Source organism: Falco rusticolus, chromosome 8 (genome assembly GCF_015220075.1).
Source record: "Falco rusticolus isolate bFalRus1 chromosome 8, bFalRus1.pri, whole genome shotgun sequence".
NCBI classification, from domain to species: Eukaryota; Metazoa; Chordata; class Aves; order Falconiformes; family Falconidae; genus Falco; species Falco rusticolus.
Window position 1 is genome coordinate 12,070,083 of NC_051194.1, and position 70,601 is coordinate 12,140,683.

The 70,601-nt window shown below is 50.6% G+C and overlaps 1 protein-coding gene across 3 annotated transcripts; it reads left to right on the top strand.

The window, feature by feature from the left end:
• Window positions 1–5,815: 5,815 nt before the first annotated feature.
• ADRB2 (adrenoceptor beta 2) lies at window positions 5,816–43,259 on the top strand. Of its 3 annotated transcripts, none has more exons than XM_037397641.1 (2): window positions 5,816–7,172; window positions 39,688–43,259. In XM_037397641.1, exons 1-2 carry the CDS (start codon window positions 5,999–6,001, stop codon window positions 39,720–39,722), a joined length of 1,209 nt encoding a protein of 402 aa, XP_037253538.1. In that variant the 5' UTR covers window positions 5,816–5,998; the 3' UTR covers window positions 39,723–43,259. The 3 variants fall into 3 exon arrangements, with proteins under 3 accessions (XP_037253538.1, XP_037253536.1, XP_037253537.1); XM_037397639.1 differs by lacking the exon at window positions 39,688–43,259 and adding an exon at window positions 12,986–14,251; XM_037397640.1 differs by lacking the exon at window positions 39,688–43,259 and adding an exon at window positions 13,444–14,251.
• Window positions 43,260–70,601: the final 27,342 nt, after the last annotated feature.

Genomic DNA, 70,601 nt, shown 5'->3' on the forward strand with positions numbered 1-70,601 from the left:
GTATGCCTCCTATGTACATGCCAAGTATTCATGTGGGTCAGGGGTTTACACCGGGTCAGTGCAGGTGCCATACAATTTGCCTCCTGTCTAATGATACTGAGCATTATCTGAGGAGCTCAGACCACCTTGCAAGAACAAGGGGTTCTTGTTATTGCTCAAAGTGAGAAACAAGGCACCTCAGTATGGCTACAATTTGGTGCATTTCTGCTTGAATCGGATTTGTCTGCCTCACACTATGAGTGCGCGATTCACCGTGGCTCCAGCCCAGGCTCCCATGAAATTATGGCTACATTTCTGTAGCCTCATCTGCTCTGCGGCCCCAGGTGCCCATTGTACCTGACTGGTATCTCCTCTGAGCTGCTGGATGGGTGCAGTGGAGCAGAAGCCGCTTCAGTGCTCGTGATGCCCAGAGGATGGGGTGCATTTTATGCTCAAAACCCCTCCACTGTGTGGCAAACTCCCTTGCTGCAGCCTCACGCCACAGCTTTGCACCATGTGGGGAAACAAGATACTGGGGAGTGGACAAGAAAATACGGCTGGCAGCACGGGCCCAGAGGTCATTGCCAGGGACAAATCGAGAGGGAGATGCAGGTCAGAGACCATGATCTCCTCTGCTTATGAAAACGGTGTTCAGTTATGGGGAAAACACTAATGACATGAAAAAAAGTCTTGATACCGATCTTTTACCTCTATTATTCTGATGCTCTCTTCTGTTTCCTCTGCTGCGCTCATGTTGTGTCATTTTGTAACCTGTGTTCACCATCAGTATGGATTTACAGGCGAACAGTTCAGTATTTGGCCCAGAGACAATGACTCTCTGGTGTTCAGCTGTTCCAGCCAGTGTCATGTTCCATATAAAGCACCTCAGTTTTCACTGGGGTCATTGCTCATATTCAGCAGTTTCCTTTTTCCTTGATCTAATCTAAAAAAAAAATAATAATAAAAAAATTAACTACCTCCCTACAAATGCCAGTACTCCAGAAGCTAATCGCCTGATCTCCCACACTCAGAAGATGCCCTGGGAGATGCACAGGGAGGACCAGAGGATCCTGCCTGCCTTGGTGCAAGGTGGTTGATCTCCCCCCTCAGTTTTTCTTCACACCCCTATGGGCACCCTCACATGGGAAGATGTAGGGATGGGTACCCTAACAGCGGTGGCACCTGTGGAAGTGTTAGGGATGTTCCTTTGCCAGATGGGTGCTGCCTCAGGCATTTCACACCACCTTGCAGCCCGCAGAGCCCCTTGGCTGCCCCATCCCCCTGTGGAACACAGGGTGGGCACGGTCCTTGGGAGTGCAGGGGCTGGGGACGGCTGCCCGAGGGTGGCAGTGGCAGCATCTCCCAGTCAAAAAGAAGCAGGAACGTTTCTGTCCCTTCTGCTGGCCTCCCTGCTGCAGGTGGGTGCCAAAGGGAGTCCTGGGCTTCTCCTTACTGCTGCGGGCTCATGGAGCAAGGAGATGTCGAAGGGTCCCACCAGACCATGCAGGAAGCTCAGAGAGAGAAAGAAAGACACAAAAAAGCCCGCACTTTATCATTTAAACCCTGATTTCTAATTGCACTGCTGTTTCAAACAAGCGTACAGGGGAGCTTGTCACGGGTGGCTCCCCCTCATGGCTCACAGCGCGAGAGGAAGAGAAATCCAGAGCCCGAAGCCTGCACTGCTGCTAGCACAGCTAACCTGCTGCAAGCTCCCTGACCCCTGCCAAGCTGCTTGGAAGGAATGAGGAGACCAAAAGCCCCTGAGGAAGGCAGAGGAGACCCCCAGAAAGCGTCCCTGTCCCTCTTCCCGCAGGCTGGTGAGCTGCCCCAGCACAGCACCCTGCCGCAGCACTGCTGAGCGCCCGCTGGCAGCCAAAGCCAGGCACGTGTGAAGTCATGCAGCAGGGAAAAGGGGAAAAGCAGGCTGAAGCCCCTCCGAGCACGCACTGCCAGATCATCTGAAGGGTGCCCGGCGTGGGTCAGGCCAGGGTGGGCTGCTCGCCTGCTGCAGGGGCTGGCGGCAATCAGCAGCCACACCAAGAGGAATGCTTGCACGCTATCTGCATGCTGCTGCTGCTGCCCTACAGCCCTCCCCACAGTGACATACCAGGCACAGTTACTTATCTGTTCTCTACAAGAAGAGAATTTTACAATTCCTCTCCCGCCAAACACTGTGTTGAAGATTGTCACTTCTGAGCGCTTGCCAAGGGCCTGATCAGGCCAGCTGCTTAATATCAGAGTGCTTTGCGCTTTCCAGCTTGTGATAAGCATCTGGGCAGGCAGGGTTGAGGCCAGCATCCCGGCTAGCTGCAGTCCTGAGGAAGGTCTTGGATGCCCGAAAGCCTGGCTGCTTTTTCCAATTATGTCAGTTGGGCTAATAAAAGTGATTACCTCTTTCTACCAACCCTGCCTTTCTCATTGATCCCACAGGCTGTTCTTCAAATGTCACCCAGCAAGGAGGGAGCACACATCCAATTATAAAAAGAGAAAAGATTAGCGTGATGACAAAGCAATGGGGTCAGTGGTGCAGATGTGCTGCACAAAACAAATGAGACGTGCCTGGTTTTGGCACCCTCCAAGCCCAAGGAACCCAGAGGAAGGTATTTTGGGGTGAGCTGGGGCTCTCCCCAGCACTTCAGGCAGCATAGGGACTGCCAGCTTCACTGTTTTCCTGACCTCTCCTCTGAGGTTTGGTATTATATTTGTTTATATAAGAAGCTTTGAACATGCTGGAAAGCCAGTAACTACTCAAAAGCGCAGATAAAGGCTTGCAAACATCAAAAGCAACTCGGACTTTGGGTGATGAAATTTATTTTTATGTGGGGCAAATTCCTGCCTTTATTTTGAACCTGTGGTCACTAGTCATGCTCACTTGGTGTGGGTCGTGGGTGCATAGCCAAGGGCAGAAATCAGCTCGAGCCATGGGCCCACCCTGACACACCTCACATAGGAGAGCAAAGATTGCCAACAAAAGCACGAGTTACAGAATCAAGAAAGAAAAATCAGCCTTTCTTGGCTTCGTCTACCACATCCTGTTAACCAAAGCAGAGGTTCAGGCTTTTTTGAATATAGTACAACGAAGAGAAAATATTTAGGTGTAAGCTGGACTGACTGATTTCTGCACCCTGGGCCACAGACACTTCCAGAGTGCTGTAGAAGACTCTGGAGAGGGATATTACAAGGGATGTTGCAGGGCACACGGGTACCTTTGGTAAAGCACTTGTTACAAAGCAGAAAACTTAGCTTTGCCTCTCCAAGAGCTGGTATCTCCCACCAAGTCCCCAAACCTGCCTCTCCTCCTCTGAAGGTTCAGTGCTTCATGCAAAGATAGGGATAGGGGACTCAACGCTTTGACTTGGTGTCGGAGTATTCCCAGATGTTAGCGTAACCCACAGGAGACAGCACAGCAAACTCACCAGGTTATTACCAGAAACTTACCTCGAGCACTTTCCAGAGATTTTTGGTCACCTCTTACAAAAGAAGGGGGAACAGGGAGCTGAGGATGACATGTAGTTCCCACATCTGCTTTTCCTTTCCGGTTTTGCTCTGCTCCCCCACTATTGCATCTCATCTCTGTATGTCTGCTTTTCCAGCAGCTTCTTCCTGCTCTTCCCCTGCAAGGGGCACTCAAGAGAGAGTGGGGGGGTGGCATGTGTGCCCGGGGGGAGCTGAGGAATGGGTGTTGCACCCAGCAAGTGCTAACTGAGCCTGTGTCTGTGTACGGGCCAGGCTCTCAGCTGCTGTGAAGCCTCTGAACGCTGGTGGAGCACTACAGAACCGCACCAGCCACCAGCCGGTTACAGCTGTACCTGTTGGTATGTGTGGGAAATATATGGCCCCGTTTATCTCGATGGTGGGCAGGGGAAACTCCTGGTAATTAGCTAAGGTTGTTAGCACTGCACGTGTGGCTCCTCCAAATGCTCCTGCTTTCGATGGGCTCCTCATGTCTGCAGTGGGAAGGGGTGTCCTGTGGGTCTTCTGTTCATTTTTAAAACCTCGGAGGTGTGTGGATGCAAAAGTGGAGTGTGGAAAGAGTGCGGATGAGACGCTAGCTAAAAGGTCCCTGCCTAGACAGAAACCTTGTACTGCTGAAACTGCCTTTCATCTCATTTCCTGATTCCTGCACCTCATTTGCTTCTCTTGTTTTAAACCGCAAAGCTTCCTCCGCATACACCCTGCTCTTGGCTATAAATAACCCGGGTGCAGCCGGGGTGCGACACGGACCCACAGCGGGCCATGGCACAGGGCCAGCGGGGTGACGGTTGCTCCCCGCTGGTATGGCCTTGCCAGCTGGGAAAAACGAGGCAGAATCGTGAAGCCCCAGCAGTTTCCGGCAGCTGATGTGTTTCAGATAAGATTTAACATTAGTAAGTGTTTAATTGCTAACGAGAGCCCTCCACGGCCTCTGCCATGGGAGGGCCACAGTGCAGCACCCAACAAGACGCTGACCCGCAGCTACTTCTGGTGCACCAAGAGGTGTGGTGGGAAGTCTGGGCAAAAGTGATGCTTTCCATTCTTGCTTTCTGTGGCACAGGGCAATTTTAGAGCTACAGCCTTCAGGTTTCGCTGTCACTGCCGCAAGCACCCCGGGGCTTGCAGGCAGCAGGATGTGTCTGCAGAGCAGCATGGGACTGGACAGTGTCAGCGCAGGGCAACGGGCAGAAATGAATCTCCAGCGGCAGCGTTATCTCCCATTACGCTAAAAGGAAGTTTGCAGGATTCCTTAGTCCTTATTTAGCAAATTTGTTGCTTTGGAGGGAAATGCTTGTGTTAGTGTCTGGGGCTAACACATGCCTGGCTCCTCTGGAGGACCACTGTGCAGGAGCACAGCCTCCCTGCCTGGCCAGTGCTGCTGGAAGAGCTGAGGGGCATTGCACCCTTGAGCAGCTCTGGGGGCTCTGGGGCTGGGCTGTGGCTGCAGCACTTGGATGCACCCACCGCCCCAGCTGCCGGGGTGCCAGCCGGGCTGCTGAAGCCACAGCAGTGGTGCTGGGCGGGTGGCCAGCAGGGATGGAGACCTGGGTGACATCCTGGCACAAAGTGTCACCAGTGAGCATGGGGGCTCTCAGGAAAGTGAGACCACAGTGCCCAGCCAGGGACTTTGTGAGCACCAGCATCCTCAGGATTTTCCTGGTGCCATGTGTCCTGGAGACACCCCCGGGACACGGAGCACACAGGGTGCGCAGCTGGGGTGGGAGCTGGGTGACACCCCGGGAGGGGGAGCACACAGGGTGCAAGGCAGCTGGGTGACATGCCGGGACACGGAGCACACAGGGTGCACGGCAGCTGGGTGACACCCCGGGAGGGGGAGCACACAGGGTGCAAGGCAGCTGGGTGACACCCCGGGACACGGAGCACACAGGGTGCACGGCAGCTGGGTGACACCCCGGGAGGGGGAGCACACAGGGTGCAAGGCAGCTGGGTGACACCCCGGGACACGGAGCACACAGGGTGCACGGCAGCTGGGTGACACCCCGGGACACGGAGCACACGTGTGGCGCTCGTGGGTGCACAGCACGGGGACACTGCAGAGCCAGCAGCGCGCGGGAGGCATGCCGGGCGGAAAGCACAGGGACACCCTGCGGCGGGGAGCACGCGTGGGCAGGGGGGCGTGGGGACACGGCGGGGCGTGGACACGCGTGGGGCAGGCGGTCGGGGAGGGGGGTGCGGGGGGGTGCGAGGTGCGCGCGGGGCGCGGCGCGGGCTGCCATTGGCTGTGGCGGGCTGATGTCACAGCGGGTGTCGCTATAAGCTCCGCGGCGCCTAACGGGCTGGGGGAGTCGGGCGGGCGCGCGCCGCCGCGCGGGGCACGGGACGGGACGGGACGGGACGGGAGCGGAGCCGTGCGGGAGCGGAGCGGAGCGGCCCTGTCCCAGGCACGCACAGCGGGAGCGCCCCTCGCCCAGCCCGCCCCGCACCTGCCGGTCCCGTATGCGCCGTGCCCAGCGCAGCGCTGCCGCGGAGCAGCCCTAGGCAAAGCCAAGCCCCCGCCGCCTGCCCGGGGGGCTGCTGGGGGGCCATGGGGGTGGCAGGCACCGAGCTGCCCAGCGGCAACGTCAGTGCCAACCAGAGCGCCGCTGACCCCACGCTGTCGCGGGACGTGTGGATGGTGGGCATGGGGATCCTCATGTCGGTGATCGTGCTGGCCATCGTCTTCGGCAACGTGCTGGTGATCACCGCCATCGCCCGGTTCCAGCGCCTGCAGACCGTCACCAACTACTTCATCACCTCGCTGGCCTGCGCCGACCTGGTGATGGGGCTGGCCGTGGTGCCCTTCGGCGCCAGCCACATCATCATGGAGATGTGGAAATTCGGGAACTTCTGGTGTGAGTTCTGGACCTCCTTGGATGTGCTCTGCGTCACAGCCAGCATTGAGACCCTCTGCGTCATTGCCGTGGACCGGTACTTCGCCATCACCTCCCCTTTCAAGTACCAGAGCCTGCTGACCAAGAGCAAGGCACGCGTGGTCATCCTCGTGGTGTGGGTGGTCTCAGCCCTCACCTCCTTCTTGCCCATCCAGATGCACTGGTACCGGGCGGACCGCGACGAGGCCATCCTGTGCTACGAGAAGGACACGTGTTGCGACTTCTTCACCAACCAAGCCTATGCCATTGCCTCCTCCATCATCTCCTTCTACCTGCCGCTTGTGGTCATGGTATTCGTCTACGCCAGGGTCTTCCAGGTGGCCAAGAAGCAATTGCAGAAGATAGACAGGAGCGAGGGGAGGTTTCACACCCAGAACAAGGAGCAGGAGCAGAAAGGGGGTGCTGGGCACCGCCGATCCTCCAAGTTCTTCTTGAAGGAGCACAAGGCCCTCAAGACCCTGGGCATCATCATGGGCACCTTCACGCTGTGCTGGCTGCCCTTCTTCATTGTCAACATCGTGCACGTCATCCAGGACGACATCATACCCAAGTATGTGTACATCCTCTTGAACTGGCTGGGCTATGTTAACTCTGCCTTCAACCCTTTGATCTACTGCCGGAGCCCGGACTTCAGGTATGCCTTCCAGGAGCTCCTGTGCCTCCGCAGGTCCGCCCTGAAGATGTATGCCAACGGCTACTCAAACAGCAACGGCAAGAGCGACTACAACGAGGAGGACAACGGCTACCCCCTGGCCTCGGATAAAGCCTGCGAGCTGCTCTGCGAGGAGGGCTCCTTCCCTCACCCCGAGGACTTGTTGCACTGCAAAGGTACTGTGCCTAGCGGGTAGCGTCGAGGCGCGACGGGCTCTGGCGTGGCACACGTCGGTTGTAAAGAGGAGCCTTTCTCTCGTAAGGAAAAACAACCCCCCCGTTAATAATAGCAGTGATCCTCTTCTAGGGTGCACCTAGAACCTACCGGCTGCAAGAAACACAAAAACTCAGCAAACCTTCTGCAAACAGGTGGGGGGTTGCTCCGGGCAGGCTGCAAGCAGCCTGCCTCTTCAGGGGTACGGCCGTGGGTGCCTTGGGCGTGGGTGGGGGTGGGGGGGTGGGGGGTAAGGCAGTGGAGAAAGCTTGTCCCCGGCGGGACAAGCCGGGGCCGGTGTTGGAACTACCTCATGACCTGACTGTAGGAGCCGGCGGCGGAGCGCGGTGCGGTGCGGCGGGAGCGGGCGGGGGCTGCGGCGCCCGGTGCGCCGCCGGAGTCCCCCCGCTGCCCTCCGCCTGACCGTGGGACCCCTCCCCGGCCAGGAGGGCAGCCCCGGGCGGTGGTACCAGTCTTGTCCAGTCCAGGGGACCGTGCGGAGGTGCCACCCTGCGGCAAACCCCCCCGGGAAGGTATGCTAGCAGCGGGGCTGAGCGCGGCTCGGCAGGGCTGTGTCGCGGCTATTGCTCTCACTGGGACAGTTTAAACAACGCCCAGAAACAACGAATGGTTTGTTTGGGGTTTTTTTGCCAAGTGCTATCATCGGACTTTCTGCTGAAATAATAAGGGAAATAAATGGACTGTTTGCCCTGAGACTCTGACTATGGGACTGAGGAATGTGGCACTGGGAAGCCGGGTGAAATGCTGCTACAACCGCAGCCCATCCTTTTGTTGAGGCTCCCAAAGCTCTCAAACCGCCCGGCTTGTTTAACTATAAGTCTCGGATACAGGGAGCCCGAGGAGGTGGGAAGGGAGGAGACGTTTTGTTTTCTGTGGCAGACGGCAGCACAGCTCTGGCCGCGGGACGGCTGTAGGTGGGTTGGGTTGTTGGCCGAGGGGGTTTCCCCCCTCACTTCAGGCTTTGCGGGTTGTCCCCGGGCTGCGGGAGCGGGTGGCGGGCGCGCAGCGCTGGCGGGGGGCGGCAGATGCGGGCTGCGGGATGGGGACGGCGCCGCTGCCGGGGGCTTGCTCCCTGGAAGCCCCTAGCTGGAGGGAAGCAGGCATCGAGGGGCAGATGGGGCTCCCCCCATTGCCAGCACCCGCGGCTGCTGTTGGGAAAGGCTGGACCCGAGGGCCGGGAGGATGTGCAAGTGCGGGATCTTTTCAGAAACACCCAGGAGAGGTGGAAACGGTTCTGACGGGACCTACCGGCGCTCCGTGGGGCCGTGCTGGCCCGCGTGGGGATGCTTGGGCACCGTGTGCGGGGTTTTCTCCCCTAACACACAGCCCCCCCCCATTTCCACGCACTTGCCCCGTGCTACGCGGGTTTTGTTTTGCCTGCGCTGCTGCTGAGGCCCTGCCGCGGGTGTGTGTGGCGTCTGGGGGTCGCTGGCTTTGCAGAAGCAGTGGGGTGGCCAGCTACACGCCCGGAGCTGAGACCCCCGGGGCTGGTCCTCCCTGCGGCAGGCGGCAGAGGCGGCTTGGGGCTGCGCTGCAAGCAGGCAGCGGGCATCGGAGGCTGGGAGCGGGGATGGAGCGGGGCTCCCGGCTGCCGGCAGCTCTTTGCATTCTCCCCAGGCTCGCTTGGCTGCTCAGAGAAGGACTTGTCCCAAGGGAATCCCCTCTGGAACGGCAGCGGGGGGCCGGGGGGGATTGCTACTGGTCTCTGCTGCTGCAAGGTGCAGGACAGCCACAAACTCCTGGAACTCTCACACCCCTCATGGTAAAACCCCACCTGGCTTTTATGGGGCGGGGGGCTGGAAACTTCTGGCGCTCTCTTCTTTCTTTCCCAAAGCGGTCCTGATCCTGCTTGAAAAGGGTGCTGGGAAGGAGGAACAGCTGTAGGAGCCCTCTCCTCTAGCCCTGTGATGGGTGCTGGCTCAGCTGTGCTTGCCACCTTTTGAGCTCTGCCTGAGCACCCTTCCCTCCTGCCTCTTGCAGTCTGCTTTGATGCCTGTGCCTGCCTGTGCCCTCATCTGCTGCTCTGGTGGGGTTGTCAGCAGTGCCCTAAGTCCTTTGAGTGTGAGCCACTTGGCAAAGGAGTGTGGTGATACGGTGTAGTGTGTGAGGCCACAGGTCAGCAAAAACATTTGCTCCTCAGATAAACATTAGCAGGCTGTCCGAGCAGGGGGAGACCCAGTGCAGGACTGGGACTGGTGGTCAGGTGCTGTTTGCTTAATACTGCACAAGGACGAAAATGCAAGTGGGTAGTGTGCTGTGTTGTTGGTGTAGGTTCATGTGCTTGGGCTAGAGATGCACTTCAGCTCCGTGTGTGCCACGATTATTATGTAGCATTCAGGAGGAAGTGAAAATTAACTTCTTGATTGTAGCAATCGATATCTCCTGTGTTATATCTCCAGCGGTTTTAATCTTGCCGGTCACTTGCCATTATTTTGCAACACTCAGGGGCAGTGTAGGTTAGCAGGTAGCAAGGCCACAGCGGGAGGAGGTGTCCCACAGTGACAGCCAGCTCTGACTGGGGGTCAGGCCAGCCAGACTCCCACTGGCTTTGGGGCAGGAGCCACAGGCACAAAGAAATCTGGTGTCTGCATTTCAGTTGCTAGTAAACTGTTAAAAAAGTAAAGTAGTAAAAATATTTTTACTATGATTATTTGCATTTCAGTAGCGCATGTTGTGGACCAGGACTTTGTTGTCCAAATAATTGCTCTGTTTGTTTGGCTGGCTGTGTTTGTGCTTCAGATGTTGCGGCTGTATCTAGTCAAAGCTGCCAGGTGAGCGAGTGGCTAATGGCAGAACCACTACAGCATCCAGAGTACATGATGTGGAAGGGACAGGGGACGCTGGGCTGTTTGCACTGTGCAGTTGACCTCGGTACTGCACCGCTCAGCTACAATGTTAGGAAACCTCAGCCTTGCAATGAAGTCTTGAGTGTTGAAGAACTGGTTCTTTCCTCTAAGGCAACATTACTAAAACTGGTGAAATGTGAACTGTGCAGTTCTGGGGGCAGCTGGAATCAAAACGGAGAAATATGGAGGAAAAAAAAAAAAAGTGGCACTACCCAAACCAAATCTGAAAAACCTTTCCTGTTCCATGGTTGAAAAAGAAAAGCTGTGTAAAAGAATCCTTTAGCCTGTTAAAATATTTTATAATAGAAAGGTAGTTTTATAGATGCATGCTAGGCATTAAGAAAAGAAGCACTGAAGACTGGACACTAGCTGCTTAAATTGATTTTAGGGTACTTAGGATTTTACACTAGCAGAGAGTTGGCTCAGGTTAAATACATCTGGCAAAACACACAGCACTGACTTCATTTGAGGAAAATCACAGTGACAAAATACCAAATTCTCATTGCAAACAGAGAAGGCTACCTTCTGTGCTGCTGGTTTGTACCTTATGCCGCTGCCACAACGGTGGGTAGAACATGGGTGGGATACTGTCCACCCCCCGGGCGTCAGTGTGTACAGCTAACTGGAGCTTTGCATTACATTCACTGCTTTTAGCCACTTTGGCCAAACAGGTTGTTATTGTTTTTAAAGTCTTTGTCAAGATGAGCGTCACAAATGCAGCTTTTGTGTTGTTACAAAATACTGTCTTTGCTGTAGGTTCTGCTTGTGATTCGGGCAGCTGTAGTTTCCACTTCAGGGGCTGTCTTTGCTTTGTCCTCCAAAACAGGCAGAGTATAGAGAGCTGCTGAGTTATGTCAGTCCTTTGCCTCTTGGGAGCATTCCTGGAGAGCTTTTGCTTTCTGGGAAGCCAGGCCATGAAATATAACCTGCTGCTTGCTCCGGCGCTGGGGAGGCATGGAAGTGCAAGGGGAGCTGGCAAGAGGGGACGGGGTCTGGGTGCAGATCCCTACCTGGGAGCACAACTGGAGCATCTCTTGAGGACTGGCTGTTCCCAAAGCACCCTATATCCCAAACGGTTCAGCAGTTCCTAATGCACAGCATTGCCCATCAGTGCATGTCGCATTGCTGTGGGGTTCAGGGTGGGCACGCAGAGCCTGGCTGTGCCTGCCCCAGCCTCACCTGTGGAGCTGGGTCCACACCTTGTGACCTCCCCTGTGGTTTAGGTGAAGGTGACACCTCTGCCTAAGGACATCCTGGGTACGGCAGGGAGGGAAGAGACTTAAGTTACCAAATGCACCCAAATGTTTGAAAATAGGCCAGGGATTAGTAGTGTAGAAAGGAGAGCCTGGCTTCTTCGGAGAGGGAGCGGATGTGTGAGCAGGCACACAGCGTGCTCTTCAGCTCTCCCATGTCACAGCTGCTGGGCTTTTCTAAGGGCTTATTTATGTGTTTATTTACTATAAGGGACACTTTTTTGCCATAGTGGGGAGGGTCTTGACAGGGCTGGCTAGGAGTAAACAGGAGGCTGCAATCTATCTCCCAGCATCTCTTGCCCTTCTGGTACAGAACCATAGAATCATTTAGATTGGAAAAAAAAGATCATAGAGTCCAACCGTTAACCCAGCACTGCCAAGCCCACCACAAAACCACGTCCCTAAGTCCCTAAGTGCCACATCTACATGTCTTTTAAATACCTTCAGGGATGGTGACTTACCCACTGCCCTGGGCAGTCTGTTCCAATGATTGACAACCCTTTCGGTGAAGAAATTATTCCTAACACCCAATCTAAACCTCCCCCGGTGCAACTTGAGGCCCTTTCCTCTCACCCTATTGCTTTTCCCCTGGGAGAAGAGACCGACCCCCACCTGCCTACAACCTCCTTTCAGGCAGCTGTAGAGAGCGATAACGTCTCTTAAGGCAGGACCTGCCTTTCACAAACCCACGCTGGCCGGGCCTGATCCCCTGGTTGCCCTGGATGTGCCACGTGATGGCATCAAGATGATCCGCTCCGTAACCTTCCCGGGCACCAAGGTCAGGCTGACAGGGCTGTAGGTGCCCAGATCCTCCTTGCAGCCCTTCTTGTAGATGGGCGTCACATTTGCTGACCCCCAGTCTGCTGGGACCCCCCCCAGTTAGCCAGGGCCGCTGACAAACGATGGGAAGTGCCTCGGTGAGCCCTTGTGCCAGCTCCCTCAGTGTCCTCGGGAGGATCCCATCCAGCCCCAGAGACCTGTGTGTGCCTGAGTGGTGCAGCAGGGCACTGACCATTTCTCCTTCTCATTCTGCTCCCCATCCCTGTCTTCCAGCTCAGGGGGCTGGGGACCCAGAGAACAACTGGTCTTACTCTTAAAGACTCAGACAAAGGTGGCATTAAGTACCTCAGCCTTTTCCTCACCCTTGTTTCTCCCCGCATCCAATAAAGGACAGAGAATCTCCTTAGCCCTCCTTTTGTTGCTAATGTATTTATAGAAACATTTTTTATTGTCTTTTACGGCAGTAGTCAGATTAAGTTCTAGTTGGGCTTTGGCCCTTCTGATTTTCTCCCTGCTACATCTCTGTAGTCCAGAGCTGCCTGCCCCCTCTTCCAAAGGACATCAACTCCTTTTCTCCCTGAGTTCCAGCCCAAGCTCTCTGCTCAGCCAGGCTGGTCTTCCCCGCCGGCTCATCTGTCGGCACACGGGGACAGCCTGCTCCTGCGCCTTAATTACAATGCTGCTGCTGCCAGGGGTCTCAAACACCCACACTGGCCAAGGGGAGCTTTTGTCCCCTCCCTTTGCCAGTCCTCTGCCTTGAGAATTTGTTTCCACTGGTTTGATGAATCCATTTCCCAAGGAGATGGGTTTATAGGTACGTTCATGCCAGAGGGAGGATGGCCTGTCTTGCATGTTCCCTTCTCTGCTCTCTGTCAGCAGGTAGAAGGTGCAGCCATCCTTCTGAAAGCATCAGGGAGGCAGAGGTTTCGTGGCTGACCATGGCAGTGCCTGGCTGTGTCCCTGGGCTATGAGGATGGACGAGAGCTGGGGAAGGTGCCTGCTGGTCTGCTCACAAGCATCACCGTCTTCCCCCTCTGCAGCTGCCTCTGCAGAAGCATCCAGCCTTGGTGAAGCACCTCGTACCTTGGCTGATCCACACCTTTTGCTAACTTGTAAGAGCAGTGTCGATGCCTGCACTTCAGTTTTGCAATGTGTGTGGTACCCAGGGTGGTTCTTCAGGTTCGGATGAGCAAGGGCTGTTCTGGTAAGCCACACTGGTCTTGGATGTTGTTCTCAGCAGAAAGGTGGTGTGACCCCAGCTTCCCTGAGGTTAGTGTTTTACAAGGATTAAGAATCCTTTCCTCCTGTTTTTACACTTGTGCTTGTTTTCTCAGGTCTACAAGTAGGACCGCAGCCACTCTTTGTCATCTCCTCCCTGTGCACCAAAGTCTCTTTCAATGTGAAAACTTGCCTCTTTGACACTTGAACCCAGCAGCCCAAGAATTTCTTCCCCTTGTTATTCTTTTATCTGAGCTGGTTTGAAAGCAAGCATTAGTCCGAACCTTTCTTCCTAGGGGCAAAGCAAGTATTTTGCAATGAACACACATCCTGGGCTGTGTTTGATAGCTGGGGTAGCTACACCCTCTTATCAGAGACATTCCTGTGGGGTGACCAGCTGCATGGGCACCCATGGGAACCTGTCGATGCGTGGGTATCTGCTGGAATTGCTGTGTGTCAGGGTGCTGAGTCAAGCAGAGTATTTCTCTCTTGAGAGAAACTGAGCCTTTACAAACTTTACTTTGTCATGAAAAAAGTGGATTTGCTGCTTTTCCATGCATGCAGTTTCAGTTTTTCTCCTGTTTTCTTACCCCCCCAATGGCAGGAGTATACCATTAAATTTCTGTGCAATATTGCCAGTGCCAGTAAGAATGGACTGGGAAATATTTACTTGTTTCCTGTCTTTGGTAAAGTCATTTTTGCACAAGTGCATATATATTTAGATATGTGTATGTATATGTGTGTATATGTATCTCTGTTATCTATATACAGTGTTATATAGATCTGTATATAAAAAAGGAAATGTAAAGGTGTTCTGTTGTGTGAGATAAATACATAGATGAAGATCTGTATTTTCAAAAGTTTGAGTATTTATTGTAGGTCCTATGGATTGACATTGTGTATAAATAAAGAATATTTATGGTATGTTTGTAGTCAAGTGTTCTTGCTTAAAGCTGTTTTGCTGGCTGTATTTCCCCCATACTCTACAAGACTCTTACGGTGAATCCTTCAGGACTCACTAAAAAAAACCCAGCACCTGAACAGCCTGGTGCTGCCGGGGAGGCACACACAGCTCCCTTGAGTGAGTAAGAATTTTTTTATTTTTCCAGCGCTTTGAGCCCTGGAAACAGCGAGGAAGTTGTGGGTGCTCAGCACCTTGCTGTGAGCGGGCTTCTCTGGTTTTCACCAGAAACGTCAGGGTCCACAGACAAAGCGGTTTTTAAAAACCCACCTGCTTTTCTGCCTGTTTGGACTTGAAACAGTGGCAGTCTTGGATGGCTCCTGCGCTCCCATGGCAGAGCAGGGCTGCTGCAGAAGCATGGACCAGTACAGCTGGGGGCTTTAATTCTCTGTTGCTGGTCACCAGTGCCAGCATTCCCTGGGACTGGGAGGAAACACAGATGTCCAATGCAGAGATTGTTGGGACGGGAAACATGGAACACTGCAAAATGTATGTAGGGCTTGTCTGTAAAGCCCTGTGCTGTCTCTGCTCTGCTGTGATCCAAAAGCAAGCACCCGCACTGCCATTGCAGCAGGAGGGAATGATGACTGTGCTCCCTCTCAGCTGTCTGAGGAAGGTCCTACCTCGCCCAGGGTGAAAGCTGCACACCTTGGCAGGGCTCCTTCGTCCTGGCTCAGCACAGTGCAGACACCGTGCTGCAGCCTGTCTGGCTGTGCTGCTTTGGAGCTTGGGCTGAAGCAGGGGTAACGGGGCGAATTGTCCTGCAGGACAGGGGTGGTGGGAGCATGGTGTGGTAGGTCACTGCTGTCTGTCCCAATTTGCTTTATCTCCTAATTGGGATTGGAAAGGCTTCTGGAGGGGTGTCTCTAGAAAAGTATCCTGGTCTCCTGGCCTGTTCTGTTACCTGTTGCCCAGCCCTGTTGTCCCAGTGCTCTTACTGCTTCAGGTGGGGGTGAAGAAAGAGCATGGTTAATGTAAAGTAGGATCCCAGGCCAGCATGTTGCAATTACAAGTATTTTGCATTCTTTATGCCACTTAAAACCATGATGAAAGTCTTGGCAGTAAAGGCCAACGTGTGCCCTGCACATTTCAAAGCTTCTCCTTTCCAGAAACAACAGGGAGTCATTGTGCATCTTGGACAGGGAGAGATTACACCAGGCACTTCCAAAACATGCCCAGATTATAACAATTTATGGGTTTGTAACTTTGTGCTTTCAAGGGATAGATAGCCCTAGCTAGAAATACCAGCTGTTGCTGACTGCAGGGGTCCTGAAGAAGGAATCAGTTGGAACTTGAGCATCTGTGGGGGGAGCCTCAGTTGCCATCCAGCTCCCTCCACCCCCATTAAAACAGGATATTCAGACCAAAGAACATTTCATGTCCCATCTTGAAAGGTGCTTGGTCCTAAGAGATGCTTAGAGCCCAGTCCCTGCTTCCTAGCACATTTGATGATTGTCCTGAGGTTCCCAGCAGCCTGTCCTGGCTCTGGTCCTCCAGCGATGTCAAAGGAAAGGCATTAGGAAACCACAGCAGCTGCTCCAGAGCTCTCTGCGGTCTCACAGACACAACTTCTTCGCAGGTGTAGGCAAGAAGGGGCAAGGAGCGAGCGGATCTCTTACCAGCTCAGGCTGAATGTGGCTCCCCACTCGCACCACCTCCTTGGTGGCTCAGGGCAGTTCAGGTTATACCACTGACCTCCGCAGCCTCAGCCCAGCCCTGAGAAATGCATTAACAGCAAATGGCCTTTGGGAAGCACCTGCCAAGTCCTTTTTCCCTCATGTAAATATTTTTTCCTCTTAAGTTTATGCAAGTGTGAAAAATCCCTCCTTAATCTACTTTTTTTCTCTCTGGCTGAAGAAAACGCTTATTCATCCCTGGGTGGGAACTGCCCTCATCTTGATATTTTGCAGCCCAAGCAGGGACCACACTGCCAAAAACATTTCTTACTGCCCTCAAAGCTGTACTGCTCTTCCTGCCTCCCAAGCCTACTGGCATCGGCTCAAATGGTGTCTACCACAATGGGTACCTGTCAGGATACTACACTCCTTAGTGGCTGTTGGATGGAGGTCCCATGGGCTACAGTGTGTGGACAGCAAATTAATTAGGCAGCCTTGAAGAAGCCTTGAAAACCAGTGCAAAATTTCCATGGGGTTGCAAGGTCACTCCTCCAAAGTCCCGTCCTGTTGTATAGGACTCACGTCCGGAAATGTGTGGCAGTTTCTCCTGAAAAAAGCTGGAGCAGAAGCCCTAGATAAGGTCCTTGAGACCTGGCTCTGGAAGCAAATGGCTGATTTTCCAGTTGCTACTTAGTGGAGAAGGGAAGTGTGTCTGCATATAGCAGAGACAGTGGAAGCCCCAGTATACCCACGTGCAGGGGAGCAGGGTGGAGGAGCTGTGCAGGCGCCTGTTCGTGGGGAATCTCTTCCCACCGTTTGGATGCTTTCTTCCTGTCCATTCACCTCACCTAGCTGTCCTGCGTGGGAATGGGTGGGATCAGGCGTAGGCTATCGCCCCTCTCTTCCAGCCCTCTGCTTGGGACCTTGGCTAAGGTCTGTGTCTCATGAAAATAAGAAGGCGCTGCTGTTGGTGGTTTCAGAGAGGAAACGTCAGCACAGTAACCAACCTCACACAAGAGAACGATGCCGAGATAAACCTGTATCAGCCTTGACTGCATGTCTTTTGTGATATGTCATTGTAACCCAGATACTACTGTGATACTCCACCTCAACATGAGTCTGGCTGAGCATGGGACCTTCTTTACAGAGACAAGTCAGGCCTAAAGGCTGGAGTGCAGAGCTGCTGCTTGTGAAGGGCTGTACAAACAGCTTTGTAGCTAAAAAAGAGGAGAAAGAAGCATTTCCTTTATGCTTAGATGCGAAACACCCTTGTAGCAACCCGGAAATTTGACGCGGAGAGACGCTGATGTTTTAGGCTGGGTTTTAGGATGGTCTCCCAGGGGCATTTGTTGTGCTGAATCCAAGGTGCCTGGCTAGACTCTGTAAGTTAGCCCAGCTCAAGCAAGACCTCTTTCCACTCAGCTTGTCTGTGCTGTAAACCATCAGGTCACAGATTTTCCATCGGAATGTGTGTTGCTCTGTTCCTGTGCTCTTGTGGATCTGGACCGCAGTGCCAGACACAGTGGTGTAAGCTGCAAGGTAACACATGAAATCGGTCATGACAGGGAGTCAGTCGACACCCTGCATGATCTTGAAAGCTTGCTTGGAGAAGAGTCAGCGTCTGATTACAGAGAACTTAGGCATGGAAGGTGGGAGGGGAAGAGAGATGCTTTCATGGTTGGGCTCGGGGGCTAGGTGTTACTCAGCATGGCAGTTTTTTCTAGCACAAACATCAGAGCAGTGTCTTCCCCTGAATGGCATTTTGCTTTGTGTTGCGGTGAGTGCTGGTAGGGACCTGCCTTTTACCAGGACCAGCCCTTTGAAGTGCTGTGGCCCAGAGACACCCCTCCCCAAGTCTTCTCCTGGCAAGGACAGGTTGTCCTCTTCTTTTCAGCTTCATGAAAGTGGAGTCATTTGTGAACTTGCCAGGGTTTTGCACAATGGAGATGTTAGTACACTCCCTGCTGTGGAAGATGGAGCCCCAAGCAACGTCAGTGGTGATGGCAATGGAGAGGCAATGAACGCAAGTGCCACCCAAACCTGGAGGTCTTGCTGGCTCCAGCTGAGATACAAATATAGAGGCACAGAGTGCAAGTATATACGGTTATAGATATGGAAGCAGGGAAGGCACTAAGCTGGGTGTACAATCCACAGCTCTTGGAGTTGATTCATATCACTTCAGCGCAGCAGCTGAGGCAAAGGGGAGCTCTATGGGGGAGACCCATGGTAGAGCAGAACCACTGAAAGACATTGTGTGACTCAGAACAAGAAGGCTATTCCTCTGTAACTGCATAGCATGATTTGTTCAGCTCATTTAAAAGGTGGCTGTGTGGTTCCCTGTCCCTCCAGGGCTCCCTGCTGCAGAGAAAGACCCTTCTTAAAAGGGGATCCTCAGGGTACCTATTTATAGCATGGAAACTGCTCCAGGAGAGCCATCCAGCCTTGAATGAACATCTCCCCGTCCCCAGCAGCAGAGCGATGTACAGGCTGTTCCTCCTGCAATCCCACCCCCTCCTTCGCAGGGGCCCAGCTGACATTTGCTAGCAGACTGTAAGGGACAGTTGCGGGCATCTCTCCGTGGCGCCGGAGGTGATGACACAGCGGCTGCCCTCACGCCAGGCTGGCAGAGGCAGGAGGAGGCAGGGAGAGGGGCAGGGTGCTGGGCTGCTCCGGTTGGGCTGCCCCTCACTTGGCCGTGGGGGAGAGTCAAGTGATGGGAGGCGAGTGGTGCATGCTGTTCCCAGAAAGGAAAGGTCAGGGCGCAGAGCCGCAGCAGGATTAGCCTCCGAGCCAGAGCCAGTGGCAGCAGGGCCAGGGGGCTGTGATTTCTAGGCATGACTTGTGAATGTTGGCCAGGAGAGACAGAAATGAATTGGAGAGGGGGGAAAGGATGATGGTCTGAAGGGAAGCATGGTGTTCTGCAGAAGTGCTGTCCAGGGGCTTGATGAGCTGTCTCTACCAGTCTGCAGTGCCCCCCTGGACCTTAGAGGGACCTCAAGAGGGGGTGCCAGCATTGTGTCTGGTCTCAGGCTGGGCTGGCTCCAACCCTTGGTGCCGGGGGCAAGTCACCGCTGAGCAGCACACTTGGACTCACTTGTCTGGCTGCAGGATAGGATTTTAGTTTGCTAGTTAGATGGCAGAGCTTTGGGGATTTTCCTTTCCGATATGATTTGCAAAGCCAACAGCTTATAACGAAGTCAGGGTGATTTCAAGGATGTTTTCTTTCTCTGCCTAAGAATTCTTCTTGCCACACAAAATTCAGGAGGGGAAAGATAACGATAAAATGGGACAAAGCCAACTTTTTTAGCATAGGTTTGGACAACTTCAGCTTACTCAGGGCTTGTGTCTGTAAGAAGGCTGCTATCAACTTTGCCATTAAAGTCATAAATACAGTACAGATCGTTGATGAAAAGAGGATTCTAAGCAGAATGGTTCAAGGGACAGATAGAGGCAGCCAAAGAACAGAGGCAAAATGAAATACAAGTCAGTAAGAGTATAAAAAGATGATGAAGAAACAAATGGAAATGAGAAATCAGTCCTAAGAGGAACAATGACACCAGCAGCAAACTCAAGTTGGAAAGCAAGAGGCTGGATCCCATGGAAAAGGAAGGAGAAGGTAGAAAGGGATTGGAGAAGAGGGAGAAACAGGGCTGGGAAATGCCATGACAGCAGGATCTGCATTTCAGTGCAGGCAGTCTGACAGCTGCCTCTTCCCTCCTACATCAGTATTTTCCTTGTCTGCTTTCAGCCAGTGTGAGTTTGATTCAGCAGATCTGGCAGGAGAAAGGTGGCAGGGCGAAAGGAAAGTGGACAGTTTCTGAGTGATGCAGAATTGCTAGGGAACTGTGGGTTAGAGAGGCGATGCATGCACAGTTTATTCCCAGCATCAAGGGAGTTGTCCAGGGCAAGTGGCCAGCCTAATTTACGCTCCCAGAGCAAGGAAGGTGAGTGTTGTTTTATTTTTAAAGATGGTCTCCTCTGCCTTGCACCGTGCTACCACCTTCAGTAGGGTTCCAATTTCAGGAAGAGCAGGGGAAAAGCAACCCCAACCAAATTAAAACATTCTGCTTTTACCTGTAAATGGCATCAAATATTTTTGCCTCAAATCTCTTTCTGCTCTCTTTTTGCCTCAAATCTGCTCTCAGATTTACTCTTCCCTCCTGCCTGACAGAACCAGTGCTGGAATCCGTGGCCTTGCAAGCCAGCACCTTGAGAAGACAACCCAGGCAAGGAGCAGGCAGATGGTGGGGCAGGTCTTGGCACAGGGCAGTGGGGTGATGTTTAAACCCAAATCACTTGAGTGATGAGCACAGTGAGAGCACACCGTGCTGGGGCTGAGCTGTCTGGCATGCAGTGGGATCATGCTGGGGAACCAGTGATAAATTGGAGCTGGAATTTTTCTACCTGAGGCAGAACAAGCACCCAGTTCACCAAGAGGACTAGTGTGAGGTAAAGGGAGGTGGTATTTGAGCACTGCCTCAGCTGAGCATTTCAGAGGGAAGGTAGGCTGCTTAGCAGACTGTCCTTTCCCTTGTTGCCAATGCCTTGTGCAGGGTTTGGTTCCTCCTGGGGATGGGAGATGCTGAGGAAGAGTTGGCTCATTGCAAGCAACTGGTATGCAAGCAAAAGCTCTCAGCATCTGCAAATTGCAAGTAAGGATTTAAGTGGCCCAAGTTAGGTGTTCAAATTATGCTAGTGAGCAGAGCCTTGTCCCTACTAATGACTAAAACAGCTGGGACAGGGCATTCAGACCTAATGAAGGGATGTAGAGAGGGTTTCCACTGGAGATGAGTGAAAAAGTGACAACTGATCCTCCTGTCCAGTAAAAATCCAACAAATTCTGGCCTTGGGCATCCAGCCTGGGGCTCACCTTTCCACTCTTCCAGCCTCAGGACCAGGGGTCACAAGGCAGCAGTATCAAGCCAGCCCCTAGTCACATCCCATCCTGACCCGATCTTGGAGAAGGCACAGAGCATGTCACACCTGTGCTGTGCTGCTCGGGTATTCTCCTCTGCCAGGCAAAACTTTCAGCAGGCTCATTACAGCAACTTTACGGCTCCTTTGCATTGCTGGAGAGGGAAGAAAAGCCAGGGATTTTGTCATGGGAGGAAACTCCCACTGCAAACTTGAGGTGCTCCATAAAACAGCTGGATTGCTTCTGTCTTTGCTAGTTTTTTTTTCTTCAGTGTAGGGAAAGTGCCACATCCCGACTGACAGGGCACTGCAGAGCAGTCCCACCACACCATGGTGGTGCAGGAGCAGGGATGGCCCTGTTGTTCTGCTTCTCACTCCAGCATCACCCACAGGATCAGACTGTCCTGTGCCTTGGTTTTGGATGGAGGTGTCCCTTCTCTGTACTGCATGTTACAGTCTTGATTCCAATATTTGTCTCTCTCCTGTCTCCCATTCCAGCCAGTGCAAAAGCAATGATAGTCATGAGGTGGCCTAAAGCTGACAATGGGTTACCTAACCCTGCTAGAGCATGGGGACAAGCTGTGTGTGTTGGGATGTGTGTGTGTGTGATAAAGAGGGTGGAAGATGTCTGCGTAAGCCAAATCGCTGCAGATGCATTCAGGACCTCACTGTCATTTTAACTGCAATGGGTTTCATGTGATTCGTTGCAGTGGGTATGCTGTCACAGCTCAAACAGCACAAAATTGGGTGATTTGGTTTTAAACAAACAAGCGAACAAAGAAAGTTGACATGAAATCATCTTGTGTAGGCATTGCCTTGCCTTGTGTCTCCTTGGGAGTGGTGGCAAGGTGCAAATGCAGAGGCTGTGCCTCTGCACTCTGGCTCTGCCCTGCAGCCCGCAGGATTTCCCAGCTCCAGAGCTCAGCCACGATGCCAGTGGCATCCCTGTGCCTCCAGCTGCTCCCTGCTGCTTTCTTCTGTTTGTGCTTTGGTGCCTGTATCTGCATCTTACCCTTCTATTGCAGAGTATCTGCACCTCTGGCATCCCTGTCTGTAACCCCTCCAACGTGCCCACCAGCCGTTCCCTTCCTGTCATGACAGCTTGGAAAGGCAAAACGTTTCATCCCCTCCTCTCCTCCATTCTGAGCTATTTGTGGCCTCTGCTAAGACTTTCCCCTCCGTCTCCTTGTAGCAGTGGAAGGCCCCCAGAGCTGCCCTGACGGGGAGCAGGGAGCTGCACGCCCCTTCACTCTGCTGGGATCAACACGGGAACTCACGGAGCTGGAGGTGGGGACCTAGGAGCCAGCAGCTGCTGGGCCAGACAGTGAGCTCAGAGGGAAATCTTGGCATCAGTGCTGTGTTTTGCCAACACGATGCCTACATGGGAGCTTGCATGCCTGGCAGACCAGAATACATTGCCTTTCCTGTGCTGGCAATGAGCTTTGCCCTCTGCATCCACGTGTAAAACCTCTGAGCATGGAAGTGGTCTTTGCTGTTGGTGAAGTGCCTCTCCTGACACATCAGGAAGGTGTTTCTTCAATCCAAGCAGGTGCTCTGGTGGTGGAAAGGGGAGAGACCCTGTTTCAGCCATGCAGACAGGGCAAAGACCTGCCTCCAGCAGCCTGCTCAGGCCTGCAAGGACAGAAAATCTCTGGAGGTCTCAGAGTCGGGCACTCCCGTCAGGCACCATGGCACCCACACAGTCCTGTATGCTGGTAGGAATCCAGAGAAGCTCACAGGGCTTCATCCAGCACCAGGGAGCACTGGGCTGAGTTACTTCATGGCAAGCAGGGCAGCCTCTCTGTTCGCCCCTGAAGCAGTCGGAGGGTACGGTGGAGCAGGGCTGGGGGAGCCACCAGCCAAACTCCTGGGCTGGTGGGTGGTGGAGAGAAGAAGGGTTTCACAGAGCAGGCTGGGCGGGCAGGGGGACTGAGGGCTGTGCCATACAGGCACACAGGGCAATTAGTTTCCCAGCAGACTTCTGCTGGAATCAGGTGAAAAATGTGGCATTTTTTAAAGGATGAGCTCCTATGGATGGGATGAAGTGCTTCTGAGCGTCCCCCAAGGCACTACAAATCAAATGGGCAAGAAAAGAGCTCCTGCCAAATGCATTGCTTTTTGAATAAAAACCACAGGTTGGGAGATCAGCATCTTGATTTGGGAATCGGGGCAGACATGCTTGCGTAGTGTTTGCTTGTTCTCTGGCTGGCATTAGCTGGGGCTTCCAATGTCCATGAGTGCTGAAAGAATTAGAAGGTAGCTTAAAAAAAATGTATTTTTAATGTGTTTTCTATTAGCAGCCTCCACGTGTAGATAGAGGTGGCCAGAGAAAACCAGTGATGGACAACATATGAAGAAAGCCTGGTATTCATTTCCAAAAACGTACTGTCTACCTTGATATACCATCTTTATTTCCCTTATTTTTCATCCTTCTCCTTCTGGAGCCAGGGCATTGCAGTCCTACAACCTGGTTCCTTCCTGAAGCATCTTCTTCTTCTTTTTCCTTGTAGAAGACACAAAGACAAACCCATGTGTTTGGAAAGTCCCTTCCCAATCCCTGGTGCAGGGCAGGATTCTGTAAAGCAATAATTCATGATTTCCTCTCAGTCCCCAGGTTCCTTCCCAAGTTGTTGAAACTTTGTGTAGAGCGATGATTGCCTCTGAAATGAATGGCAGCCTCGCTTCCTTCTCGGGGGCTGCTCTGCTGCCCGCCAAGGCACGGTCGGGGCAGGTGTGGAGTGGGCGTTTGTCATTCTGCAGCCGTGCGTGCCTTTGCAGTGAGCGTGTCTGACGGCTATGGAGACAACTCAGGACAGCCGTCTCCCTGCCTCAGTGCAGCGATGGCCTTGGTGGTAAGAGGGAGATGCAGCTGCAAGATGCAAGTGGGGAGACGAGGTTTTCCCAGGAAGAGAGTTGTGGGAAGGGCTTGGGTACCTGGGTGGCACCAGGGATGCTGCTTGGGCTTTAGCATCAGTCCTGGAAGTTTTGCTGCTCTTAATTTGTTTTTTGTTTATTATTTTGGGGTGTCTCCACAATGCAAGACATGCCAGCCAGCAGCTGTGGTTTGGAAGGAACAGGGCGGTGTGGCTCACCTCTCTTGGTATGTCTAACGTGCACACTTGTCAGCGTGGCAAACGGGTCCGCTGTGGCCATGCTATTTCCAGTGCCTGCGGTAACGTGAGCACGTGCCATGTGGCTAGCATCAACGCCGCTTTGCTGAGATGGTTTTGCCATGAGCAGCCCCGGAGGACGTGCGGAGGGGCCCGCAGCTGCACTGTGCCCCAAGGAAAGTCAGACCCCCTGCGGGAGCCTAGCAGGACCGGGACCTGGGCAGGGCCCTGGCTGTATTAGGGGTGCAAACCTATCCACGGTACAGATCTGGACTGGAATTATCCCGCTGTGCAAGGTGCCCTTGGAGTAACGTGGAGATACCCCTAGTCTCCGGTGTCTGTAGCCGTCCCTGAAAAGCAGCCTGGGTTATATTTATATTGCCTCTGGGTGGAGATTGCACTGTTACTGAAACACATCTGACTCAGTAGTGCCAAAATCTTTGTGCAGACTTTGTACATAATTCCTCAAGACCTCAGTCCTCTCTGAAGCACAGAGTCTTTCATGTGGGGGTGCTTCTTGAGTCACAGGAAGAAATACAGCACAAAAATACCACCCTGTTCCACAGTGACAAACATCTACGATACAGGACCCAGATTAGAAACTGAGAGCGCTGAGGTCTGCTCTCCGCTGCAGTGACTCATCTCACATCTCGGTGCCTCGGCGCACTTGTCTGCAAAATGGAGCCTGCCAGGTGCCCGGTGCCTGGGAGGGCAATGTCTCTGCAGGTGGTGGCCAGGGCTGTGGAGAGAAGATGCTTCACAACTGCCAGACATTGTCATTTCTTGGCTTCTGCAGCAGGAATCTGAACCTCAGCCTGATCCAGATTCGCTTACGATGAAACCCTTTTGTTAGTTTGCCAGAGCTTACCCAAGAGTGCTGTCAGGATTCTGTAAGACAACTAGCACTAGGTCATTAAGTCTCACTACGGAGAGTAGTAGCACCTAGTAGCAGTAGAAAGCCATTTTGTGTTGTATTTGTTACTGTCTTGTTAGTCTTGAGTAATCCTGCCTAATCTAAAAGTGACTGCATCCCCTGTGAAAGTTTCCCATTTTCATTAACCCTAATTATGCGTTAAGATTTCTTTCCTTCAGCTGATGACAAAAAAGGTTGTGTTTGCAGAGTGCTTTCTTCCGTTCCCCCTTGCTTCTTTCATGATTCATCCTGAGATGCCGCATTCCTCTGTTGGGAGATACAAGAATTCAGGCTAAGGAGGCAATTACATCACCAGCATCAATGCAAATTGGGCCAGAGCAGTCGGCAGATGCTAATGGATACTTTTTCGTACACATGCTAATTATAGCATCAGCAAAGCCAGGTCAAGCTATGGCTCTGCCTGAGGAACCCCCCCTGTGATTTTAGCCAGGAGTTCCAATTCCTGTTTGTTACAAGTAAATGACTAATAGGAACTAGACCTGTTAGGTCACTTTGTGTGCTTCTGAAGGATTCCTCTGCTGTAGTGTGAGCATAGGGATGGGATTATTGTGCTCAGAAGTCACCAAAATGTTTTTTTCATGCTATGTTTGCCCTATGCATAGGATGGTGGGCTGCCCTATGCAGGATGATGGGTTGCCCATCTCTTCCCCGGACAGAAGAGTCTGGGACAGCCCAGAGGCACACCATTTCCTATGCCTGTGTCTCCGCTGGTTTACCCCTTTGCTCACAGTTATTCTGTTTTGATCCTTCGTCCTGAGCCCTGTTCAAGGAGGGCAGCAGAGGCAGGCTGGGGCCCTGGCTGCGCGGCTCGTCCTGTGCCTGTGCCGTGCTTCTCACTGCAGGCATCCTCATCCCCATCCACAGCTCCCACGAAGGATGGCAATGCAAATAACAAACACTTCGTTGTTAATGAGAGAGACAATTTAGAGGTGAGCTGCTGAGTGATTTAAGGGCTGGCTGGACTGGTTTTTGAGGCGAGAATAATAGAGCTGAATAGACGTGTGCATCTCACCCGCTCCACCTTTTATCTTCCTTACATGGAAGTTGTTAACATCTGACTTCCAGTAATTTATGAAAAGCTCAGTTATGATTTCCACACGGATTGCCTCTGGGTGGATCTCCATGCCACAGAAACAACTCTTTCATTCATTGCATATCACGGGTTCTTTATTGGCCATTTTAGCACGCAGCTGGATACTCCTGTGACCCTGAGCCCTGCTTTGTCCTCCAGCCACCGTGGTGAGCCCTTGTACGGCGGGGTCAAATGTGGAGGAATCAGACATTACACGGCTGCTGGTCATTCTCTGTAAGTAGTTGGAGGCCTTCAGATTTCAATACTGTCATAACTATGCAATTGAGTTAAAATACAATAAACCCGAAAGCCCTTCCACATCAGACCGTCAGAGGGCTGTAGATGAGCCGCTTGGACCTGCCGTAAATACCAGGGCTGTCATTCCTGCAGAAGTCTTGGGACCATCCATTTTTAAATGGGGTTTCACATTACAGCTGGGCTTTACAGCACAGCTTGTGATTGCTGCAGGGTCATGATGCTGGGAGGTTAAGATCTGGCCCTTCCTAAAGAGCAGGGAAATTACAGTAAATATATGAATATATGAAAATGTATGAAAATATGAAGTGAGAACCCAATGTCCCTTGAACATTCTGCCTCTGACGTTTCTGCATGTTCCTGTAGAGGTTTTGCTGGGCTTTTCCTCTCCTCTGGTTAACTTCTGCAAGGGTTGTCTGACTTCTAGCCCTCTTTCTGGCCCCAGGAGGACAGGTCCTGCTGTTGCGTTGTGTGCAGCTGGGATTTGCACTGGAAAGGATGGGTTAGGTGATCACAGCCTCCCTGGCTGAAAACTCAGCTGAAGGCAGAAGTAGCTGCTGCTGAAGGAGGGCAAGGGCAGGGGCACTGGAGGAAGGGGTGCCTCCACCAAGTGCAGCAGGTCACCATGACTGAAACCATGAGATCATCAACAAGCCAAGCTCCACCTTGCAGGGAAGTCTTTTTATATCTCTGTGGCAGATGCCAACCATTTGCTCACTCGCTGAAGAAGGTGCTTGCCAGAGAGCAAAGCAGAAAAGCCCCTGAGGGCTGCTGCGCTGCAATCACCAGCTGGAGGCTGGGCTCTGGGAAAACAGGCCTTCTTGCTGTGGTTGTGTTTACCCAGGTGTAGTGCCCGCTCCACCCGAGGATTCCTGGCCATTGCCTTCATGCTGTTTGCGCTGCAGAACTGGGCGGCTGCCCGCCAGCCGTGTTGTGTCTGCCTGCGATACCATCAGCCATGTGCAGCACCTCACCACGCCGGCCGCCGCTGGGGTGCCTGTCGCTTTGCTTTGATGCAGGAAACCAAAGCGCAGTGCGAACTCAGCCGCGCTGGGGCAGAGTGTTTTCCACACAGGTTTAGCCCCGTAAACCCTGGGAGTATTTATCAGCCCTGGCACAAACCTCTGTGCTCCACCCTTGATGTGTGTGAGCAGGGTAAGGGAAAAAGAATTGGACTTACTGTCATCAAGTAGCATCTACTCCTGAGCGAGCGATTATCCAAGGCAATTTTGAAAATGAGACTTAAGCTCCGGAGCCACTTTGGGAAAAGCTACTGGAGATTTGTTGCACAAGAGAGAAATAAAGGATGGCTAGGGCTCCGTGTCCCTCCCTGCCCACACAGTTATGTATTTCTAACATGGTTGTCACCCATTTAATCGGATGACAGAGCCGCAGGACTTCCCAGGAGTGGTGTCCTCCAAATACCTGTGATATAACCATGACTGCAGATAATTGCCACTTAGGCTCTCCTTCAAGTTGCTTGTGTGACTCTAGCATACACAGGGTGAAAAGAATGTGTTTGCTTTTAGGTTGCTTTTGTGTGAAGTGAAAAATAAGTTCATTCTTTATTAGACTGAAGTGCTGTGAGGAGGAGATGGGAAGGAGTGCCGATAGATGCTCTGCACTGAAGTCATGCATGTGGGCAGTTCAGAAACAGTCTACAGGGAGGCTGTCTGAGGGGCATAACGTGCTGCCCAGCCTTTCAAATAAGACTTTCCACTTGTTCCTAGGTGGGAGACAGCATCAGGTGGGGACCCCACCTGCCTCAGGTCCTGTTCCAGTGCGGTGCTCTGCAGTTCCTCATGGCTCTGCCACATTCACGTCCTTTTCTGATGCCCGATTGCTCTCTGGCTGGATGAGAGCAGGCCACTTGTGCTGCTGCTCAGGAGTCTCCAGGCTTTCTTTAGTCTTAGGAAACTGAGAAACCGCTGCTGTGGAGAAAACAGGCTGAGAGCTGCCTGCGTGGTGGAGAGCTGCTTTCTGCTGTGCCCCATGCGGCTTAGGGAGGTGTGCAGGGAGGATGCCAGCTAAGAGAAGGTTAATGCCACCTCCACCTTCCTCAGAGCCAAATGTGTCCTGCTATGTCCTGTGGGACAGTCACTGTGCAGCAGGGCTATGGAGAAAGGGCTGTGACTGGGACGGCAATGCTGCTTTTGTGTTATTTACGTACTCTGTTAGTCACAGTCACTGCTGCCACATGAGGGAAAGGACGCGCCGTCTCCAGACGGTTTCTCTGTGCTGAGTCACTTACACTTACATAACTGCCTTTCCCCAAGCGGTAGCAAACCATACAGGACCCCCAAAGTCTGCCTTAAGTAAACCGCAGGAACCTGTGGTTTTTCTTTCTTCTCCTTCCTTCGTTTGCTTTCCCCTCTTCTCTTTGCCTGCTCCCTTCTGAGCTGTTAACGTTCGTGCCAGCGTCAAGTTTTCGAGCTGCCATCGACTATCCCAAGGGGCACCAGCGTATCTCTTACTTCCCCGTGGCAGCAGCAATACCTTGCCAGGTCAAATGTTGTCAAAATTTAAGGCTCTAATAAAGAAACCCTGACCTTTACGAGCTCTGTAACCACTCCTGAGAAGAGAGTGCTTCCTGCCCCGCTGCAGCGTTAACATTTCACCAGTTTCTACTTTGATTCTCATTCATCAGAGAAGCTTCCCTTTTGCCCTGTGAACCTGCTGCAGTCTGGCTAAAAGGCAGCCTGAGCCCTGAGCAAACCCCCGCTGTCCTGGGCAGCCCCTGAAATGCTGCCACATCCCTGGATGTGGTCCCCCTCCTGCAGGATGGGGGCAGAACAGAAACTGGTGAATTTTTCCTCCTTCCTTCCCAAGCGGTGATGCTTAAACGTGCATCACTGAAGTCATATTTAGGAACAGCTGCTTGTGACCTGTCCCACGGCTTGGATCCTATCGCTAAATACAAAATTGTGTAACACAATGATGTGAAATCGCAAGAACTGAATTTCTCCCCTAACTGCCTCTCATGCAGCTGCCCTGTCCCTTGTCCTCTTTGCCACATCCCAATCCCAAGAAGTCAAGCAGGTGGATAATACACAGTTTTGGAGAACAAGTTCTTCTAAGGGAAAGGAAGGGATTTATTTGAATAAAGAATTTTATTTGTGGGTGAAATGGTATCCGCTATGTCTCTGAGTTTAAACTAGTATCTGCCTTACCTCATTAGTCATGTTAGTCATAAACTAGCATTACTGTTGGCTCACACATTCATCAGGGAATGTCAGAGCTGCCCAGAGAGTTGGCTGAAGACTAGAGATTTGGAAACCAGACTTATATCACTAGTGGCTCCGGCTCACTACGTGACCTTGGTGGGATCCTAGCCCCTTACCTGTTGGGTGGGAGAGAGAATGCTTCTTTCCCGACTGCTTCAAGATCAGCAGATGAAACGCGCCATTTTGAAAATGATGGAAATACTTTTGTGTTGATGTAAACAGGCAAATGTCTTCCCTTCCTCCTTCCTCCCAGCTGCCAGCGGGACCACGCTCCAACAGCGGCACTGGGGGCTGCAGAGGCACCTCCTTCCTTCTCGGGGAGGGTCACGGGAGCCGTGTCCTCTGTCTGGCCTCAGACCCCTTCTGGCATCACATGAGGTCTGTGTCCGATGCACGTCACGTTCTGGCTTTATTCAAGGAAGCAGAAGAGGGGTGTGGAGGCAGGCTGGGCAGCAGGAGCGTTGGAGGTGGATGCACACAAGCCACCCGTGTCCTTCCCCAGCAAGGCTCTGCCACACACCAGTCCTGTACAGCAGGACCCCAGCGTCTGCAGCAGCTCAGCAAGGCACGGCCGTTAACAAGTGTGCTGGAAGCGGCTGGTTCCGTGCCCCCTGCACTCTGCCTAGCCCCTGGGGCTAGCGTGGGGTGTATAGGCTGCCTGAGGATAAGGGACTTGGTTGTAAACCATTTCCCACATCCAAGGCTGTTCCAGTCATGCCCTTGGGATCAGAGATCATCCGCACTGGAGCCTTGCATGGGAACGGCGCCTGCGAGAGGGACAGCCGCAGAGCTGCACGTGAGAGGCACTGAGGATGTCCTCTGTGTCTCGCAGTCTCTTGCTGCCTCTTCTCCCCAGGAAGAGTCTCAAGAGAACCACAGCAACATGACAAAAACTCACAGCAAAGCACAAAACCGGGGATGCTAAGTGTCTGTGTTTCTGAAGGGGGAGATGGTAATACCCAGTTTCACCTGGCCTGAATTCCACCTGTGTCCCCATCCCGTGTTCAAGCCTGACAGCCACCCTGGAAATGCTCAGTTCAAGGTGGCAGAATTCAGCTTACAACAGTCTGGGTAGCTGTGACTGTCAGTTATGGGTGTATGCATGCAGGAAATGCACCGAATTCCTCCAAAAAGAGATTCTGTGCTCTGACCGACCATGGGACAGCTGGTTTGGGTGTTTGCCAGTGGATTGGAAGCAGAGATATGGACCTTCTTCCCCACTCCCTTATCTCCAGCCAACACGATGGCTGTGTATGGGGTCTCTGAATGTGACTCAGCCCCTCTTTACTAGCAATGATATGCAAGGCATAGGAAAAGCTCACTCTTCCCACTTTATTCAGTAAAAAGGAAGTTTTTTACAACGAAAGGGAGCAGATTTGCTTCTGCTTGTTACCTGTTGGACCCTTGCACCAATAGAGCATGGAGGCAGCCTTGTGGGACACTGTGGTGGCTTCATGATGGTTTCTGTTAAGCCACCTGGCATTGACAGCTTTACTCCTAATTCCCCGTGTTTGCTCTTCCAATCAGACCTTTAAGAACAATTTAGCACTGGAGTGTTGTGGTGGCTGCTGCCAACTCATGGGGTCACTCAACAGACTGAGAAAGATCCTCTTGTGTAAGTGTCTCCCCATGTCACAAGGACAGTGTGGAGAAGATATCCCTGCTTTTTTTGGTTGAAAACCGAACCCTGTCTGAGTGCTCGGTGAGTTACCAGAGAGCTGCCCCGTGACACTGTTGGACTTTCTAAAATAAAAATTCTTCTGCATCTTCCCCAGACCCCAGGTTATTTTGCATAAAACAATTAAACAGACCACCCAAACCCCATTTACAAGGTTTCCCAGAAACCCTTGGAACATTTGAAGCAGTTGGAGGAAATCAGAGTTCAGACCCAAATTCCACAAGTGATGACATCGCTAAGGCTGGAGAAGGATTTTCATTGCTTGAAGCCAAATGTCCGCAAATGGTTCTTTCTTGAAACGTAGGACTTTTTTCAGTGTGAAACCACTCCAGGCATTCACAGGTAAGCACCGAATGACCTGCTGATAGGCCACTTCTGTCATGTTTGTCAGATCCCTGGCCCTTTCTCATCCAGAGGACCATCGTTTGCTATTCTCATATATAGATTTGCATCTAAAAGCAGGGCAGGGCACAACCTGGGCTTAATCTCTATCTTAACGGCCCTTGAATTTGGCTCTCTTGATGGTGGTCCACCTCTGTCTCCTGGGGCTGGCAGCCTGTCACTTCAAATACTCCTGGGCCAGAAGGAAATTGGCAGAGCTTTAAGGAACAGCTTGACCCTAAGTGGGACCACATCTTGTCAAACCTGAGAAACAACCCTGATGTGCAATATCATCAGAGAATTGGCTGCCTTCAGTTTAGCAGCTTCCATCAAAGGCTGGCGCTTTTGGTTGTTCATTTGCACGTAGCCTACACAGCAGCAAACCACAGCACAGCAGGAAAATGGAGAACTCCTGAATTAATGGGAAAAATGCAGTTGTAAAGAAATCAGTGGTGGACCTCTACTTGAGCTGGTAGTGCCCATGTCACCAACACCTTGGCACTGAAATGCCAGTGACACTTAATCAAAAGGCTCCTTGCTATTGCAATTCACTGGGAGCCTCAGGAGCCCTTAGGGAAACTGTCACTGGAATGCCCCTTGGCACCAGCCTGGCAGCTAATGTGTTTGGCAGCCCCACAAGTTCAGTGTGCTGCCCAGAGGGCAGAAACCAGACAGTTCATAGGAAAATTAGGAGGCCTTTGTGAAGTCTTTGCTTTTTCACAGCTGGCTGGTGAGAAAGAGGAGATGGTGGTGTCTTCATGTATATCCTTTTCCATGTTGCATGGCTTTCTGAGCCTGGCACACAGCAGTGCTCCTACCTGCTGTATTTCACAGGACTGCGGGATAGCTGGGGCTGGCACGGACCTTTCGAGACCATCCCATCCAAACCCCCCGCTCAAAGCACGGTCAGTGAGAGCAGGTTGCTCAGAGCTGTGTCCTTTGCTTGTGGCAGGAGAGGAGCTGAAATCCCACCCCAGCACCTTCCTTTTGACAGGGTGTGAAGTACAGAGGCAGGTGGAGGAGTGAGGGTGCTGTTTGGATATTCTGTTGTTCTTACAGGGAGAGGAATGTTCTACTCATTGTGAACTTGTTTGGTTTGGGTTTAAGTGTGTATTAGTTGAAACAACTGCATAGGAAACTGGGTGTAAGCCCAGCTTAAGGACAGGTCTGCACTATGTTGGCCTCACACCAAGGAAAGCAAATTACAGTGTGCCACAACCTAAGGCAAAAGCATTGCTTACATTATCTGGCATGCAGGGCTCTGACCTCTGTCATAATTTCAGGTTTGCAGAGTATCGAAAGGATGTGGATTTTTGCATAGTCATGAAGTCATGTTCCCATACCTTGAGAGCATAGTGAGATCCCACGTACAGGGTATTTTACACTTGCATCATGTGTACATGCAGTATTTCAGAGTAAACCTCTTCCATTAAGGCTTCAGAAAGTACCTTCCCTTTCTACAGTCCTCCCACTTGCCCTGGTAGTTACGCAGTTGCAAGATTTGAGTGAAGTCTATCAGCTGCAAAGAGTTGAGTACGCGATAGCAGTACATGCCCTAGCGCATTGCGCTGTCGTCAGGAAAGCACAGGGAGGAAAATCATGATTTGCCAAAAACCATAAAATCCCAGAAAAGCATTACACAAGGCTTCCAGCTCTCCAAAGTCAAGAGCTCCTGCTGGGGGATTGCAGAATTTTACAGTTTATTTAATAGTTTCTAAGAGAATTGTTGCTCTGTTGGGAACCACCTTCAATCTGTTCAATGATTAAAAAGAAGCAAACAATGTTCTTCCAACTTCCCCAAAATTCAAAAAAGGAAACAAACAACCCCCTCAGAAAAGCTGGGGCAAGCAAACGAGAGAGAAATAATATAACGTCGCTTTTAAAATCCTGTTGCTTTGCAGCTGTTCACATTCTGGCCACTTTCCAGAGTTACTTTGATGATCCTCTGCCAGGAAAAAAAGAAGTCCTTCAAGTCTAGAATTTGATTAGGACATTATTTTTCAGCAAAGTAAATGAAGATGCAGGTTTGAGATTTAATGATGGAACTGGCATCTGCATCAAGTTAAGACCAAGGGTCTTTACCAAGACCCTGGCAGATCTGGGTGATATCCTAGTGGTGGGAGATCTGTGTTCTTCAACTGGTGGTAAAGGAGAAAGAGGACTTAGGTCTTCAGTGACAACCAACAAGTGGAGATGTGAAGTTAAATTGGTGCCTGGCTAGCAAGGAGCGAGCTGGACATGTGCTAAGAACTGACACTAGGGAAGTTGTGTCAAAGTCTGGCTTTGCTGTGTTGGCTGCTGGAACCCTGTCCCATAGGAGAGCTCATGGGGAAGGAGTGTAAAAGAAGCACCAACTGGTGCAGGGGAGAATGGCGGGGAAGAAAGACAAGCCCTGAGCTGATGGATGCATTATGAAGTATTAAAAGCACTGCCAGCATTCCCAAGGCTGTGACTTGTACCTAGGGGTCATGGATGAGCTCTGTGGAGGAAAGATGCTGTGTCAGAGCCCTGCAACAAAACAAGTAGCATCACCGTGTGTCACTCAGAACATCACCCCATACAGCCAGGTGCAGATATGCCCTAAAGCAGAGGTGTGGGTTACAGCAAACTAAAAAGGCTGAGACATAATTTTTTTTTTCTTTCTTAGTTAAGGATGTTCATAAAGTAGCCTAACTCTGGGATCAGTACTCTCTGGGGTTCCTTGTGCCCTTATGTTACAACTCAGCTTCTTACCGTGCATTAACTGGTTCTTACTTTATCTTGATCTGTGAAGAAGCAACTGATGGTTCATTTCATGTTGTTGTACCCTAGAATTCTTTTTACACTCTGCACTTTTAACATATGCTATTTAAAGGTTATAGGAAGAGCTGTTGGCAAATGGTAGATGACAGGTTGCTGAAACATGATAAAATAGCAAGAGTTTCCACGGAGAGATTGAAGCGGCAGGAAAGGAAAGAGGGGAGAATCTGTAGGCAGCCTGTGCCAAACTTCATGAGGTTGGAAGCCCCTGTTTGGATGCAGAGCCTGTGCAATGCAAGGCTGACAGACTGTCTCGCCTGCTGGAGTGCAGGAAGGCGATGGAGTGAAATCCCCTCCTGCCCTGCCCTTGCTCCACCTGAACCCGGCTGATGCTCTGGGGAAAAGCTGCTCAGCTGCCTTGCAGGTGGTGACACTAGTCTGAGGACTGGGCTCCCAGAGTGTCCATTCCTCTGGACGACTAGCTCGGATGGAGATTTGCACAGACGTCTCAAATTGAGTGAAGCAAATCTAAGATTTGCAAAACCACTTAGTAAACCACTAAGACAATCTACTGCCAATCTACAGCCTAGGGCCAAGGAGAGAATTTTTTTCCTCTTCATCCTTTGCTTGACCCCTTGGGAAACGTCCCTTAGGGGATGTTTTTAAAGTCTCGCTGTGACTATGTGGGTTACAGTCGATTCCCATTGATTGAAAAGGTCATTTTACTTTCTCTCCAGAACTTCACGCATCAGAATGGCTGCCCTTGAGCCTGGGATGTATTGTGACTAATGACCAAAAGTGATTTCATCATTAGACTTCCACCTCTTCTAGGGCTGTACTGGAACAATATAAAGGAATTTAAATTAGTGATATCCAGCTGGCTACATGGTTAGCAAGATGAATGCATGTGGCCTGTCTCCACACATCCCTTGCTTTGTGGGATGTGGGTGGTCCATCCCTCTCATCATGTTTGTCTGATGAGCAAATCCAAGCTTCCCACAGGTGAACAGGCAACGGGCAAGAACAGCAGCTACGAGTCTCTTCAGCTGACTTCTGTTTTGAATATTATGTTTTGACTTGTGAACCCTGAGGAATTCAGATCTCAGGGCAGAGGAAATGTTGGAAGAGGTCAGGCGAGCTGTGCTCCCTCTGTGTTACTTGGAGCAGCAAATAGCATGCATTCCAGGGCAACATCTGATTTTCTGCTTTTACGAGGCAGATGTTTAGGATAAGTGATCTGCTGTTTATTTTAATTGCCATCTTCCAAACCTCCTTCCTACGTGCGTGCACACATTCGGAGCCCATAAATAAGGATTCTTCAGATTATGCCGTTATTTGGGTAGCTAGCCCTGTCTTCCATCAGTGCCTGGACAAGGCTATGTGCTGCCAGCCTAGTTCCCCTTGCACATCAGCTTTACAGTGGTGTAAATCATTAGGTCCAATTCCTTTCTCAATGACACTAGCATAAATCTGAAATTGTTCCACGACGTCAGCACCGTAATGGCAGTCTAAAGGAAAGTTAGACTCCCTTGACTTCAGAATGTTGCTGCTGATTTACACCAGAACAAGAGCAAAAGTAGTTGGGTTCAGCATGTCCTAGCACTGTTACTAAACAGCAGGCCAGGGTTTGCTCTGGGATACAGTGGTGATGACAGAGAGCAACTCCGTGGATTTTGCTGGTATTAAGTTGATGGAAATGACACAACATACCTTCACCACAGTTTACGTCTCAAAGAGCTCCATGTAGTAGGTCATTAATGAAAAGAAGGATAAATCAATGCTCCTGTGTAAAGTGATTAGTCTCATTGCCTGTCACTATTCCAGGAGAGTCATAAAGGGATGAATCTGACCATTTGGCTTGTGTTGTGATGATGATGATGGTAGAGAGCAAGACAGAGGTACCCTCATCTCCTGATGGATACCATGCAGATGTCCATGGAGGAACTGGTGGTCCTAGCTGAAGACAGAGGGGCATGTGGGGGGGCTGTGCTTGCAACTGGTGCTAAGAGCTAGTCTGGAGGGTTGGAGATGCTGGCTGCACTTTTCTTCTCCAAGAGACACAAGCAGTTGTTGTAGGCATTCTGTGCTGGCAGCATTCAGTGTTAATCCTTACTTGTTTCTCTAGATTTCCCACCTTTTCTCTAAAGGGCTGGAAGTGAAAGCCTGGCTGTAAAAGGGGTGCTGGCCCCTCTCTGCTCTGCTGTGGCTTCAGCCTGCAGGCTGTGGATTTAAGCAGAAGGAGATGAGAAGTGGATATTTCCACTTGAAGTGGTAGGGCTTCCCAAACAACCTTGCTGTTTAAAAGACACTTTGGCAAGGAGGGCCTGCATTTCTGCTGGCTGCTCTTTGGGAAGTTAGAGAGCCCAGTTGTCGCCTCAGAGTCCATCAGCCCTTCCCCATTACAGCCAGTGGAGACAAGCTGATTTACACCCCTCTTCTGTTGGCATCTGGCCAATCTCTTAATTGCTCATAAGTGACTTCCTTTCTTAATGGTACACGTTTGCGCTGGGTGGCTCGGTTTGCACACAGTGAAATGCAGCCATGTGTGGCATAACTGCTTTAAAGCCACCAGGTCAAAATGGGGTCCCTGTGAACTGCTGGGTAGCCTGGAGGTGCTGCAAAGTAGGATGGGGCCATGGGTGTCCCAGGGAAATAAGGCCTCACCTTCTTTCTGTTTTTTAAAAAAAGTTGAGGCCATGCCTTACCCATCTCTCAGCCTTTCCCATGGTGGCAGAGGTGGGAGGCAGCAGGAGAACCTCAGAAACCAGAGGGGAACTGCAGTCCTTCCTTTTCTACTTATTATCCAGGGCTCCAGCCACAGCTATCATCAACAGACAGGAGAAATAAAAGCCATTCTCCATGCTCCCAGCCCCAAGGAACCCCGGCTGGGTGCACTGAATGGTTCCCACATCCCTGCTGTACAGCCATGGGGATGGATGGCTGCTCCGAGCTCCAGCCAAGGGTTTTGACAGCCGAGGTAGAACCTGTGAGCTGCAGCATGTGGGATGTTCCTCACTCACACTCGCCTCCTTGTCTGCACCCTTACCTGGAATCTGGCCCTGTGGAGATGCAAGAGGGCTAAGGGAACATGGGCCCAGTTTTCCCACCTCTTTTGTTCTCAGTAGTGGTGAATAACACAGTCGACGTGATGCGTTTGCTGGCAGGGAGCGACAGAGTTTACCAGTCATGAAACAAAACTGTGATTATTGCCATAGAAACTGGAGCTTGAATGTGAAGCTCATCCAGCGGGGCAGTGGGAAGAGGACATTGGACTTCTGCCTCCTATCTAAACTCATGTGCATGGCTTGGATTTGGAATACCAGAAAGTCACTTATAAGAATCATGTCATAAAATATCTAGATATCAAGAAACACTGACTTCTTTTGGATTCCTAGGAAGAACTAAGTCAGGACCTTGGGAACTGGCCTGTGAGGGATGAGGGTGTTTAGTAACACCACTTCAAAGAGCAAAGTTCTTTCCAATTAGGAAAGCAGGCAATTAAATCACAGTGGCTGAGGGATGCAGAGTCAGGAACATAACCTTGCTCTGCTTCGTGGCTCTCTTTCCTGAATGCAGACATGCAATTTGTTTAGAGAATTCCCTCCTCCTTTCACATTTGAACTCTCTGCAATAGTGGCTTTGCCCTGGGAGCTTACAGCGTGGCTCAGATTTCCTTGTAAGTTTACAAGCCCCATCTATAGGGTAGCCGAAGAAGAGCCCTTTGGCTTCAAGTTGATGAAAAAGGGCAGAAAAGCTGCACTCAGAGGTTCCTGTTTTGCTCTGGAAAAACTCCAGCATGCTTAGCATACCGCATTGCAGAAAGTCACTGATTTCATCGTCATGACTTCATATTTGGGTATAGCTTTCCTTCCTGGTTAAACTGTCAGACTTTGATCCCATGCTGCATGATTGTTCCATGCTGTTGCCTGTGGAAATTGCTGGAGATGTGGAGCTGCTATTATTCCACATGGGAAGTCTCAGGAATTTTCTAAAGAGCTCCTGGTTTGCAAGATTTCTGGGTGACAGTTGTGATGCCTTTAAGTTCTGATAGCCTACAGTGCCTCATGAACAAAACTGAACAGTAGTGATTAACAAGTCCAAATCATCTAAATCCAGCTGTTTTAGCAAATGAGTTTCTCCTTATCCCAGTGTTTAACGATTGCCAGCCCCAGCCCACACTTCACTGCTCAGGCTGCACCAGAAGTAATTGCAATCCATGGGGTGGGGGAGCTAGGAGGAGGAAACAGAAAGTTGAAGGACTTTTCTTCCTTCTTTGGTGCAAAGTAGAATCCTTCTTGGCAATAAGGTGCGGTACAGACTGGGCTGTGTGTGGTTCTAAAGAAAGGAAGGAAGGAAGGAAAGAAGGAAAGGAAGGAAGGAAGGAAAGAAGGAAAGGAAGGAAGGAAGGAATGAAGGAAAGGAAGGAAGGAAGGAAAGGAAGGAAGGAAGGAAGGACAGACGGACAGACACACTTTGCAGGGTGGATGGAGTGTGAGCAGTCGTTAAAGAGATGCTAGCAACTGACATTGTTGCAAATCATCTCTCTCATGTTGGAACTTCATCTTTGAGTTGCGCAAGAAATACAACTTCATTTTGGATACCCAGTATTCTTCCGAGAGAGGCATTGTGTTCCCAAAGAACAAATATGTTTTTTTCCTTTCTGCAGATCCATTCTGGTTTTAAACGCTGCTTTCTCCCCACTCCCCACAGACAATAATCTTTGACATGTACTTACTAAAATATCACTTTCAAATAAATAAAAAGCACACAGGCATATCCAGTACTTGTTCCTTGCTCTATCTCAAGATTAATTTCCCATTTTTCCATCTAATGTGTCTGTCATTCAGATATCTCCACAATCAAGAAAAAGCCCTTTTTCTTCCCTTTTGTAGATTCACAGATATTAAGACCAGAAGGAAATATATTCTTATCTACTGGGCAGCTGACCTGAGTGTATATGTAGAGAGACATCTGTTTGTTCCGATTATTTCATGCAAAGAAGCTTTGCTTTTTGGTAGTACTGCAGGAAAATCATCGTTCAGGTACTAAAGCAGCCAGCAGTCCAGGGGCTGCAACCCCTGCCCAGTGCCTTGGTTGATCATCCCACTCACACAGCTCAGAAGTGTAACAGCACTGTAGAAACATCACTGAAAACATGGGGGCAGAAGCTCACCCAGCTGGAGGAGGTGCAGCACCAGCACCCAGTGGCATGTTTGGGCAGGGCACCACTGGGCATGGAGGGAGTGGGCTGCTCCTGGTGCTCATTCAACCACTGGCTGCTTCAGTTGGGGTGTTCACAGCATCTGGGGAGGGTGCCTGAAGGCTAAGACAGAGCCAGTGGACATGGTGTACACCAGGCAGGATCAGCAAGTCCTGGGGAAGTGTAATTTCTCTTCCTACCTTCAGCATTTGAATCCCTTCTCTACCCCAGCCATGCTAAACTGATGCTTTTTTTCTTTCTTTCTCTGTCACATAGAGATCCCTGGGTGCCCAGGAATGGTGGAGAGCTGAATGGGCTGACCTGTCTTCCTCACCATCCTGAGCTCATGAGGGCTCTGAAGAGATTGAGTGGGAGCATGGCCTTGCTTCTCTGAGCCTGGGGATGCTGCGGGAAGTGATTGCCTTGGCAAATGTCTTCATCCCAACCCATAGTCCATTGTGCATCACCTGAAGGAGAAGCTGATGAAGGATAACTAGAGGACCAGGAAAGGCTCTGCTAGCCTTGGAGGACACAGATGGTGGACTGGCACTAAGAAAGGCACTTGGCAGGAGTCACTGCATATGAAACCAGCGCTGGAAAGAAGCTACAGGAGCCCTTTGAACTGAAGGAGGTAAATGTCCAAATCACCACAAAAGGTGCAGACGGGTTTCCTTGGCACAGCATCCTCAGAAAGCACTTTCAAAAGGGAAGAGGGTACCAGGACCATGTGGCCATCTCCAGTGGCTGGTTTGGAAGAGGCACAGCAAGGTCTCTGCCTTGTGGTCAGGTCAGTGGACTGGCAGGACATGCTCACAGCTGCCTGTCCACGTGCTGGCTGGGGCTCCAGATGAAACAGGAATCTGACCACAACTGAGAAAGCAAGAGCGTGGAAGACTGCTTTGACTTATTCTGTGCTTGTTTGTCCTTCTGGTGTCTCCTCTGTCTACCTCTTTTTCTCTCTAGGCCTACGTGTACTGTGTGTGGGGCCCAGACCCCCACAAACAAGCAGAAGTATTAGTACAGGGCAAATCCTGCCCAGTGCACAACGTGATGCCCAGTGCAGTGCTGTTGCTAGATGAGGCTGACGTTGCACAGTGCGGATGTAACGTGGCCTTTGTTTGCTCCTTACACCAACAAATCTGCAGCTGTAATGCCTGGACTTCAGACAGGAGAAAGGCTTGAACCTGGTGATCCTTTTACTTGCAAGCAGTCACATGCTAACCTGACCAGCCACGCTTGGGAACCGAGTTTTAACACCCCAGCCCCAAAACATTACAGAGCATCCTCCCTCTCCTGGCTGTGGAAGTGAGTGCACCAGCAGGCTGCACGCTAAGCTTCTGCACCTTGGACTGTAAAAAACTCATTAAGCAGAGAAAGAGAGAGAGACGGAGGCAGTGGCAGGGGCTCAGGTAGAAAATAGTAGGAAAAACTGGTTCAAAACCACAGGAAAATATGCGCCTTTTAATTGCAGGTGGTGTCCCAGCTGCAGACTGTCATGCCCAGCTGGGTGGCTGCAGGTCTCTGTTCACCAAGCTGCTCCCGCAGGCCTGGGCAAAATGTGCTGGTACTGAACCGTACCGGGAGCCCTATCTCGGACCTTCTCTCTTGGCCTTCCAGCTGCATACCCCTTCCCTCATGTGCAATTGTATTTATTTATTTATTTCCTTGCTGCTTGATGCAAAGCTGCTAGCAGAGCACCCTCCCCACAACCATCCACATCTGAGAGGGGATGGAGAAGGGGAGCGTGTACCGCGTGTCTGTGCGATGGAAGCGGGCCAAGGGGCAGGTGTCTGCCTTGAGCGGGCCAGATCCGGGCATGCATGCGGGGTCTGCATGTGAGGCAGGAGGAAAAGGCTGCAATTAAACCAGAAATACTTTCCCTGGGGTCAGTTGTGCAATTTTGATCTTTCGAGAATTAAGAACAGGCTGGGCAAAGCTTTGTTGGGAAGGACAGCAGGACAGCTGTTGGCTGCACAAGCTCTGCCGCTCCAGCCAGATTTTCTCCGTGCAGCTGTGCTTGTGCAGGGCATGTGCCTCTGTGCAAGTTGCTTGTCCAGATCGTGCCCTCTCAGCACCCCCAGCTGTAACGAAGCAAACTTACTGTGTGTACATCCTGGCTTTGGATACTTGCAGGGGGCCCTATCCTCAGCCAGGCAAGTTGCTACCAGGGTGCTCACAGAGGTTTAACGCCCTTTTCTGCTCTGTCCAAAAGAGATATCCATGTACGGACCATTTAACGCAGCCGGTTTGAGACCGGCAGACACAAGCCTCTCTAGACAATGCTGTAGCTGTGCTGTAATGGGCCATGCTCAGCCTTGGCTTGTTCCGTCCCATTTTGCTAAAAAACTGGCACAACAGCAGCATCCACTTGTGGCCAGGCATCCCATTTTATGGAAAGCCTGTGTGGCCTTTGCAGAGGGGAATCATTTCTCTGGGAGAAGGGGGGTTCTCCAGTGCCCTGCTGCTCTCCCACAGCTGCCACGCTCAGGAGGGAGCCAGGGTGCCTGGGCATCCCTTGGCAGAGGTCCTGGCTGCTCCAAGGGAGCCTGGCTTCTCCCATACCCTTCCCTCTGAGATGCCCCACCAAGGCTTTGTCCAAACCTGTGTGGCTGCTGAATGGAAATACTTCCCAACCAAAACCTGTTCCTCAGAAGATTCCTGGCTGGCTCCAGTCACTTGTTACGTACTGGAAACACTGCCCTTGGGAATAGTTTTCAGGTTAGAGACACGCATGCGATCGTTGTAGTCCTTTTTCTCACAAATCCTTTCGTGTGCAAGAGCAGGTTGCAGCAAGTGAAATGGGTACACTTGCTCTGATAATTTGCCAGCATGGCCCAAAAGCAGTGACCTGCTTACTGCTGATTGCTTCCTTGCAGAGTTGTAAGAGTTGGAGATAGAAGACATGTATTATGAATCCATCTGCCTATGACCCTTCAGGCTTGTTCCATGTATTGCATTTACTGGTGGTGTGCTGGGCCTATTTTTAACTGTCCTGACACTAGGGTTATTGTGCTGTCCTTTGGGAGATTGCTCTGTAGTCCATGTCAGGGGCTGCTATTAGTATTCCACCTGCATTTCCTCCTGAAAACTTCATTCCATTATTCCTAGTGATGCTCTTCAAATACCTGCTGCTCATTATGCCCCAGTCAGTCTCTACCACCTGACCAGCGCTCCTCTTTGCTCCTCCAAGAACCTTTCCGGCTCCTTGATTGCTGCCACTCCCTGTCCTTCCCATAGTTCGGCACAGAATGAGTCTTTTTGTCAATTCAGCTGTGCAGAGTTTGTCGGGCATCGGTACCCACCAGTGGAGCAGCTGGGACCTCTGGCAATGCCCAGTCTCCCCAGTGGCTCTAGGGCTGCTCTCTCCCTCACTGCAAAGCACGTGGGGCACAGGAAAGGGGCAGAGACTGAGATGTGTCTGAAAGTGGACCAGTGTTGGCAATGAGCTCTCCTATCCCGTGGGGAACCAACGTCTGCGAGGGACAGTACACAACAAAGTCTCCATTTCAGCAAAAGCCCAGACTGAGCAATGGAGGTGGGTGATGCTCCAGTACTGCCTGTGCAGCCGTACTGGGATCGGTGGGGGTCAGAGGTCCGTGCCGTGACAGGGAGCTGTGGTCTGTCCTGCCTGGAAATCGTATGTGTGAGCTGGAACCATGGCTGGGCACAGAGGGATCCCCGTGCCCCACCAGCAGCGCGGGGGCTCGGCAGGCTTGGCGCACGTGGAGCGCTTGCATGGGGATTCTGTGTACAGCGCTTGGCTGGAGCACCATTGTGATTGTAAGAGCTCTGTTCTCACCGAACAAATTGTTCCTACAAATAAAGAATGAAAAGTCCTCCTCTTCCCACTCTTCTTTTTTGCACTATTCATTGAGTGGTGCCGAAGGAAGGGCCTGCACCTGGATGGTGGGAGCAGAAAGTCACTGTGCTCCTGTGGCTGCCAGGGCAGCTTGTGGGGAGGTGCTGGGGCTACCTGGAGGGGAGGTTGAATGCAAGAAGAATAGCCAGGGTAAGTCAGAACGTAAAGTGCACCAGAGCAGGTTGCAGCGTCTCTCCATGAAGCTTGCTGATGCTGATAGGCAATGGGTTGCAATATCTCCAGGCACTGTGGGCACGCGCCTGTGGGACAAGGCTAGAGAGGCACTGAGGGCAGTCTGTGCAGGTACCAGTCCTGCATGAGCAAACCAGGAGGAGGACAGGTCAAAAAACCCAAGGAGGATAAAAAGACCCAGATGAAAGAGGGTGCTGAGTCTCCCAAGGGTTTCACAGGTTGACAACAGAGGAATCTGGAGTCTCCTGTGTGGCAGCGTGTAGTCCCAGGGGCCAGTTCTTTGCCCAAAGTTCAGACCAGTGACGGAGCAGAAGGCTCCTTAATTCCTTCTCTCAATCCCCAGCTGTTCTCCCCAGTGATGCAGAGCAGGATGGCAGAGCAGGGTGGCAGTGACAACATTACAGCTTTTCTTAAGCAGTTGTCAGGGGAAGAATTCGGTCCCCAAACAACAAAAGAATCAAAATGACACATTTCCAACAGAATTCATGATTAGACAATTAATCATCCCAATTTACAACGTTGGAGGGCCTAGAGTGCCCTAATACATAAAGATGCTCAAGGCGGTGGTTGTGCTACATCTGTCAGTAACCCGTTCTCTGGCTGCCAGGGAGCACGGGGCTTTAGGCAGCACCACACAGCTGGGGACTGGTCTTCTGGTGGCACCTGCATGCAGAGCTGCCAGGGGAATTTGGTATGTCTTTTATCAAGGCACAGAGACAGTCTTGAACTGCTGCATAACGGTATGCAGGTCTCCATGGTGCCATACCTCCACTTTTTAGTATGACTCTGAACCACAAACACTCAGCATCTCATCCCTGCTTTCTAAGGACATTTCCAAACTCACGTATGGCTCAGGCACTGGTGTGCCAGCCACGTGCAGACCCAAGTACCTACCCACCCAGATTAAAGAGGCTTGTCTAACCTCTGCAGGCCTTCAGCAAGCTAACAGGATGGATTTTCTCCATCTCCCGGTCTTTGTATCTGGATTTACTGAGCTCTGGGGTCAGCCCTGGCTTTTGGGACTGCATAAATTGTGACCCTTATTCGCCAAGAGCACACACAATCCCACTGCCTCCAGACATCCCAGGATGTGTCCAAATATCTTTCTAAAGTTCCTAAAGCTTTAACGCAATCAGGAGAAAAGAGCTGTGAGGAGATTATTGCAGCACATAACTGCAATAAACCTTTTCTTCATCCTTTCATGGTTAGAGGTATGAACATGAATTATATCAACTTAAACCTCTTGAGAGCAGCATGTAAAATCACTTTTTCAAATGGCTGGTAAAGAACCTCGTTAAGCTAAGATGTCAGTGCTCGCAAATGCTGCTGTCTGAATGAGGCTATTTTACGAGTCAGTTTAATTCTTCCAGGAATTAAACAACCCCTTTCCACCCACGCTGAGCAGCAGACTCACTCTTTGCTCCTTGTTTTCTGACCTGTTTGTTCATTGAAGGCTTTGGCACCCTCACGGGTTGCAGCAGTTGAGATGGCTCATAGCTTGCAAATGTAAATAGGTTAATAAAAAACTCCACATCTGGCTAGTTTTCAGGCTACCTGGCATATACCAGAGGCTACAGAGAAGTCAGGGGCTTTTCACGTTCAACCAGAAGCAAAATGGGAAGAAAGAAATGTTCATTTGCTCCATTTGCAACTCTCCAGGTCGTTTTGTTAGCTGCCACACAAGCAGGGCTCCTAGACCCCAGCAACCCCTGTAGGATGCCTTCCTGCTGTGCCCCGTTGCTTCTGGGGATGGATTTTCCTGGAGGATGGAGGAGGACTGGGAGGACCATACCCTGAAGGGTGGCTCAGGTTCACACAGCAACCCAAGAGCCATGGTCCCTCCCAGCCACAGCCCCATCCCCATCCCCATCCCCTTCTCATTCAATGGTTCTCCGTCTCTTAGCATCCTTTTAACAATCACACAGCTGGGCATAAGCATAATACTCTCCCTGCCTTGTATGCTTCCTGGAGGATGTGCCCCTTTTCCTGGTCATGTTTCCCTGGCCTGACACCAGCCTGACGGGTGCTGCTGCCACGACACCGATTTATTCCTGAGGCTCTTCTGACAGCCCCACCAGCCCCAGCTGGTGCTGCTCTGCCTTCCTGAGGCAGAAGCTGATTTCTAGGTCTTCCAGACACATTTGCTTTCAATTCTATAGGCACAAATCCCCATAAATCATAAAATCACGGATTCATTTAGGTTGGCAAAGACCTTTAAGATCATCAGGCCCAATTGTTAACCCAGCACTGCCAAGCCCACCACTAAACCATATCCCTAAGCGCCACATCTGCATGTCTTTTAAATATCTCCAGGGATGGTGATTCAACCGCTTCCCTGGGCAGCCTGTTCCAACGCTTAACAGCTCTCCCAGTGAAGAAGTTTTTCCTAATATCCAATCTAAACCTCCCCAGTGTAACTTGAGGCCATTTCCTCACATCCTATCACTTGTTACCTGGGAAAAAAGGATGACACCCACCTCACTACTTGCCTTTTTTCCCCCCTCAGTAACTTTGTGCTGGTAATTTACTATAATTTTGGTTATTATGGGAGAACGTTTAAATCCCAGGTGCTCTGTTTTGGTCTCCATGGAAATTGATAGAAAGGGTCACCTTTTGATTGCAGAATCCTGGTGCTGAGGGGAATGTTTTTGCCTTACCAGTTGGGGAAGTGATGGGGGCTGGGTGATTTGTCTGCTTTTCCTTTTGTCTGTCAGTGAAATTCATAATGAAAAGCTGAATCTGCACAGACCAGGCCATCATCCGACAGCAGGAAATGAAAAACAGGAAGAAGGGGTGTGACAAAAATGGAAATTATGGTAATTACAACACAAAAAAATAACAGCAAAATGTATCCAGGCATTACAAAAACCAGGCTGGTTTATCGATGCTGCTTCTCTAAAGACTGTTGTGGCTGGAAACTGAAAGAATAGAGAAATATCTAGTGCTGTTGTTAACCATTAACCATTTTGCTGCTAGTCTGGACTGCAGCCTGCATGGGGAGCCTGTGTTTTTAAGAGTTAATCCTCATTCGAAGCTCACCCAAGCCAAAGGAAAGGCTGTAAGGGCATCCAGGGATGCAGGTGACTATTAACTGCGTTAGCCATGGGTGCAGGTGACTATTAACTGTGGTAGTCACGGCAATAGCAACCAGGCAATGGAAGCAGGGAACTCCACAGCTTTGCCTACCGGCTCCAGGTATTGCACCAGCCATGTGGGAAAGGGTCTGGTCCTGCAAAGCTCAAGATCTAAATAGTCATGAGGGGGTAGTCAGGACAATAAAAGGCAGAAGACATCCCAAGAGCAGCAAACAGCATCTAAGTGCAATCCCTGGTTAAGCAGAGGTCAGCTAAACATCAGGAAATTAAGACTGTTCTACACTAGGATAAACTGCCTCTCTGAATGGGCAATTTTTTTACCAATATTACAAAAGTGCTTTGGAGTAGCTCAGCTGGAGACATCTGCTTTTAGTCAGAAAGATGCTGGCCACGCGGTCTGCTCTCCACAGCCTTTTCAATGGCCCTTCACTGGTACAGTGATGGGGACCTGGCTGTATGGCAGAGGTGTGCTTTGCCCCTTGCGCCAACCTTCCCAGGGCAGGGAATAAAGCAGTGCCCTGCTCTGGGAAACTGCACATTCCCATTTGCATCCCTGCACATGCCTGACTGCTGCACAAGCCCAGCAGGAGCACCAGCTGCTGCTTCTTGCAAGAAACGTGCAAAAATTATAGAACCAGAAAGCAATTGTACAACGAGCACCAAGCTTGCAAAGGCAGATTTTTGGGAAGGTTCAGTTTTGTTAAAAAGGGAATATTTGTCATCTTTGAAAATTATTTCAGATGTTTCTTTTTAAAAAACATAGGAGTCACATCTCCATTGCCACATTCTTCCCCTTCCCCTTTGTAAGCTAAATAGAGTGCACTGACCCACAGACTGTTCCACTTTCACCTACGCTCCTTCAGTTGGAGAAGTTTTGTGATTTCTGGTTTTTTAAGCCAATAAAGGAGGGGGAGGGGAAAAATGAGAACACCCTCAGCATCATCTAAACAAGTGCATTCAGGGACAAAGCAAATGGAGAGGAAATTAAATTTTTCAGTTTTCTTTTATCATCAAAACCAAAGCAAAATGAATGCATCAATCCAAAATGAAGTTTGCCGTGTTTAAGAGACCCCCCCGAAAACATATTCAGAAATGATGTTTTTTTGACAAAAAGATGGTTTTGATGGAATCTGACTTTTTGATCCCCAAATTGTGGCTAACCAGAGTTAAATGGCACTTCCAGCTCTCCATCCTGTGGCTGCAGTTGAGTACTTCATGCTGGTCCTTGTACAAACTCCGGATGGTTTTGGTAAAGAGCCTGAGAACCCCACTTGGCAATCCAGCCCTTGCGCTGCACAGACACCCCATGCCCTGCGGGAAGCCGGGCACAGCATGATTTTTGGCAGGACAGGTGGAAAAAGGGGAGCCCTTGCTTGTCCTCCCACGCTGCTGCCTGCCTCCCAGCCTCTAATGCATCCCAGGTGTGCCTGGCAGCGAGCCATGAGATAAAGGCAGGAGAAATTACAGCACGTTTGCCAGTGGCTGGGGGGCTCTTGAGGAGCCTGGCTGGCTGCAGCAGCAGGACGCTCCAGGATGGCACCTGTTGCTGTTGAGGCTGTGCTAGGCAGGGGCTCAGTGCTATTTTTGGACTGTGCTTGAGGGCAGGAAGGATTAACATGCCCTAAATGCAGAAAAGCCGGGCTTGTTATGAACAGAAAAGGCTCAGATTTGCTCAGCAGTGAGGTCTGTCCCTGCTGGGGGCAGGAAGGGTTAACCTGGACTTCCTTGACATGGAGGAGCAGGTCTCGAGCAAGATGCTCCAAACTCTCCACTGACAGCAATGGGGACTTTTTAAAAAACATGGGAGTCACATCCCCATTGCAATGGGGACTTCGGCAAGTTTGCAGCAGGCCTGGGATGTCTGAAAAGTGCCAGCCAGAGGCTGGAGCTTTTCTACCCACATGATACGGAGCAAAGTGTCCTGCATCTACAACAGGCTACGATACGAGAGAGACACAACCCCTAGACTGGGCCTTGAAGGAGGGAAGCAGGAGGAAGAGATGCTTTTTCTAGGATCAGGGAGGTTGACTGAAAAGGGACAGTCATTGCACAAATCAGAAAAACCAACAGAGGAACTTCACAGGAGAGGATTTTCTTGTTGATGGCAGCCAGATCATGTGGTGGCACCCATGGATGCCAGAGGAGCTCCAGAGCTGACACCCTTAATAAAGATACACCAGCAGGGCAAGTCCCTGGAAAGCTTTCAAAGAGTGTTGTTTTCATCCTGCTGTGAACAAATACACTGCTGCTTCTGCCACCTGGAGCCCTGACTCTGCCTGCAGCCTCCCCTCTCTTTTTGGGTCCTGCAGGGAGAAGGGACCATTAGCCCACAAGATGCTTGTGCCAAGCCTCAAAGTTTTGTTAGTGCTTCTTTCCAGTTGGATAGGACAATTTCCACCTTTTGGCCCCCCAGCAGCTGAGATGTGTTTCTCCCAGCCAAAATGACTGCTCAAAAAGGGATGGACAAATCATGGCACCAGCGAGATGAACAAAGGTAGTGGGGTTGAGCAAAGGAGATAAAGCAGACACAGGGAGGCTGAAAGCAAAGCAGCTGTCCCGAGGCAAAGGCAAATGCCCTGAAACCTTAGCAGAAGCCCATGGTTCTGGTTTTTTCTTCCTCTTTGTAACTGATTCACAAGACATGCTTGTGTAATGGATACACACCCAGATAAAATAGTGGTCAGCACTCCTGCTGCCCCTGGGACCCTTAGCTCTGAAGTAACGCAGTGTTCACCTGGTGATAGAAGCAGCCAGGTTTATCTGCAAGATGCCGCTGCAAATGTGTCATGGGAAAGATTTCAGCAGATGCAAAGCTGGGGAGTCGCAACTGCTACGCTTCAACTTCAGCACATGGAGAAATCCAGGATACTTCTCAGGAGCAAGAGAACAAGCCTGCCCCCAGAATAGAAATGAACACCCATTTCATTAGCTAAGACTTCCCTGTGCTTATTTAAGCATCGATTCCTGTGGTGGTTGTGTGCTGTATAGTGCTGATGAACAATTACAGAATGTACCAGAGCAGCATCACCACGGCACAGCTGGGAACTGCGGAGCCGACCGGGGTGATGCCGTGTCAACCTGGTGGCTGCATCTCCAAGGTTACTTGTAATAGGCAGCCACTTGCTGGATAACTTTGAAGGAAGCAACCATGGTTTTAAAGTCTGGGGGTTTTGTTTGCTGTGAATTCCCCTTAGCTCAGCACTCTGTAGCTGCCTGATGGAGCAACTGCCTGAGTGGTAACTCCCTTTCTAAGACTGTTTTGCCTTCTTGCTCTTCTCCTTCTAGTGGGGGATGTATTTCCTCAAAGCCCACCCACTCCTCCATTTCTCTGCCACAGGCTGCCGAAGGAGCCTTCCAGCTCAGCACTGATCCCTACAGTCTTCTACATTGCTGGTGAGAAGAAGCAGAATCTCTATCTATCCGTGGCCACACCTTCCAGGACATTTCACGTCCCCTCCTGCCTACCCAGTGACACCTTAGGCACTCCTAATCCCAAACTCCATTTGTCCTAAAAGTTGAAGAGGACCCCTTTGGGGGTTGATTTGTCCTGTCCACTGGGATGTTGAGCTTCCAGCTTCAGCCAGACGAGGGTACCAGAGAGCAAGGCAAGGGGGCTTTCCTCCTCCGGCGCTGCCCTGCTGCCGCTTGCCCACCTTCCCCCCGGGGAGCCAGCCTGCGGTGCGCAGCCCGGTGGCTCCCCTGGAGGAATCGGGATCAGCTTAAAACACAACGTGGCTCTCTGGGTTTGAATCCTGCTCTGTTATTAACTTGCCTGAGGAACAGGAAAACCTTGTGCATTTGGCTAGGGCTTGCTTGCTTTGTGTATCCCTTATCTTCCTCTGGGACATCGGGTGCCACTATCAGGGTGTGCAGGATATTGGCCTCAATGCAAAGGTAGTGTCGAGTCCTCCTCTCCTACAAGCTGTTCTTGCCCAGAGAGGAGCCTCCATGCGGTGCCAGAGTGGTTTCCTGCCTCCCATCATGAGCCGATATCCACCGAGGTTTGGTGCTTGGAGGTCCCAGCAGCTCGCCGAGTCCTCCTGGACACTGCTGCTGGCTATGCTAATATTGCATGAGGAACGCTGGCATTTCCAGAAAGTCCAATAAAATAATGTCCTCATCACTATTCATTCCTTCAGTGCAGACTCTCTTGTGCCCACGTGAATCCTAATGTGCTAATAGGATATTAATGTGGGTGCTCTGGGTGTCCCTGAGGAACCTGCACTGATGCAGAGTGTTAATAGCCCATCTTCCTTTCCACTGAGAAGTTATTACACGTGGTATGCGCTGACTTTAACCTGCTCTGAGCAAGCTTTTCTTCCAGGCTGCAGTTTCTTTCTGCTGATGGCAGAGGCCAGCCGTAGCAGGGCGGGGTGCTGCCATCCTGTAGGGAGCTGGCATGGAGGGAACCACGGGCACGACAGCACTGCTCACTCCTGGAGCAGCAGATGCCTGATGGAAAGACTCAAAGATGGGGGTTGTGCAGCCCCCTGTACTCATCCAACATTTTCCCATCTCTTCTAGCTTCCCCAGTGCTAATCCCTTGCTTTGCTTAAATCAGCCCATGGTGCCTTTATGTTCAGTCAGGTAAAGATCTGCTATCCCCCCTGCCCAGGCAAGCAGCGCTCTGCAGAGCAGCTGAGTACAGCCAGCAGTGTGGATCCCCATCCCCAGGCAGAGGAAGGGAGGTTCATCCCTGGTTGCTTAGTTCATGCCCTGTGTATGGTCTGAAACCCAGGGTCTGGCTCTCTGCTACAGCCCGACATCCTGAGCTTCTGTCCTCTGATCTGGGCAGGCAGCTGCAATATGAAAATGAGGTAGTTTTAATTAACCTCAAAAAAAAAAAAAAAAGACAGTATCTCTGGGGAAGGAGACAAAAAAGAGAATTTACACTCTTGGTTACAGAGCTGCTCGTACCATCTGAGGGATGTCTGGGACAGTGGGGAGATGGGAAAAAAGACTTGAGAAGAAAGACTTCCAGAGAGACCTGGACTTGGAGATGAAACATTGAATAGAGTATATTTTATATGTAAGAAGCCTGCCGCTGCAGGAACCCAGGCTGTTAATTGGATTGACAATCCCTTTGATCTTAGATATATGTCTGCTGGCTGATTCATGCTGAGACATCCTTCTGACCTTTTGAATATTCAGCTTTTTGGGGAGAAGCAAATGGGGAGCAGCTTTCTTTTAACAGACTGAGCAATAAAACAGTGACTGTAGCAGTCCTCCTCATTTTCTTTGGCATGATGTGTCAATATCTGACTAATGAATGTAGTCAATAGCTGAGTAACTTCACCTGCCAGGAGTGTGACCCTAACACAGAAAGACGGTCTCCCATGAACAGCAGTGCCGAGCAGGCAAGGGAGCAGGACCAGGCCTGATGGGACAGGTGGCAGCTGTTGTTCCAGGTCATCATCAAAGGTGACTCTATAAAGTGATTGTGGAGATTAGCTCAAGTCAAAGCCAGGGACCACCCACAGCAGCAAGGTGAGTAACAAGGTGAAGAGAAGGCAAACACACCAGCATCAGCCCAGACCCATGGTGCCTCCTGTGGATGCAGAGCACAGATGGATGCAGAGCTCTAGGGGCATGGCTGCCATCTCCAGCACTCTTCCCCAAATGGGAAAGTGGGTGGCAAGCTCACGGCACCTCAAGGCAGAAGGGTTTTATCTTCACTAGCAGTGCTGCTGTACAACCCCTACTCAGATGGGTCTCAGTGGCACTGTCACATTGTCCCCTGACATGGCATTTACCTCATGAAGCACCGTCTTATGATTTGGGGGGGGGGGGGGACGACCAGGGAGCTGGCAGGCTTGCCTGTCCTCTTGGCTGTGACAAATGTTTGTTTGTCACGGGAGCTCCTAATAAGTTCCATTAATGTTCCCCTGGGAAAGGCTGAGACTAAAGTCTTTGGGAGATAAATAGAGCTTCTGCCAGGCTGAAGGGTTTTCTTTTTGCAGCAGCAATTTATCCCTCATGGCTTTTCCCAGTATTTATTGCCTGGCATGTCTTCTTCTGGAACAGAAAAACTCTGATGCAGAGACTTCTGCAGGAGCTCTGTGGGCTGGCAGAGTCCCCTTGCAGGGATGCTGTACCCATATGTATCTATGTGCCTGTTTATTGGGGGGGTGTTTCTTGACACGCCACATCCAAACTGGATCTCACCTCTCATTTATACAGGTGTAATTCCAACACCACTCCAGACTCTGCAGGGTACCCGCACAGCCAGGGCTTCCAGAGTTACTAAAGCTCCACTTTTTTCTGGAAACCTCCCCACTCAGGCTCCCCCACAACCTCACATAACCCAGTCCCAGCTCCCAGAGCCTCTTCTCGGGGTGGTATTATTAGAGGGGAGAAAAAGGAGCCTGACTCACCGGGTCCTGCACCTGTGGCTGAGTTTTCCTCCAGACTTGCTAAGAGGGAATGCAGGTTCACGTCAGGGCTGTTTTTCCATCCCCTTTTCAGAGTTAATCTCTCCAGGTCAGCGCCTGCTGGAAGAGGCTCCCTGACTCGCTCCTGCTGTGGGCAGATGTCTGTCTGATGACAGAAGTGCCCTTCACACCTGCCTGTAACCTTCATCTGCTGCAACCTGGTCCATCCTGCGCTTGGGGCAGGTACAGGGGGTTACAGTCCGGAGGGGAACAGCAGCAGCACAGGCAGAGGTGCTCGGTCCCACAGCTCGGGTGGTGCATGCAAAGGGACAGGAGACCCAGCAAAGAGCCCTGCTGCTTTCTGCCAGAAACAAATGAACAAAGCTCAGGCTTCACCCATATGGATCTCCCTGTTTTCTTCCATTTCCCTCCAGACTCAACAGTTTCAAATCCAAAGCAAGGAAAACCAACAGGAGTTCCAAGTGGAAAACTTCCTTCCAGCCCTGGATGCAGAGCACTGAGATATATCTGTATTCCCTGCTCAAGTACAGGGATAAATTCCAGTGGAAGATGTATTTCTGTCTCTCAGTGATTAGTACAGCCTTCAGAAACATAAAATGCTTCTGCTGATGCAACAGAATTTATAAGTGAGAAGATCATTTATTACATTAGGAACTGAACCATAGGTCTTTCAACCCTCCTCATAGTAACTAAATTAAATTGATGTAAGTGGTCATTCCTTCTGTGACAGGGGCTCCCTGAGGGCTCCTCCACAGAAGCTAGGATGGGGCACAGACATCTCCAAGTAGAAATTTCAGGACAGACTCATTCTTGACGCAACGCCAGCCGCAAAGATACCCTAATGATTAGGTTGGCGTATGAAACCCAGGAGAAGGGTCAGAGGGGAGCCAGCACCCCTGCCTGGCTATGCTATGCAGTGTGCAGAACAGGGGAAGCACCCTGACCGCAGGGCTCAGCCTCGCTCCTTCCCACCTGCAGCCAGCTGGTTAGAGAGCAGCTCCGCGGGTCACTAGCAGCATAGGAGGGATGTGTGGGTCATCGGGAATGTCTAGCAAAGATAGAGACATGAGCAGCTCTAACAAAAGATAGAGAATCACTTCCTCAGCTATAACCCTACACTCAGCTCCCCAGCCAAGCTGTATTAGGAGCAAACCAAGGCTTTATACCTGGACAGCCAGTGCTGCCTTCCCTCCATTCCTGCCAGCAGCCACTCATGCACAGATGAGTCTTTAAATTCTCCACAGCTAGCCTTGATCTACAGCTCTAAGTTCTGTGGGTATGCTGTGGAGGAAATAGGAGCTGGTGCTCTGTTTTCTAAAGTAGCTCTGGAGGTGAGTAAAAAAGAAGTGCTAATGGGGGAGCTCTTAAATCCAGCTCACAGGCAAAGGCTCAAGGGAGGGAAGCACTGCAGGTACAGGGAGGAAGAAGGATTTAGGTTTTTCTTGCATGCCTGCAGTAAGGGCCGTTATGGGAATGTACCTATCACTGGTGTTTATCGAGCTCATGGTGGCTGTGATGGTTGTTCTGATGTTCTTCAGTCCCTCAGAGACAGTGAGCTTGAAGAGGGGAAAGAAAGCAGGGTGGGAGAAACTGGGAGGATTTCCAAGCAGCTAACTTTTGTACTGGCAGCAGTGAAGAAAAATGAGATCTTTCCCCGCCCCCCCCACCCCCCCAACCTGGGAATGTGACAGTGATGAGCAATGTGGCAGAGGGCTGCAGCCTCACAGTAAGAGGCCTCTTGTCAGGAGCCAGAGGCGGCGTTTGGGTGCTATCATCACCTGCTCATCTCCAGGTGATTTTAGAGAGCTGAAAGCCAGGCTCAGCAACACCATGCTAGGCAACTAGAGATGTGCTTGCTGGTAGGCAGGACTCTGTTGGAGCCCTCATCAATCAAGCCATCTCTGAGAGTAACTTGGTTACTGAATCATCAGTGTGTGACTGGCCATGGTCTTTGAGTTCTCTATCCAAAACCAGTAGCAGTTTTGAAAAATCCCACTCCTTGGCATACAAATCTGCCTGGGACATCTTCCCTGTATCTAGTCTGAGAGAAGAAGTAGTCTGAGCATGCAATTACAATGATGGAGGCTGAAAGCAAAAAGTGACAGGTTGAGAGAGTTGGGGATGTTCAGCCTGGAGAAGAGAAGGCTCCGGGAAGACCTTACAGCAGCCTTACAGTGCCCAAAGGGGGCTACAAGAAAGCTGGAGAGGGGCTTTTTACAAGGGCATGTGGCAACAGGGCAAGGGGGAATGGCTTTAAACTGAAAGAGTTAGATTGAGGTATTAGGAAGAAATTCTTTGCTGTGAGGGTGGTGAGGCCCTGGAGCAGGCTGCCCAGAGCAGCTGTGGGTGCCCCATCCCTGGGATACTCAGGGCCAGGCTGGACGGGGCTCTGAGTGACCTGCCCTGGTGGAAGGTGTCCCTGCCCATGGCGGGGGGATGGGAACTAGATGGCCTCTAACATCCCTTCCAACCCAAACCATTCTATGATTCTCTGAAACACAGCTCATGGCATGGCTGCAACAGTGCTGAGGGTGAACTGAGCTGGTCAGGCACGTCCTAAACAAAGCATTCACTCCTTCCTTTGCCCATTTCTTACTTTACCCCAGTTTCTTTCCTTCCCATCTTTGGTTTTTAAGGCTAATAAGTGAAATACATGTGGTGTCACGAGGGCCAGGAGGAGCTCTTGCCTCCATAGCTTGCTGCTGGGGGAGCTGGCAGTGTGGTGGTGACTCCCCCTGTGTGATTTCTAAAGAAAAAGTTTGAGTCTGATGAACCCTTGGGGGAGACAATGGGACAAGAACAAATAAACAAACAAAAGACACTGACATTAAATCATATTAATTGCAACATAATCTTGAGAAGTGTGTTCTTGGCCACCTGATCCACTCATTTAATGAGAAACTGTACACCTACTTTCCTTCACCAAGAGTTCATCTTGCACACAAATCGCAGCAAGGTCTCTCTTCAGCTGGAAGGATTCTTCCTGCTTTTGCATACAGGGCACTTCACATGTTTGCCTTGTAGTCTCCATTTTAAAACACTCTGTCCTGTGTTATGTGTTTTTTTTCCCCATGTTATCCTGGATCAAACAAAGCATGCTGCCTCTGCTCCAAGTCACTGCTGGCTCTGCATGGGCAGGTGGTGCTGCAGCCAAAGTCCATGTAGAGGTGCCTGCGGTCAGCTTAGCTCATGGCACTCAAAACCATGAGAACTGCTACCTATGGCAGTAATTAAGAAGATAAAAAGTGGGATAGTTCCAGAAATAGCTCTTGTGGAAGTCCAAACCCAGTCATTGCTACCTTTATCCTGGTGTGATGGGTCAGAGCCAGGCTAGACCGCCCAGGGCATGAAGACTTAGGGGTTTCAGCCTCTCAGCAGGCTTGACATCAAGACCCATACCCGAAACCCAAAGCATTATGCTTTGGCAAGCCAGAACCCAGCTGCTGTGCCTGTTTGTATATGAGCAGCACACAAACTACTTCACTGCATTAAGGGAATTTTCCACGTGCAGGCACTGAACTCATCTCCCTTCTCACTCTGGCTGGCTCTCCCCCTGGGAGAAAGTAACAACTCAGCTTTGCAGGGCAGCTCTCCAGGAGAAGTCCTACCCTCCTCCTGTCCCTGGGGGTGGGCAGAGCTCGAGGCGTGCGGCTGAGTCCAAAACTTGCAGGTGGGAGTTGCACAGAGGATGCCAAAAGTAAATGCACAGAGTGCAGGATGGAGCTGTGTGTGACAAGGGAGCTCGGGAAGCCACTTTCTCCTCCAGGCTTTCCACTAACCCCACCACTTTCTGTGTGTCCTGCTCCAGCAGACCTCATTTGACTTAATGTGAGCTCAGTGCAGAGGGGAGGGGGGCACCAGGCAGGAGGCCTCTGTTTCCTAAAATAGCCCTGACAGGTGCCCTTAATATCCTGGCACCAGTGTGACACTGCCGAGCGAGGGCCGTTAGAGATCCCGAAATGGATTTCAGCTCATTGAGTCTAACCAGATGTAACCCTGGACCTCTGGGTCACTTTTATTTGTCCATCTTCTGTCAGACACAGAGACCTGAGAGCAGAAACATGCCCGTGCCCACGCGTGCACAGCGATCATCTCACTGCTAATGCACGTGGCTTTGGGCTGGGGCAAGCGTGCAGCGTGTCCCCATCCCGAGGCAGGCACACCGCCAGCCCCTCCTCACCAGGCAGCCCCAGGAGATGCTGGGCACTGCTGCTGCTGCCGTGGACCCATCTTGCTGAGTTGCAATCTGTCTTCCCTCTGCTGCTTCTCACAGGGTTTCTGTGCTTGGTCAGGTCAGGGCTTTTTTCCCTGAATCTTGGATTTCAGATCTTCTTTTTAAACTGTCACTAACTAGTAGCGACTCAGCAGTTTAACAGTACTTTCTCTCCTTGGTTTTTCCTTTCTTAACTTGTGTGGTCGAGCCTTCATGCACTGGCTCAAAGACAGGACAAGAAATAAATACAATGACAGCTCTCAGTAAAAATACGTCTGAGTTTGCCTATAGCTATTGCCCCAAATACGTGCAGCGGTTGTATCCTGCTGGTCCTACATGCAAACATGTTCCTCCTTCAGATTTAAATCTGGATATTTCTTATGGAGGCTGGGACTCCATGATGGATGGACAGCGTTTGGATGGACAGACCCCTGATGAACTCTTGGGAGGCAAAACTGCACAGTGCATTGCACTGGGGTGTTGGGGAATTCTTCCCAGTACTGTCAAGAGGATACTGGGAACATCAACTTAATCACCTCATTCTGCATTTTATCCTCTGTAAAGGCATGAAGTCTTCTCCGGGACAAATACCACGTTTTGTCATTGTTATTCTCTCTATTCAAGAAAGCCCTAGGGGATGCCATCCACAGATAGATACTTTACAATCATCTGCCTTCACTGGGACCTCTTCTCTCTCCTGTCCTCCAGCCTGTGGCTTCTGGACCCTCTGGACCTGCAGGAGCTGCTCTGCTTGTGATGTCTGTGGGGGAGAGGGCCCCAGAGGTGACAGTGGGGTGTGCAACGTATCAGCTGTCTGATGAAGCAGGAGCATGTGAATCCTTCAGAGATGGAAGTTTTTGTTAAAAGGCAAGAGGGTAATTCTTCATTTGCAAAATGACACAATGTTCCACAAGGCAAGAAAAAAAAAAAAAAAAAAAGAAAAAAGACTAACAACGTAACTGAAAACAACCCACCCAACCTCAAAACGGTAAATCCAATCAAGCTTTCCTGTTAAATGCAGGCTTTGAAGAACATTGTATTTAATCATTAACAGTGCTGAATCGATATAAATAATCTGAAGCGACTCCAAGCAGCAGGGGCAGTTTATGTTTACAAAGAGATGAATATTGATGCAGCCATTGCAAGTGCAGCCTGAACGCTGCAAAGCCCACTCCCGCCATGACCCATACACGAGGGTGGTGGCAGAGGACATGAGCCACTGGTGAAGGGTCCCCACGGCCTGCCAGCTGAATGCAGGGAAGAACAAGTGCACTGGAAACATGCAGGAATCTGTTCTCTGCTGAATGTAGACCCAGGCTGCAGTGTTGCGCAGGAGAGCCCATCACACAGGTTGTTTTTCTTTCCTCTCCCCACCACTGCTCTAGCTGGTAACAGACATCACATCACACCACCATCAGGACCAAATGATGGTCTCCTCATCCCTCTGCAGGCTCAGCTTCCAAGACCAGCCAGTCACCTCATCTGGACCTGCTGCCCACCTCAAAGCAGACTTTGACCTGCTGATTTGTCCTGGGGACTGTGTGATGAGCAAGATGACAAGTTTACTTTCACAATTCAAGTGGCATTTGTAGGTTTAGAATATCCCAGCTGCTTTCAGCCCTATCCTTTCACTGACCAAAGGAAAGTCCCAGGGTATTAGAGTGATGCTAGCTAGCTATCTGCCTTGAATCATTTGGTAGAGAGCGGTGGTGGGTGGGTATTGCTGTGTGAATCATGGAACTCATAATTGCAGCCCCCGCTTAACAAGCAACTGCTTAAGTTTTTGTTTAGTTTGTTTGCTGTCCTATTTTTCCTTTTTGCCTGGCCATTTGACAGTGGTTATTCATTAGAGCATTTTTTATTGGACATTTTGAGAGGCCTGTTGCCTTTAGCTCTGGGGTGCCAATAATTTTTTAATGAATTCTCATGAATTTCTCCCAGATGGAAATGAAGTAAAGAGCCGGAGGAGATGGTATGATTTCCAGTTCCTGGGAGTGCTTTATAAACAACTCAGATGATTAAAAAAGCAAGGGTGCTCTTTTTATAACAGGTTTTGTCAGGATTCAGCCAATTAATTTCAAAGAAAAATGAGCCATTTTGTTAAAGCAGCCACTTGAGCTTCCTTCTCTCTTCAGCTTCTCTTTGGCTTCACCATGCTTTATGGCATCAGCACCTAACTCAAAGGGTATTAAGGGGCGGGGGTGGGGGGTGGGTGCAGAAGAGCCCTCCAATTCCCACGTGGACTTTGTGGGGGAACGGCTGTCATTACTGCCATGCCACAGCCTGCCCGCTCCTCCTTCCCATGGGGCAGCTTTTGTGAATGTTTTTTTGGAAATACATGTAAGCAGACAAAGGGATGCCTCAGCAGAGGGCAGATGGGGGTGAGTGCTGAGATCGAGAGCTCACCTTGGTGCTACTGGGAGGAAAGCGTGTCTCAGCCCTCTCCGGTGGCAGCTTCTACCCAAGCCATGACCCTGCTGGCAAACCACAACAGGCATCATTGCCATCTCTCCCTGGGCTGAAGAAGCATCGCCTGCCATCCAATCAAGGAGGTGGGAGAAGGTTCAGCTATGGGATAACCAAAGAGGAGATAAAATGCACTGAAAGGATGTAGGACACCGCTCCCTGCCAGCACCCCACAGATGTGGGTATCAGCAGCCACGGCTGCACCAAGTACTGTGTTCTGATGTAAGCGGTTCAGTTCAGAGCTGCCGCTGACTTCCAAGACTTTTTCATCACAGTCCCCAGATCCCTTCCCTCTCCATGTGGTGTCTGGCTACAGCGCTACCCTGCCGCCTTTCAGTACAGAGGGACCAAAGCCAACCTTTTTGTCTCAATTTCTGCAATTTCTTTGATTTCTTTTTCTCTGCACAGTTCCTTCCCCTCAGCATTTCAGCATTTCAGACTTGGGGATTAAAAAAAATATGCAAAAAACATGTTGCCTGATTAAAAGATTAAAATAAATAAATAAAATCTTATTCAACATAATTAACTTGGTGCAGCTTGGGCAACTTCGTTCTCCCACACAGACATCCCCCAGCCAGCCACTGTCAGTGCTGAGAGTGAAGATGGATTTATTAAAAAAAAAAAAACCCTCAGAAAACATGTTGGTTTATTTCTGAGGATTGAAATGGGCTCACTTCTTATACTCATTTTCAAATTCTTTATCCATATTTTTCCAAATGCTTTACCTCCCAAAATTACCAATGTGTTACAATACAAGAAACGGTTAGAGTTTAGCCAGCACTTTGTGGTGTTGCTGTTCCTGAAAAACATATTAGAAGTGAAAAAGAAAGTGCCTGTGGACAAAGCATTAACATAAAAATGATTGGTGACTTGGAACTAGTGGTCTAATCATATGCCTTTTGTGAAAATAAAATATTTTGATGGCTTTTCGCCAGTGTGAAATAGTTAAGAACAGTATTGATCTGTGAGGACAGAAAAATAACAGAAGCCTAAATGACAATTGGCAGCTATTTGAAGTAAAACTTTTCTAGCTCTCTAATCTCACAGTCTGCAATTATACAAGTAAGCTTCATTAACTGGGGGAAGGGGAGGAGTGGAAGGGAAGAAATAAAACAGGAAAAAAATAAAACATACTGCTTTAAAAAGAGTTAATAATCAAAACGTGTGCCTCTATACTGGTTTCTGGGTTTATAAAATAAAAGAAATTACAAAAGGAGAACATTTACAAAACCTGCATTTTGCCAGTTGTTGCGGGAGGTGTTAAAAGGCTCACTTTACAGGAACAAAAGGAGGTCGTTCTTTAGCACACTAAAAAGAAGCTTATAGAAGTGGTTTCCATTGCCTGTAGTTAGATATTCTGCAACTTTCCTTTCAGCCTTCCTACCTTACTTCAGGATGCAGTGTAGTGCCACATACTGGGGCATTTCCCCACATAAGCCCAGCTTCACAGCCTTCAGCATGTTTTCTCCTCGCTCTCGGTGCTCTGATTAGGATGCTGTCCTGCTTTTCCTGCAGGGACTGCTCATGCAGGTTATACATAGCATCCCATATACCAAAGTATCAGCAAAACCTGATACAAGTTCCTTTGCATAGGCAGCGCAGAAGATAAATGCATGTGAATAACAATATCTTTGGTGCTAAAAGCATCCAGAGTGATTGTCCACCTCCTCCTAGTCTTTCCCAGGATAGGTGGTGGTGTGGTGGTGGTGTGGTGAGGAATGAAGCTGGACTAATTAACATTGATAATATACAGCTGTGGGCTGGCTTCAGGGGTGGTGGGTTGGCTGATGTAGATAAGGTGCAGCTGTGGCTGTTCTGTTAAGTGGTTGAGAGCCAATGAAGAGAGGCAGCTGAGGAAGAACCAGAGAGAAGAGAAAGAATGTGTGCTCTGGATGAGGAGAGGCTAGGAGAAGGCAGCAGAGGGACTGGCATGAAGCGTTATGTTGGCATGAGATGGTAAAAGACCTTGTTGCAGCCGGCTAGTTTGGAGAGTGCTGTGACATGTTGGCACACCAGGGTGGTCAGCCCAAGTGCCCCCAGCTTTGCAGCCACTGGTCTGGATTGCCTGGGGTTCCCCAACCCCCGTGTGGTGGGGGGCACCAGGCAGCAGTTCTAGCCCAGGGATTCAGCTGGAGACCTGTCCATCCCACTGTGCTCTGTTCCAGTCCCTTCTCCTGCCAGGACACCGGGCAGGTACCCCAGCCTGTAGGCATGGCCCCTGGCAGAGCCGCTCTCCTGGCTGAGAATGCTGCGTCTCCTCTGTGTCCATCGCCTTTGTGCACAGTTCTCAGCCTGAGAAGGGTTTCTGAGCCAATACTGCTAAACCAAGAGCCCCGTTGTGAATCACCCACCACCTAGAGCTGGGACGTCAGCTATCAAATTAATTTAATTAGTTGTTACTGTGGGCTTTCAAGAGTCATTTGTGCCCTGAACATGCCACAGTGGCTGCACAACCAGCTGGCTGAGCCTCAACCTGCAGCCTGTCTCCCCATGAGAAATGTGGGCCGGGCAAGAGTGATGAACTCTCCGTGCTGTGGCCTTGGCATTGTGCAAGATGACACAGGAATAGCTGCTTGCAAAAAATAAATGAGAATGAACCATGCCTGTCCTCTCCTGCCATACTGGCAGTGGTACCTGCGGTGTCAATACACAGCCGGTGAGGTTGGTAAGAAATGGGGCACAAGAAGGGAATGGAGAGAATGAGCATGGGGAACAGGGACGTGTGGTGGGCAGAAGGAGCAGGGAGCCTGCGTGACCTCCTCAAAACGAGGGACCAAGCCCACTCCCAGTTTTGGCTTTGTTTCCTTTGGCCCCTGACCAAGCACCCACTCTTGCCCTCTCCGGTGTGTTGCACACCCAGATTGGTGCCAAGACTGGGAAACACCAGGGCATCTTGGGCAATGAATAGCCAGGGCCTGGGCATGCCAGGCTGCCCAAAACTTCTCACCTGTACACAACAGACAGCAAATAAGCAGGATTCCACACTCAGTAGGTCCTGCCTGAAGATAAAACTGCTCGTTAGTTTGCACTGTAATCTGCACCTTGTTTAGAGGCTGTCAGCAGACTGCTGGTCTGACCGCCCTGTTCCTGCTGCCCTCCCCTTGTTATACTTGTTGGTTAAATAAATGTCTATTTTTGTGCTCAGCTTCTGCTTGTTCACCACGTACTCGCAGGGAAATGAAGAGCTGTGTTTATACCAAATGGGTTTATTGAAGTATCAGAAAGCACAAATCAATTTACAAACGAAATTATATGGTACCCCAGGAATCAAAACTGACAAACACAGAGATTTGCTGTTAAATTAATAGCAAACCAAGATAAAAGGCTATGCAGACCATAAAATTAATCAGGTACAATATACTCCCTAAAATTTAGAGCTCACAGGCACACTGCTCAATTTCAGAACTAAATAACCAGCAAAGGGGTTTTAAAAATCAGTGTTGCAGGACACATGGCAAAGCAAATTCCAGAAAGCACTGTATGCATTTTGCAGTGGAGGACTTACCCTTGCCTTCCCTTGTCCCCTGCCAGCCTGGGCCAGCACCAACACCCGCATTGCCTGTGCTGGGGGCTGCACAAGGAGCGCACTGGTAGAACTTCTACAGCAAGGTCTTTCACTTGTCAAATTGGTTTGGGCAGAGGCAAGTTCACCACTTGGGCAGAGGGTGAGGATCTTCTCGTGCCCTCCTCCAGTGTCACTGGGACCAAGAGTTGGTGCTTCCCAGGCTGGTTGTGGTACAGGGCTGGGAGTGTGCATTGCTGCAGAGCTGGGAAATGCCATTTGTTCCATAAATAAATTAATAGAAGAGATCAGGCTGGCAGAGAGGGCCCACAGCAGAACAGGAGCAAAGCAGTCATCACCCACAACATGACTAACAGGCATCTCTGCTCAAGGCAGCTTAACCCAGCTCCAGTGTCATAAAAATGATGTAATGCTGGAAATCACCCTTGAAGGCTGGAGGATCGCTCCCAGGCAGCCAGGGTGTCCCAGCATCGGACACTGTCTGGAGATGGTCCCTTCACCCTGCTCTGCAGTGAGGAGGGTCCCTGCTGAAAGCCAGGGCCATGGCATGCTGCTGACGGTCACCCTTGGACAGGAGGTGCCCTCTGGGCATGGTGCAGCAGCAAGGCACTGTGCTAAGCATTACTTTTCCACTAATAGAGCTATCCTAGCATGGCACAAGCATCCGCCTGTGCTCCCTGCTCATCCTGAATGACAGGAACAAGATGCCCCAAGTATGGCTGTCACAAAGGGCAGCACCTTGGGCTTTGTTTTCTGAGCTCATCTGACATTTTCACACATTTTGTAGGGCTTCTCCAACTTCTGTTGCTTGCTCTTCTGCCCTCTAATTAACTAACGAGACATATGATGAAGCTGTGACATGTACAAGAAATGACAGGGCCACCAAGTGCTTCAGTGTGGCATTCCCCTCAGGCACCCTGCAAAGCAGCAGGCTGGGGCAAGCTTTCAGAGATAACTGCTAACGTACTTTGAAACACAGCACTTTTTTAAGGGAGAATAAAACACACCTCAAAAGAGACTCCAGGCTCTTTAACCCTGGGATGATCCTGCCTCCCTGAGTACCCAGCACTGCAAGACATCAGTAGGAGGGGTGGGAGAAGATTGCTGGCTTCTCTAGGGCTCTGCCCCTGTTCAAGGCCACCTTACATGTACGTTTTTAAAGCCACTGCAGAATTATCCTGAGCATTCATATCTCGAGGATGTGGGCCAAAACTTTCCTGGAATATTCCAGGCTTTAGCCTAATAGCTAATAAGGCTACTATACATAAATTAAGTTATAGGTATCTAATGTTAATATCTTTGGTTTTAATTGCCTTTTGTTTATGAAACTAAATACAATGATGCATAATAATAATAATAATAATTACAGATTGGCTGATGAGCAGGAAATCAATCCATGTCTCCTGGGTAGTCACTGAATATCAGTCATTTAAAAAAAAAATTGTTTTTATAAACATGTAATTATTGTCTTACTAAAAACCAAATTAACAAACAGATGTATGCCCGTATGTAAATCAGCTCTGGTGGCAATTTCTACAGGCTCCAGCTTGGGCTGGAAGAGGTCCAGGGCGACCCAGCACAGCCCCACTTCGGAGCAGCTGGTGCTCCTTGCCATGGTAACCCCTTTCTGCTTGGCCATGTGCAGCTTTTCCACCTGCCCACCCTGGCTTGTGTTTTTCTTAGGCAGCCTCTGAGTTTTGGACACCATCCCTCACAAACCCATCCTCTGGGCAAACCCAGTGGGTGCAGACCCCAGCCTTCCCATGAAAGCCTGCCTGCACCCTAAAAAAAGTGCAGAAAATCCAGAATCACCTCTTCGGAGCATAGCTTTCTGTATTGATCTTGTGGATGTGGAAGAAAACAAATTAAGTAGACAGAGGGCTATCCCAGGAGCTGCCTGCCTGGATGTTCCACTTCCCGATGAACCAAGCAAGCCAATGCCCGGGTATCGCTTGTGCTGCTCCTGCAGCCCCTGTCCAGCACGGCATGGGGAGAGGCAGCTCCAGGCAGAGATGGCCAAGGCACAGACATCCCAACACTGCTCCGGCAGCAGAGACGCTGACTGAGGGCTGTGGGAAATCTCCTCCCGCAGGCTCAAACTTACCAGATTGGGTGTAAAATCTATTCCATGATTTCTTTAGCAGTCTTAAACTGCTGAGAGCTGATGAATCTGCGGGGGCGGGAAATACAGTCATGGCCAGACTTGTTCACAGGTCACTGCGTAATGGTAATGAGTTTGTGGCTCCTCATGGCATGTCCCCGGGAGCTGTGTTCGCAGCCCTATGAGCCTGGCACTGCTCATCTGTCACAGAACAAGAGCCAAGAAACTGGTGTACGGACTGTGCTTTGCCCTCTGAAACCATCCCCATGCACATCCCCATCAGCAATTCTCCCTCCGTATCCTGTTCCTCCTCTGTACCCCCAGCCACCGAGGAACACTCCCACCCACAACAGGCAGCTGAAGGAGATGCTGGCTGCCCACACCAAGAGAAACCAGGGCTGGATCCTGGCGCTGGTATCCCACGCAGCCGCAGTCGCACACTCAGGTTCACCTGCTGTACCCAGACTCACTTTGCTCCTTGGCCGATGCTTCCCTTGTGTCAGCACTGATTTCTGTTCCTCCAAAATTGTGACGTGGCTTTAGCCATCCTTGTAAGCACAAAGTGGGCATTTGTACCCAGGTGTCTTTCTTGTTGCTTGCCCTGGTGCTTTTTCATCTGCCCTTGTAAATGACTTCCCTTGTTGTACATTGTCTTACACAAGATTGTAAGAGATTCAGGACAGGGGCTGAGTTTTGCAGTATAAACACATCTTCTTGCCTAACTAAAGGCAGCTAGAAAAGAGTTGTGTTTGTTAACCAGTGCAACTGAACATTAAAGACATTAGTTAATGTATGGGAGCAGTATCACAACTGGTGAGTATGATGCCAATCTGAACTGCAAAATTCAGTCAGTTTTGGAGAGAAGCTCTCTCTCCTCTCCTTAAAAAGCTCCCTCAGCACAGATATGATATTTACAACTCTTGCCGAGGTGCACTCTATATGTAAGAAAAAAAAAGGGTCTGGCAACCTGAACCAGATTAAAAAAACTCAATCTATTTTCTTTGAAAAAGACAAGACAGATGGATGGGTAACTGATCACAGACTACAAATGCCAGCTTGGAAAAAGCTTTGTGACTACAAGGTCTTCAACTGAGTAGCAGAAGACACAGGCAGAGCCAGGGTCTGAAAATCAAAATTAGACAGATTCTGAAGAGGACACAGGGTAAGAAATAGCAGAACAGCATGCACAGGGGTGGAGTGATTCATTATTACGTGCAGACTTTGAAAATCAGGACTGGATGTCTCTAAAAGACTAAACTGGGAGATCTAGGGCCAATAGGGGAATGTGTATATGTGTCCCGGGGAGCCCAGAACGATGACTTTCAGAATCAATGTTGATTGAAAACTTGAATAACAAGGAAAGATTTGGGATTTTAAAAGGTTTGATAGGGGACATAGGTGAGGCTGTACTCCAGCAGTTGTTGGAGCACCACCTGCTTTCAAGATCTTGGAAGACTCCCTCCTGCAGCAGGGAAACACTGTGGATCAGTCACAGCGTGATGCACAGTCTGCATGTGCCACATCCACTGCAGGTCAGAGCCTGCTAGCCTGTGGGCATGTCCTGAAGCAGCTGTACCTTGTTTCAGGCTGCAGGTCAGTCCCTGTCACTTTCATATCCAGGACAAAACCCATCTTTATCAATATTAGCACACAAATATGCATAAATTCCAGCGTGCGTCTCAGCGCACGTTACAGCCCAAGGAGACTGGCCCTTGCTTGCTCGCAGCGTGAGGCTATGAGCTGCTTAGCACCTCGAAGGTGCACCCAGCCGGAGGCCAGGCGGGGATGCAGAGCCCCTCCAACCAGCCTCCTGCCATCGGGAACTGCTGGCCACTTGCCAGGGGCGAGGACACAAGTGTCTGGGCTTGGTGGGAGCAGAGGAGCTGCCCCAGCCTTGCTGGATGAGCCTTTTGAGGTTCAGAAGGGTAATTTAACTGTTTACACAATCTCAGTGTCAGAACTTGATAATAATTATCATTTACTGCAGCCTAATTGTACAAGAAGCAATGAGTAAACAGTTACCCTGGACATGTCTCGACTCGAGGTGTCCCTTAGCCGAGTAAATCCAGCTTAATTAACGCTTCTTAGATGAGAAAGGGACAAGGCTGGCTGCATGCCACATTCCTGAGCTGAGTGTTAGCTCATCTTTACATCTACAAGGCACTGGGGACTGAGATCAGCCAACTTATCTCACTGCAGGAAGCCCAGGGTGATGAGGTGGTCCCCTGCAGCTCTGTCCCCTGTCATTCACCATGCTGCCTCTCCTAGGCAGGCACCAACACCCAGACACAGGGTGACACTGAGGGCAGCTACCTGCAGCCTTCTGGAAATGACTTGTGCTGTGTCTTTCCCCCACTGAAGCACCACTGGAGAACTGACCAAGGGATCCTTCATCCAAAAGGAGAGCTGCAAAGCACTCCCGTGAAGGATGTTCCATCTTGCTTGCACTTGATTTCAGTTCAGCATCTCCCTCCACATACCATCCCTTCCTCCTCTTCTGCTGCTTGTGAGCAAGATGGGACAGAGCAGGATCATTATCTGCTGCAAAGCCCAGTGTGAATGGGCTACCTGTGAGCTGAGCAGCTCAGAGTGTGTCTCCTAAGCAGCTCCCCACAATGACAGGTACAGATGGACTTTGCTCCCGGGCCTGGAGAAGGGAATGTCCAGGAAGGGTTGTAGTGGCAGGTGGAAGTACGCCAGAGCAATGCTTCAACTTCCCACAGCTCCCAGGTGTGAAAAGTGACTCCAGTTCCCCTTCTCTGCTGCCTCCATCCTCTTCCTCTCCCACAGATACTGGACAGCACTACTCTGCATATCAGCCAAGCTGTGAGTTTTCTGGAAAGCGACACCCAAAACAAGGTAGGGAAGCCAGACATAGGGAGAAGAGATGGGCTGCCAGGGGATGGAGGGGACGTCCAGGAAACCCTGGTGGCTGGGCAGGGAAGGAAAGGCACTATTTACAATAGCAGCTGGCCCAGCAACTCATCTTTGTCCTGATCATGGTTCATGTTTATTTTTTGCATCAGCCAGGGCCTCTCACCCTTGTCTGAAAGCAAGGGAAAGGAAAGGGCTCATTTCCCTCAATCACACAGGAATGGCAGTTGTGGTTTGGCAGGGGATGGACTCAGGATGCCTGTGAGAGCAGAGCTGTGTCTGTGAGGCTGCTTGAGGTAATGGCCTTTAGCCTGGAAAGCAGGAAATACTAATGAGCTGTTAATTATTCCTGAGCTTCTCTCTCTCACATACACCCCTGCACACATGCATTTGCACAGGACAGAGTGAGGGGGTGCTGGCAACATGTCAGCAATCCAAATAGATGCAGTTATCTTTGCTATTTTCCTTCTTCCCTGTGGTCCAGACCTCCCAGACCCATCTCCCATCATTTCCCGTATATTCACCTGCCATCTGAGCATCTTCATTTCCTTCTCCTTCACAGAGAAGCTATGAATGCTTCCCCTTCGCTGTAGTTCAGGCAGTGCAATCCTCTTGGAGAAACACGATGTCCAGGGAATGGGTATTTACAAAGTGTTCTTTGCTTTAGACACTTGTTCCAATATGCCAGGAGGTTGGTGAAGGGTCAGAGCAGCACTGCCCACGCCAGGCAGTGCTTCACCATTATCTCAGCTGCTGGTACCCAGCCCTGCAACCTCTGAGACTCCTGTAGTCCTGGGAAAACCCAGACACTGGCCATTTCAGATTGCCAAATCAAGCAAACCCAGGGCTCTACAGTAGCACACACAGTAGATATGTCACTGGGGAATAGGAAGCAGCACCTGCAGCTTCCCCAGTGTCTTACGCTGGACCAAGCACTGAAGCTTGCCAAAGATGTGCTAGCAGCTACCCATTAAGATGCTCAAGCAATAAAGGCAATACCTGGGACTGTATAGACTGGCAGAGACATACCTCCAGGCAGCATTGGAGGTCCTGGAGCAGGAGGTGAGGAGGGAAACATGGGTTTGTGCCATGTGCTGGGCCAGCACAAGCATGCTCTGGGAAGCCACAGGCAAAGCCTGGCACCCACAACCAGGCAAACAAGTTCTGCCTTTCAGAAGGACTTAGCGAGTGGGTCCAGAGCCACATGCACACGGTTCCATCCCCACCGAGAGCAGAGCTGGCTGGGAGCACGGAGCACCCACAGCCGTGCCATGCTGCTTCCCTGCGCCTTAGACTGAAGCACTAAGGGGGTTCAGTGGCAAGCTGGGTCCCACAGGCAATCAGAGCCAAGAAATTCAGCAAGGCAAACAGAAAACAAACAGCACCCAGAAAACAACATGCACAGCAGCACACCAGCTTCCAAGCCCCAAGGCTTCGGATGCAAGAAGGGAAATGTTTAGCAGTTGGGAATTCTTCAGGGTACACTGGGGAGACAGGCAACCTGCAGCAAGGCTGGCCGGGAGAGGGGCAGTAAGCCAGAGCAGCAGTGTCACACGCAGAAATGGGTGAAGGCTGCATGTGCATGTGCTGCTAGCAGCTCTGGAAGATCCCTCAACATCCCACCTGCAGAAGTGACAGGTAGGCACGGCGAAGGCTTTGTGTCTGCTAGAAATCAGCACTGCTGAGCACCACCTTATCGACAGCTGCGATCCAGGAAAACAACAATCAGCTGTAAGCCTGGAAAAAAACCCAGATTTGTTTATGGCTGAGCCTCACAAAGCACCTGACCTGTAAGATCATCCAGCCTTCAGAGCTGTGTTTTTTCACTACAGAATGCGAAGAGGGAGCTTGTTTGAAAAAGGGCACCTAGGGGCAGGCTTGCTGGGGGGCTGAAACAGGCTCAGCAATATTCCACAGTCCAGTAGAGGAAATAACAGAAAAAAAAAAGCAGAATACATCCAAAAGAATATTCAGAGATAAAAAGCAGAAGAGAAAGATAACCACAGGAAGGTCTGTAAGCAGTGCTGAGAAAAGCATGACAATGGAAAATGACATGTATGTTGTTCCTGTACAGTCACCATAGCAAAATAAATTGCTGTCTTAAAGCTTGAAGAGCAGAAAAGCAAGGGAAAGAGCCACCCTGCCAAAGCCATGACTGAAGTTTTCTGTTCTGCCCATGGGTGACACTGCAGGTAGTGAAAAAGTGCAGAGAAATGAGTGCCCAGACTAACTCAGCCAAAGCAAGGCAGCTGCATGCAGATCAACCTCAAACTCAGTGTCAAAATGGCACCAGGACACCAGGGGATTTGTGAGTGAACAGAAACCACTTCAGTGCTCTGGAAGTAGAGGTGGCACAGCCCAAGCAGGCAAAGCCACACTGACGTGTCTATGCTGGCACAACCACAGCAGGAGCTGCAGGGTGGAAATTCCCACAACGCCATGGGAAGCCACGCAGTTGGAGGAGACCTTGGTTGG

What these genes read in the sequence shown, in the direction of transcription:
- ADRB2 (XM_037397639.1), top strand. Translation starts at nt 5,999, where the DNA reads ATGGGGGTGGCAGGCACCGAGCTGCCCAGCGGCAACGTCAGTGCCAAC. An exon ending in GGACTTGTTGCACTGCAAAG is followed by an intron (nt 7,173 to 12,985) that starts GTACTGTGCCTA and finishes GCTCTCTGTCAG; the next exon opens with CAGGTAGAAGGTGCAGCCAT.